The sequence below is a fragment of the Lontra canadensis genome, unplaced genomic scaffold (genome assembly GCF_010015895.1).
Source record: "Lontra canadensis isolate GAN:19392208 unplaced genomic scaffold, GSC_riverotter_1.0 scaffold96, whole genome shotgun sequence".
Taxonomy (NCBI): Eukaryota; Metazoa; Chordata; class Mammalia; order Carnivora; family Mustelidae; genus Lontra; species Lontra canadensis.
Genome location: NW_022631090.1, coordinates 902,479 through 974,567, shown reverse-complemented (window position 1 = coordinate 974,567; position 72,089 = coordinate 902,479). Strand labels below are relative to the sequence as shown.

At 37.0% G+C, this 72,089-nt stretch overlaps 1 protein-coding gene across 2 annotated transcripts; it reads right to left on the bottom strand.

Annotated features, from left to right (window-relative positions):
- Positions 1-33,782: 33,782 nt before the first annotated feature.
- Positions 33,783-70,237, bottom strand: DNAAF6 (dynein axonemal assembly factor 6). Of its 2 annotated transcripts, XM_032837064.1 has the most exons (8): positions 70,072-70,237; positions 64,099-64,114; positions 63,941-64,068; positions 60,270-60,342; positions 57,444-57,549; positions 54,409-54,505; positions 39,225-39,310; positions 33,783-34,802 (listed from the first exon to the last, which is right to left on the bottom strand). In XM_032837064.1, the coding sequence occupies exons 2-8, from the start codon at positions 64,109-64,111 to the stop codon at positions 34,673-34,675; spliced, it is 633 nt and encodes a 210-aa protein (XP_032692955.1). In that variant the 5' UTR covers positions 64,112-64,114; positions 70,072-70,237; the 3' UTR covers positions 33,783-34,672. The 2 variants fall into 2 exon arrangements, with proteins under 2 accessions (XP_032692955.1, XP_032692954.1); XM_032837063.1 differs by having other exon boundaries at positions 63,944-64,114.
- Between the last annotated feature and the right edge of the window lie 1,852 nt (positions 70,238-72,089).

Sequence of the window (72,089 nt, the reverse complement as noted above, 5' to 3'; positions counted from 1 at the left end):
ATTCTGATTCAGTAGATCTGGGGTGAGGGTAACCACCCATCCTCTTTTGTCTGAGACTTTCCCAGTTTTAGTACTGAAAATCCAGTGTCTGAGGAAAATCCTCAGTCTGGGGAAAACCTAGAAGATTGGTCACCCTAGTTCTGAGTAAGTTATTTTAAAACACCTCCAGGTGTAAGGAAAAATAAAATAAGATAAAAACAGAGAGAGAGGCAAACCATAAGATGCTCTTAACTCTAGGGAATAAACAGGGTTGCTGGAAGGGAGGTTGCAGGGGAATGAGGTAATTAGGTGAAGGGCATTAAGGAGGGCACTTGATGTAATAAGTACTGAGTGTTATATGCAACTGATGAATCACTAAACTCTATCCTAAAACTAATAATACACTATACGTGAATTTAAATAAATAAATAAATAAATACAAATACCCCCCAGGTGTTTCTAAGGTAAGTGATCCCCAGGCCATGCTTGGAGACACTGCAACATAGGTAAAAGTCTTGGTGGCAGCCCAATTTGTCTTACCAACTCTGATCTCCACTCTGATACCAAATAATAGGGTTGGCTCAGCCCTGCTGTTTTCTTTCCAACCTTAGCTGAAAAGAACACTTTGTGAGGCTTCAATTGATTCAAGAAGATTGAAAATGCAGGGCTAAGTGATTAAAACTCTTACAGATTGAAGAACATTTAAATGCCAAAATTGCTTGAGTACTTTAAAAATAGGGAGAAATGGCCAAATTGTCTCACCCAAAAAGTTCTGAAATAATCAACTAAAAGGAAACACTCAGAATGTGAGTGGCATAGTGTCATTTCTTCCCAGTCTGCTGACCTCTTCACTTCAATGGCTATGGGCAGAGTTGTTAAGTGAGCTATGAAATGTCAACCTTTCTCTCATGGCTGCATATGCTGTCACCAGAATAAATTTGAGTTCAGTCGATGAAAAGGTGTCAAAGGACACCAATCTCTCTTTCCTCAATCATCTCCAAGTCTTTCAAAGATTTTCTGCTCAGTTGTCACTGTGACTTGAAATCTATTTCAGTTTCTTCACCTTAGATTTCATAGTTAAAGTATATACAATTAAGGACACAACCTTTGGTTTCAGAAAAAAAAAAATCCAGGGTGAAGAGAGCCAGCTACCTAAGTAAAGGAATATTTTCAATATAGATACTATTTATGGTTTATGGTATGTGTTGGCAGGGATGTGAAGAAATGGGAACCCTCACATCACTGGTAAGAATGTGAAGTGGTACAGCTGTTGCAGAAAACATTCTGGCAGCTCCTTCAACAGTTCAGCATAGAGTTACCATATGACCCATCAATCCTACTCCTAGGTATATGCCCCAAAGAATTGAAAAAAGAGATTCAAATACTTGTATGCAAATGTTCACAGCAGCATTATGACAGAGGCAAAAAGGTGGTAACAACCCAAATGTTTATCGATGGATGGATGAACAAACTGTGGAATATATACATATATATACACACACACACACATATATACACATTTATATATATATACATATACATACATACATACACACACATATATACATATGTATACATACACACATACATATGTATATGTACATATATGTGTACATACATACATATATGTATATGTATGTGTGTGTATGTATGTATGTGTGTGTGTATATTTATATATATATATATATATATATATATATATATATATTCTCCATTAAAGGAGTGAAATCCTTCACTCAGAGTACAGATCAGATGCATGCTATAAAGTGGATGAAACTTGAAGACATCAATGCTCAATGAAAGAAGCCAGACACAGAAGGACAAGAGAAAAATTATTGTTTAATGGGACTTACAAATTATTGTTTAATTGGGCTGATGAAAATATTTTTAAAGTAGATTGTAGTGGCATACCTGGCTGACTCAGTCAGTAGAGCATGCAACTCTTGATCTTGGGGTTATGAATTTGAGCTCTATGTTGGGTGTAGAGATTACTCAAAATTAAAATCTTAAAAAAAAACTTTTTAAAAAAGTAGATTATAGGGGTGTTTGGCTGGCTCAGTATGCAAAGTGTGCGACTCTTGATCTTAGAGTTGAGAGTTTGAGCCCCATGTTGGGTGTAGAGATTACTTAACATTAAAAAAATGATTATAGTAATTATTGTTCAACAATGTGAATGTAATTGATGTCACTGGGTTGTACACTTAAAAAGACTAGTGTTTGAAATTATATATGTAATAATAAATGACCTGATGACAAATAGGAACTTGGAAGTTGAGGATGGCAGTGGGTTGCAAGAGAGAATGAGGAGCCTGATTCCTTGAAGGTAGTTGCCTGCTAAGTCTGCAGGTTTGAAGATAAGGATTACCTAGGGTCTGGAACTCTGCAAGAAGGATACAGAAGGTGGTATATGAGATGCTACTCAGGTGAGTCATGAAGGTAGTCCTTGGAGGACACTTCCATATGCTACAGAGTACATGGATAGGTAGGTAATGAGCACAAGTCTTGTTAAGTGGAAATTTGAGTGACTGAACAAGTATGTAGAAGCCCAGCACAGCATATGGTAGGTGCTCTAAGAATTGTGTTGCCATTATTGATTGATGGGAAAAGATGAAGACCTCAATAAATATTTTTGAATTAATAAATTCATATTGTGGCTTCTTTTTGACATGACTTTTCCCTCCATTCCTGAGGAAATCCTGCCTTCATCCCTTAAAACTTTGGATAGACACAGCCTTCTCTGTGAAGCATTTCCAGATTTCATGTCCTTTACCCTAAACAGAAGTGTCCTCTCCTGGGACTATGAGGAGTTATGGAGAGGCATTAGTGCTAGGATTCAAGGGAATATTGGTGCCAGGAAGGGACAGCTAGGCTGGAAATGTCAGGAAGGATTACAGGTTTGCATTCAGAGTTTGTACACAGGACTTGTGTACAAGTCTGCAACAAAGGCAGGAAAATGAGGGTTAGTTAACAATAAAGTTAAGTGAGGGCAAGTCCCCTGATTGGTCAGAAAAATGAACAAAACTACAAATTGGAGGGAAACCAGTTAACCAATGACCAAGTAACCCAAGCCTAGCTCCCTGATTGGTTTCAGTGACAAACCATGTAGCAGCCTTCCTCTTTACCTTTACATTAATGGCCTTTCCTCCTTCTGGAGTATTCTTTTTCCATTTCTGCATGTGGAAATTCTGCCTTCAAGGCTCAGTACAGACTAAAGCCCCTTTGATGGAGCTTTTTCTGTTTTCATGTCTCCTATCTTCAACAGTAAGATGAAACCACTCATATTGCAGTGAAAGAGAGATATGGGGGCACCAGACCTGGGGTGCAGGGCATTGTTGGAGGCACTGGGATAAAAGAGATGGGACAGTGCTGGAAGGAAGGACTTAGGTTTTATATTAAGATTTTGCACCTGGGTTTGTTCATTTATAGTACAGTTACTATAAAACACAAAGTAACCAACCCAGGATTCTCATGGTAAGAGCTAAGCCAGAGAGACAGAAACACATGGGTGAAGGCAGGAAGCTGGCTGTAGCACTTAAGAACAGAGGTAAAACTGCTAATTGTCTGAGCTGGGATTTGAACCCAGGTTCTTCTGACTCGAAAACTCATGATGCCACCTTCTATATTAGTTGTTCTTATACTTCAGTATCCACATTAACTAGAGAGCTAGTTAAAATGTAAATTCCAGGGGGGAGGAGTCAAGATGGCAGAGAAGTAGCAGGCTGAGACTACATCAGGTAGCAGGAGTAGCTTATCATACCATTGCAAACACCTACAAATCCAACAGGAGATCAAAAGAAGAAGAACAGCAATTCTAGAAACAGAAAATCGACCACTTTCTGAAACATAGGACCGGCGGAGAAGTGAATCCAAAGCAACGGAAAGATAGACCATGGGGGGAGGGGCCGGCTCCCAGCAAACAGCAGAGCAACAGAGCACAAAATCAGGACTTTTAAAAGTCTGCTCCACTGAGGGACATCACTCCAGAGGCTAAACCGGGGTGAAGCCCAGACGGGGTCAGCGTGGCCCTAGGTCCTGCAGGGTCACAGAAGGATCGGGGTTGTCTGAGTGTCGCAGAGCTCGCAGATATTAGACCGGGGAAGCCAGCTACAGAGACAGAGCCGGGAAGTGAGCTCACAGCTCAGGGTTACCTTGAACCAGGCACAGGCTGGGTGAGCTCGGAGTGCGGCCGGAGGCCAGGGAGACGGAAGTGATTGGGCGCTATTCTCTGAGGGTGCACTGAGGAGTGGGGCCCCAAGCTCTTGGCTCCTCTGGGCTGGAGACTGGGAAGCCACCATTTTCATTCCCATCCTCCAGAACTCTAGGGAAAGCATTCAGGGGACAAAAGCTCCCGAAAGCAAACCCAAGTAGATTACTTAGCCTGGACCCTGGTAAGGGCGGTGCAATTCCTCCTGGGGCAAAGACACTTGAGAATCACTACAACAGGACCCTCCGCCAGAAGATCAACAAGAAATCCAGCCAAGACAAAGTTCATCTACCAAGGAGAGCAGCAGAATTCCAGTGGAGGAGAAAGCAAAGCACGGAACTCATGGCTTTCTCCCCATGATTCTTAAGTCTTGCGGTTAATTTAATTTTTTTTTCTTCTGTTAAATTTTTTTAAACTTTTACCCTTTTCTTTTTTTAACGTTTTTCTTTTAAAGATTTTTATTTATTCATGGACAGAGAGAGATCACAAGTAGGCAGAGCAGCAGGCAGAGAGAGAGGAGGAAGCAGGCTCCCCGCTGAGCAGAGAGCCCGACGTGGGACTTGATCCCAGGACCCCGAGATCATGACCCGAGCCGAAGGCAGAGGCCCAACCCTCTGAGCCACCTAGGCGTCACTTTTTTAACGTTTTTTAACTAGTTTATCTAATATATATATATATATATATATATATATATATATATTCTTTTTTATATTTTTTCTTTATTTCTCTTCTTTTTTAAATTTTTTTTTCTCTGAACTTCTTTTTATCTCCTTTCTCCCTCCCATGATTTGGGGTCTCTTCTGATTTGGTTAAAGCACATTTTCCTGGGGTCTTTGCCACCCTTTCAGTATTTTATTTGCTCCTTCATATACTCTTATCTGGACAAAATGACAAGGTGGAAAAACTCACCACAAAAAAAAGAACAAGAGGCAGTAACGAAGGCTAGGGACCTAATCAATACAGACATTGGTAACATGTCAGATATGGAGTTCAGAATGACGATTCTGAAGATTCTAGCCGGGCTCAAAAAAGGCATGGAAGATATTAGAGAAAACTTCTCGGGAGATATAAAAGCCCTTTCTGGAGAAATAAAAGAACTAAAATCTAACCAAGTTGAAATAAAAAAAGCTATTAATGAGGTGCAATAAAAAATGGAGGCTCTCAACTGCTAGGATAAATGAGGCAGAAGAAAGAATTAGTGATATAGAAGACCAAATGACAGAGAATAAAGAGCTGAGCAAAAGAGGGACAAACAGCTACTGGACCACGAGGGGAGAATTCAAGAGACAGGTGACACCATAAGATGGAACAACATTAGAATAATTGGGATTCCAGAAGAAGAAGAAAGAGAGAGGGGAGCAGAGGGTATATTGGAGAGAATTATTGTAGAGAATTTCCCTAATATGGCAAAGTGAACAAGCATCAAAATCCAGGAGGTGCAGAGAACCCTCCTCAAAATCAACAAGAATAGGTCCACACCCCGTCACCTAATAGTAAAATTTACAAGTCTTAGCGACAAAGAGAAAATCCTGAAAGCAGCCCAGGAAAAGAAGTCTGTAACATACAATGGTAAAAATATTAGATTGGCAGAGGACTTATCCACAGAGACCTGGCAGGCCAGAAAGAACTGGCACGATATATTCAGAGCACTAAATGAGAAAAACATGCAGCCAAGAATACTATATCCAGCTAGGCTATCATTGAAAATAGAAGGAGAGATAAAAAGCTTCCAGGACAAACAAAAACTGAAAGAATTGCAAACACCAAACCAGCTCTACAGGAAATATTGAAAGGGGTCCTCTAAGCAAAGAGAGACCCTAAAAGTAGAAGATCAGAAAGGAACAGAGACAATATACAGTAACTGTCACATTACAGGCAATACAGTGGCACTAAATTCATATCTCTCAATAGTTACCCTGAATGTTAATGGGCTAAATGCCCCAATCAAAAGACACAGAGTATCAGAATGGACAAAAAAAAACACAAAACCCATCAATATGTTGCCTACAAGAAACTCATTTTAAACCCAAAGACACCTCCAGATTTAAAATGAGGGGGTGGAAAACAATTTACCATGCTAATGGACATCAGAAGAAAGCAGGAGTGGCAATACTTATATCAGATCAACTAGATTTTAAGCCAAAGACTATAATAAGAGATGAGGAAGGACACTATATCATACTCAAAGGATCTGTCCAACAAGAAGCTCTAACAATTTTAAATATCTATGTCCCTAGCAGAGGAGCAGCCAACTATATAAACCAATTAATAACAAACTCAAAGAATCACATTGACAATAATACAATAATAATAGGGGACTTTAACACTCCCCTCACTGAAATGGACAGATCATCCAAGCAAAAGATCAACAAGGAAATAAAGGCCTTAAATGACACACTGGACCAGATGGACCTCACAGATATATTCAGAACACTTCATCCCAAGGTAACAGAATACACATTCTTCTCTAGTGCACATGGAACATTCTCCAGAATAGATCACATCCTGGGTCATAAATCAGGTCTCAACCAGTATCAAAAGATTGGGATCATTCCCTGCATATTTTCAGATCACAATGCTCTGAAGCTAGAACTCAATCACAAGAGGAAATTTGGAAAGAACACAAATACATGGAGACTAAACAGCATCTTTCTAAAGAATGAAAGGGTCAACCAGGAAATTAAAGAAGAATTGAAAAAATTCATGGAAACAAATGATAATGAAAACACAACGGTTCAAAATCTGTGGGACACAGCAAAGGCAGTCCTGAGAGGAAAATATATAATGGCACAAGCCTTTCTCAAGAATCAAGAAAGGTCTCAAATACACAACCTAACCCAAACCTAAAGGAGCTGGAGAAAGAACAAGAAAGAAAGCCTAAACCCAGCAGGAGAAGAGAAATCATAAGATCAGAGCAGAAATCAACGAAATAGAAACCAAAAAAACAATAGAACAAATCAACGAAACTAGGAGCTGGTTCTTTGAAAGAATTAATAAGATTGATAAACCCCTGGCCAGACTTATCAAAAAGAAAAGAGAAAGGACCCAAATAAATAAATCATGAATGAAAGAGGAGAGATCACAACCAACACCAAAGAAATACAAACAATTATAAGAACATACTATGAGCAACTCTACCCAAACAAATTTGATAATCTGGAAGAAATGGATGCATTCCTAGAGACATATAAACTACCACAACTGAACCAGGAAGAAATAGAAAACCTGAACAGATCCATAACCAGTAAGGAGATTGAAACAGTCATCAAAAATCTCCAAACAAACAAAAGCCCAGGGCCAGACAGCTTCCCAGGGGAATTCTACCAAACATTTAAAGAAGAACTAATTCCTATTCTCCTGAAACTGTTCCAAAAAATAGAAATGGAAGGAAAACTTCCAAGCTCATTTTATGAAGCCAGCATCACCTTGATCCCAAAACCAGACAAGGATCCCCTCAAAAAAGAGAATTACAGACCAATATCCCTAATGAACACAGATGCGAAAATTCTCACCAAAATACTAGCCAATAGGATTCAACAGTACATTAAAAGGATTATTCACCATGACCAAGTGGGATTTATTCCAGGGCTGCAAGGTTGGTTCAACATCCGCAAATCAATCATTGTGATACAATACATTAATAAAAGAAAGAACAAGAACCATATGATACTCTCAATAGATGCTGAAAAAGCATTTGACAAAGTACAGCATCCCTTCCTGATCAAAACTCTTCAAAGTGTAGGGATAGAGGGCACATACCTCAATATTATCAAAGCCATCTATGAAAAACCCACCGCAAATATCATTCTCAATGGAGAAAAACTGAAAGCTTTTCCGCTAAGGTCAGGAACACGGCAGGCATGTCCACTCTCACCACTGCTATTAAACACAGTACTAGAAGTCCTAGCCTCAGCAATCAGACAACAAAAAGGAATTAAAAGCATCCAAATTGGCAAAGAAGAAGTCAAAACTATCACTCTTCATAGATGATATGATACTATATGTGGAAAACCCAAAAGACTCCACTCCAAAACTGCTACAACTTGTACAGGAATTTAGTAAAGTGTCAGGATATAAAATCAATGCACAGAAATCAGTTGCATTTCTCGACACCAACAACAAGACAGAAGAAAGAGAAATTAAGGAGTCCATCCCATTTACAATTGCACCCAAAACTATAAGATACCTAGGAATAAACCTAACCAAAGAGGCAAAGACTCTATACTCAGAAAACTATAAAGTGCTCACGAAAGAAATTGAGGAAGACTCAAAGAAATGGAAAAATATTCCATGCTCCTGGATTGGAAGAACAAATATTGTGAAAATGTCTATGCTACCTAAAGCAATCTACACATTTAATGCAATCCCTATCAAAATCCCACCCATTTTTTAAAAGAAATGGAACAAATAATCCTAAAATTTATATGGAACCAGAAAAGACCGCGAATAGCCAAAGGAATATTGAAAAAGAAAGCCAAAGTTGGTGGTATCACAATTCCGGACTTCAAGCTCTATTACAGAGTTGTCATCATCAAGACAGCATGGTACTGGCACAAAAACAGACACATAGATCAATGGAACAGAATAGAGAGCCCAGAAATAGACCTCAACTCTATGGTCAACTAATCTTCTACAAAGCAGGAAAGAATGTCCAATGGAAAAAAGACAACCTCTTCAATAAGTGGTGTTGGGAAAATTGGACAGCCACATGCAGAAAAATGAAATTGGAATATTTCCTTACACCACACACAAAAATAGACTCAAAATGGGTGAAGGACCTCAATGTGAGAAAGGAATCCATCAAAATCCTTGAGGAGAACACAGGCAGCAACCTCTTTGACTTCAGCTGCCGCAAATTCTTCCTAGGAATATTGCCAAAGGCAAGGGAAGCAAGGACAAAAATGAACTATTTGGATTTCATCAAGATCAAAATCTTTTGCACAGCAAAGGAAACAGTTAACAAAACCAAAAGACAACTGACAGAATGGGAGAAGATATTTGCAAACGACATATCAGATAAAGGGCTAGTGTCCAAAATCTATAAAGAACTTAGCAAACTTAACACCCAAAGAACACATAATCCAATCAAGAAATGGGCAGAAGAAATGAACAGACATTTCTTCAAAGAAGACATCAGATGGCCAACAGACACATGAAAAAGTGCTCCACATCACTCGGCATCAGGGAAATACAAATCAAAACCACAATGAGATATCACCTCACACCAGTCAGAATGGCTAAAATTAACAAGTCAGGAAATGCCAGATGCTGGTGAGGATGTGGAGAAAGGGGAACCCTCCTACACTGTTGGTGAGAATGCAAGCTGGTGCAACCACTCTGGAAAACAGCATGGAGGTTCCTCAAAAAGTTGAAAATAGAACTACCCTATGACCCAGCAATTGCACTACTGTGTATTTACCCTAAAGATACAAACGTAGTGACCCGAAGGGGCACGTGCACCCGAATGTTTATAGCAGCAATGTTTACAATAGCCAAACTATGGAAAGAACCTAGATGTTCATCCACAGATGAATGGATAAAGAAGATGTGGTATATATACACAATAGAATACTATGCAGCCATCAAAAGAAATGAAATCTTGCCATTTGCGATGACGTGGATGGAACTAGAGGGTATCATGCTTAGTGAAATAAGTCAATCGGAGAAAGACAACTATCATATGATCTCCCTGATATGAGGAAGTGGAGATGGAACATGGGGGGTTAAGGGGGCAGGAGAAGAATAAATGAAACAAGATGGGATTGGGAGGGAGACAAACAAACCATAAGTGACTCTTAATCTCACAAAACAAACTGAGGGTTGTTGGCGGTAGGGGGCTCAGGAGAAGGGGGTGGGGTTATGGACATTGGGGAGGGTATGTGCTATGGTGAGTGCTGTGAAGTGTGTAAACCTGGTGATTCACAGACCTGTACCCCTGGGGATAAAAATACATTATATGTTTATAAAAAAATAAAGATGAAAAGAAAAAATAAAAAAAAATGTAAATTCCGGGGCCTAACACCTGAAAATTTGATTCAGTAGATGGGGCCCAGAAATTGGCATTTAAGTAAAATTCCCAAATGATTGTAAACTCTGTTGTCCAAGGACCACATTCTGAGAAACTTTTTTCTATTTCTTGGTGCCAGTTCCTCAATCCTAAACCCACCTTCATCATTCATGTATACCAATGTGATAGACATCTAATTTTTTTTTAATTTTAAAAAATATTTTATTTATTTGACAGAGAGAGAGAGAGATAGAAAGAGCACAAGCAGGGGGCGCTGCAGGCAGATGGAGACAGAGAAGCAGGCTCCCCGATGAGCAGTGAGCCTTATGCGGAGCTCAATCCCAGGATCCTGGGATCATGACCTGAGCCAAAGGCAGACATTTAACCGACTGAGCCACCCAGGTGCCCCAAGACAACTAATTTTAGAAGAGACTATTTCCCCCCAATTTTGGTCTTGGCACCCTCGTAGAAAATCAACTGACTGTGAATGTATGGGTTTATTACTGGATTTGCAATTATATCTCAATTTATAATATATCTCAATTATCTATATCTCTATCTTTGTAACAGTACCACATATCCTTTTCATATTGAGAGAAAATTCACATCACATCATACACCATTGTAACCATTTTAAGTGCACAACTCAATGGCTTTCCCCCTAGTTCTTGGTAACCACTAATCTTTCTATGTCTATAGATTTGCCTATTCTGGACATTTCATGTAAATACAATCATACAGTATGTAACCCTTTGTGTTTTCAAGATTTATCCATGTTGTAACACATATCAATCTTTATTCCTTTATTCCTTCTTACAACTGAATAATATTCCATTGAATGGATAGACCCCATTTCGTTTATCCATTCATCAGTTGATGGGAAATTAGATTATTTACATTTTTTTCCATTTTGAATAATGCTGCTATAAACATTCATGTACAAATTTTTGTGTGGACATATATTTTCATTTCTCTAGGAATGGCATTGCTGGGTCATATGGTAATTCTATGACTTTTTGAGAAACTGCCAAAATGTTTTCCACAATAGCTGTTTCATTTCACATTTTCATCTGCAATGTATGAGGGTTCCAATTTCTTTATATCCTTGCTAACACCTGTTATTTTCTTTTTTTTTAAATTATAGCTATCTTAGTGGGTGTGAGGTTGTATTTCATTATGGTTTTTGATTAGCATTTCTCTAGTGACTAATGACGTTGAGCATCTTTTCATGTGCTACTTGTAGGCCACTTGTATATTTTGTCTGGATAAAGGTCTATTTAACTCCTTTGCCCATTTTAAAATTGAATTGTCTTTTTTGTTAAGTTATATGGGTTCTTTATATAATATTTATAATAAAATCTTATCAGATATATAATTTGCAAATATTTTCTCTCATTCTATGGTTTGTCTTTTTTTATTACGTTCAATTAGCCAACATATGGTATAGCATTAATTTTTGATATATAGGTTGTCTTTTCACTTTCTTGATAGTATCCTTTGATGTCCAAAAGTTCTGATTTTTTTAAGTTGAATTTATGTATTTTTTCCTTTGTTGTATGTACTTTTGTCATATCTAATAAGAATTTATTGCCAAACTCAAAGTCATGCAGATGTTACCCCTATGTTTTCTTCTCAAAGGCTAATAATTTTAGCTCTTGCATTTAGGTTCTTGATCCATTTCCAGTTAATTTTTGCATATGGTATGAGGTAAGTGTCCAGATTCTTTCTTTTGCATGTGGATATCCAATTGTCCCAGCACCATTTGTTGAAGAGACTGTTCTTTCCACATTTCATGATCTTGGCACCACTTTGAAAATCAATTGAATTCGAGTATACCGGTTTCTATCTGACTATTTTATTGATTATAGGTCTATCCTTATGCCAATACCATACTGTTTTAATTACTATTATATGTAGTAAGTTTTGAAATTGAGAAGTGTAAATCTTCCAACTTTGTTCTTTTTCAAATTATTTTGCTTATTTAGGGTTCCTTACAATTTCATATAAATTTTAAAATAATCTTGTTCATTTCTGGAAAAAAAGGCAGTTTTATTTTGATAAGGATTGCTTTGTGTCTGTAGATAGCTTTAGGTGGTTTTGTCATTTTAACAATATTTTGTATCTCAATCCATGAACACATGATGTTTTCCCTGTTATTTAGGTCTTTTTAGTTTTTTCCAACATGTTTTGTAGTTTTCAGGTACAAGTCTTATACCTTCTTGGTTAGATTTATCCCAAAGTGTTTTATTCTTCTTGATCCTGTATAATTGTTTTTTTGTTTGTTTGTTTGTTTGTTTCCTGACCAGATTGTTCATTTTTGGTGTATAGAAATACAAATTATTTTTGTACATTGATCTTGTATTTTTCTACATTGCTGAATTCATTTTTTAGCTCTAGAAGTTTTTTTGGTGTTGTTATTTAGCCTTTTCTATGTATAGGATCATGCCATCTGTGAGTAGAGTTAGTTTTATTTTTCCCTTTTAATTTGGATGCATTTTATTTATTTTTCTTGACTAATTGCTCTGGTAAGAACTTTTAGCACAGTGTTCAATAGAAGTAGTGAGAGTGAACATAGTTGTGTTGTTTTGTTCCTGATCCCCAGGGAAAACCTGCCAATCTTTCACCATTGAGTATGATGTAAGTTTTGAATCTTTCAAACATGATCTTTATCAAGTTGAGGGATTTCCCTTCTGTTTCTAGTTTGTTGAGTGTTTAAAACAACATTATAGGGGCACCTGGGTGACTTAGTGGGTTAAGCCTCTGCCTTCCGCTCAGGTCATGATCTCAGGGTCCTGGGATTGAGCCCCATACCAGGTTCTCCACTCAGTGGGGAGCCTGCTTCCCCCTCTCTTTCTGCCTGCCTCTCTCTGCCTGCTTGTGATCTCTCTCTCCCTCTGTCAAATAAATAAATAAATATAATCTTTAACAAAAATACAAAAATAAAAATAAAACAACCTTATATTCATGGGATAAATCCCATTTGGTCATAGTATATAATTCTTTTTGTATGTTGATGGATTCATATTTTTATAGTATTTTTCTAAGTGTTTTGCTTTTATATTCATAGGTCCACAGAGATCATATATTCATGGTCTTTAGTTTTGTTTTATTGTTGTTTTTGTTGTTGTTATGTCTTTGGGTTTAGTATCAGGGTTATAAATCATAACATGCATTAGGAAGTTTTCCTTCCTTTCCATTTTTTTCAGAGGAGTTTGTGAAGGATAGGTGTTCATTTTTCTTTAAACATTTGGTAGAATTTGCCTTTGGAGCCATCTCGTTTGGAGTTTTCCTTTGTGCAAAATGTTTTATGTTCAATCCCTTGTGGGAAATGTTCTATTTTTTCTATTTTTTTAAAATCAGTTTCAGTAGTTTGTGTGTTTCTAGGAATTTGTCCATTTCACCTGGGTTATCTAATTTGCCAGCATACAATTGTTCATAGAATTCCCTTGTAATACTTCTTACCTCTATATGGGTTGCCAGCGATGGCCTTTCTGTCATTCCAATTGCAGTAATTTCAGCCTTTTCTTTTGTAACTAGCCAGTCTAGCTAAAGGTTTAACTTTATCTATTCAAAGACCAAATCTTGGTTTCATTGATTTTTCCCTACTATTTTCTATTTTTTATGTTATTTATTTCCTCTTTGATCTTCAATAATGCTTTCCTTTTATTTGTCTTGGGTTTAGTTTGCTCTTTTGTTGTTGTTGTTTCTTAAGGTAGAAGGTAAATACAACTATAAATTTCCCTCTGAGCACTGGGTTCATTCCATCTCCTATGTTTTTGAATGTTGTGTTTTAATTTTCATTCATCTCAATGTATATTCTTATTTGCTTTGTGATTCTGTTTTGATGTAGTTAAGAATATGTTGCTTAATTTCCACATTTTTGTGAACTTTCCAGATTTCCTTTTGTTATTGATTTCTAATTTCATTCCCTTATGATCTGAAAATATATTTTATATGATGTAAAAGCTCTTAAATTTACCAAGATTTGTTTTATGGCATAACATATCCTCTTTCCTAAAGTATATTTCATGCGCAGCTTAGAATGTGTATTTTCCTGTTATTGGGTGGAATATTGTTTAGATGTTTGTCATTTCTAGTTGGTTAATACTGTTGTACAAGCCTATTTCCTTGCTGCTTTTTCATCTAATTGTTCTATCCCTTACTGATATATTAAAATATCCAACTATTATTGTTGAATTGTCTGTTTTCCTCTTCAATTCTGCCTGTATTTGTTTCAAGTATTTTGGATCTCTGTTGTTAGGCACATATATGTTTTAATATTTGTATCTTCCTTCTGGATTAGTCATTTTAATCTTTTTTTAAAACATTTTATTTTTTATAATGATAAGTGTACTTTTTAATCCTTATTCCTCACTTCCTCCATCCCTGATGATCATTTTAGTCTTATAAAATATTCTACTCTATCTTTCTAAACAATTTTTGTCTTCATGTCTATTGGTATATTTTTAGTCTAGACACTTCTACCAATCTTTTGATTACTGTCGTATGATATATCTTTTTCCATACTTTAAACAGATTTATATCTTCAAATTCTCAAATGAGTCTCTTTAAGACACCATAGAGTTGGATTTTGATTTTTATGTATTCTGTCAATCTCTATCTTTTGATTGGTGAGTTTAATCCATTTATATTTTTTAAAAAGATTTTATTTATTTACTTGACAGAGAGAGAGAGAGAGAGAGAGAGAGAGTACAAGCAAAGGGAGCTTGTAGACAGAGGGAGAGGGAGAATCAGGCTCCCCATTGAGCAGGGAGCCCAATGCAGGGCTTGATCCCAGAACCCTGAGATCAAGACCCAAGCTGAAGGCAGATTTTTAGAGCCACCCAGGAGCCCAAATCCAATTACATTTAATGTAATAACTGATAAGACAGGGTTTATGCCTTCCATTTAGCTATTTTTTCCATGTGCCATGTTTTGTTTTACTAATCCTCAATTATTGCATTGTTTCATATTAAATAGATATTTTCTAGTGTACCATTTTAATTCCTTGTCTTTTGTTTTTACTAATATTTTTTAGTATTTTTTCTTTGTGATTGCTCTAGGAGTATAATTAATGTCTTAATTTATAACAATCTAGTTTAGATTAAAACCAAAGGAATATCAATAGTATTAAAAATATTGCTCTTATATTGCTTTATCTACTCCTTCTTTATCTATATAATTTTCACAATGTACATCTTTATATTTTGTATCCATCAACATAGAGTTATAATTATTGCTTTATGAAATTATCTTTCAAGTCAGATATTAGAAAATGGAGCTACATACAAAAATACATTTGTACTATTATATTTTTCTATGTAGTTACCTTTGCTAGTGCTCTATATTTCTTCATGTTGATTCAAGTTAACATCTTACATCCTTTTATTTCAGCCTAAAAAACTCCCTTTAGTATTCTTGGAGAATACTTCTGCTAGAGATTAATTCCATCAGTTCTTGTTTATCTGTGAGTGTCTTGGTTTCTTCCTCATTTTGAAGGCAGTTTTTCCAGATATAGAATACTTGGTTGATCTTTAAAAGCTTTTTTTTTTTTAACACTTTAAGTATGTTGCCCCTCTGCTTCTTAGCTCCCATGGTTTCTGAGAAGAAATCAGCTGCTAATCTTATTGATGATGACTTCTGTATACTTAGCCACTTCTCTCTTATTGCCTTTAAAATTTTTTGTCTTTTGGCTGTTTGATTATGACATGTCCCAGTGTGGACTTCTTAGTTGGTCCTCCTTTGACTTCACTGAGCCTTTTATATGTAATGTTTTTCATCAATTTTGGGATGTTTATCAGTCATAGTTCTTCAAATAATTTTTTCTGCTTCCTTTTATTTCTCCTTTCCTTCTGAGGCTGACTATATATATGTTGGTATAATTCATGATACCCCACAGGTTTCTGAGGTTCTGTTCATTTTTCTTTATTCTTTTTTCTTGCTGTTTCTCAGACTTGATAATTTCAGCAGATCTATTGTTATGTTCACAACTCTTCTGTTCAAATATGTTGTTGAGCCTCTCTAGTGAAATTTTCATTTCATTTATTGTACTCTTCAACTCCAGTATTTCCATCTGGTTCATTTATTTTAGAGAAACACAGAGAGAGAGAGCACGAGTGGGGTGGGGAGGGGCAAAGGCAGAGGGAGAGAGAATCTCAAGCAGACTCCCCATGAACATGGAGCCCAGTACAGGGCTTAATCTCAACAACCCTGAGATCATGCCTTGAGCAGAAATCAGAAGTCAGAGACTTAACTGATTAAGCCACACAGGCAGCCCTCCTTTAGTTTTTTAGACATAGTTTCCTTTAGGTCTTTGAACCTAATAATTTTGATGTCTGAGTTTCCTTCTGGATAGATCTATTGCTTGGTGTTTTTCCTGTGTTATGGGCATGTTTTTCCCCCCTCTTGTTCATTTCTCATAACTTTTCATCAAATAAAGGATATTTTGTAAAATATAATTGGGCAACCCTGAAAATTATGTCATTCCTTCCCCCAGGGTTTGTTGTTATTGCTGGTTTTTGTTGTTGTTTGCTTGTTCAATAAATTTTCTGAACTAATTCAGTAAATTCTGCCTTCTTTGTCATATGTGACCATAAAGTCTCTGCTCAGTTAGTTTAGAGGAAAGCTAATTATTAACAATTTCCTTAAATACCTAGAACTAATTATCTTCCAGTCTTTGCCAAGGGGCTCCGTAAGCATGTTGGGCATACCTTCAACTCCAAGCCAATTTACAACTCTGCATTAGCCTGCATTCCCTAATTGTATAGAACCTCAAAGTCAGCCAAAGGTGAAAGCTTAGGTCTTTTCTGACTGTGTGCACAGCCCTACCTGGTACCTGGTATTCTAGATTACAAGGAATATATAGTAGCTTTTCAAAGTCTCTATGGACAACTCATTTTCATGTATTCCTTTTAAGCTTTTTAGGTAATCTATTGTTTACCCCAACTATTATCCATTACATCAGGCATCTGTGCCATTAAAACACTAGCTGAAGTCTTTACAATATTAATTTCTTATTTGAAGCAACAAACCATTTTGTTTACATTATTTCCTATAAATTCAATGAAAGATAAATTTTAGCTCAGTTCTAGTCAAGCTATTTCAACACAATACAATTTTCTAAGCAATTCAAATGTAACGGAAGATCAGGTTAGCAAGCCTTTCCAGAGTCTTAGTGCTCAATCATTCTAGGCTTAAAAAAAGAAAGAATATTTAGAACAAGCAGTAAGTGGGAGAATGCTAGCACAGTTAATGAGAGAAAGTGACAATGATGCCTTGCCTTAACAAGATTCAGAGTTACTAACTAACTTTGAAGCTGTGAAATAGTAAAGATACCATGGTCATGATGGAAATAGAGTCACAATTCAGTCTTATGTTTGTCTGACTATAGATCCCATGCTCTTTAATTACTAGGTTATATATTTCCTTTCATCTCTGTATTGTGTCAATTATCTGAAAAAAATCTGGATTTACTGGATCAAGACTAAGTTCCTCTGCTGATTTTCAAGGTCTTCTCTAATTTTTACTTCACCTACCTCGCCAGATTTATTCTCTACTAATCTCTAAAGCAATCATCCAATTTAGTCAGATTAATTTCCATATTGAATTTCAAACCTGTCATATTCATTTCTTATTCTGGACCTTCACTTTACCCTGTGTGCCCAAATCTAAGCCATTCTACAAAAGCCAGATCAAGACCCATTTCTTGTATGGGGCTTTTCCCAATCTCCTATTCCTCTAAAAATCTACAGAACTTATCATCTGTAGCAAATGATTTTTTCATGATTTTTAAATTCACTTTTAATTTACAAAACATAAAATTCACCCTTTTAAAGAGTACAATTCAGTGATTTTTAATGTATTCACAAAGATGTGCAGTCATATTTTTATTGCCTGCTCTTCACCCCATTGGTGAGAGATGGAGTCCCACTTTTAGGTTATAGGGATGGCCAAACACATGACACCTGACACTGAAAAGATGAGATTGACAGTGATTTGTTAATCACATATACTCAAATCCTGGGGGAATATATGTACAGCTTGCCACACAGGGTCATATAGGAATTATACTCAGGAGCAGAGTGAATAAGCAAGAGCTCTAGGAGGCAGGATTTGTAATATCAGGAGAGTGGAGTAATCATTGGTTCCCCCAAGAGGATGTGATTGATTTGTTTGAACAATTTCACAAACTGGCAGTGGACTAAAATCTTTTACTTAAGGATAAACAGGAATTTTGTCTGGCCCCCATGATAAAGAATGTTGTTTGGCTTGGGCACCTTATCCACAGAAGTGGATTTGGGATGATGGCTTACAGTTAAACCATTAGAACCACACCTTTACCCTCATTTCAAATGTTAAAATAGTACATAATATTGAACCATCATAATATTGAACCACAAACCATCACTACTTTCTATTTTTAAAAGAGTTTTGTCACCCCAAAAAGTGGGGACATGCCCACTAGCTCATTCCTCCATATTCTGCTTTTCCCATAAATCTACTTTCATCTCTGTGCATTTGCCTATTCTAAAACATTGATTGTGATACCTTTATAGTAAGTTTTAAAATTGAGAATTGTGAGTTCTCCAACTGTTCTTCAAGATTCTTTGGGCTATTCTGGGTTCCTTGCATTTCTACATAAATTTCAGAATTAGTTTGCCAATTTCTACAAATGAGCCACCTGGGATTTTAATAAGGCTTGTGTTGCATCTAATAGATTAATTTGGGTGAATATTACCATCTTAACAATATTAAGTCTTCCAATACACAACCATGGGATGTCTTTCTACTTACTTAGGTCATCTTTAATTCCTTCCAATAATATTTTATAGTTTTCCTTGTACAAGTCTTACAATTCTTTTTATTATTGTTCTGATTTTATTATTTTTGATGCTAATGGAATTGTTTTCTTAATATTTTCAGAAATACAACTGATTTTTGTATGTTGATTTTGTTTCCTATAGCTTTGATAAACTCAATTATTAGCTCTCAGACGCATTTTTTAGGGTTCTTTGGGTTTTCCTATATGCAGAAATCTGTAGATTTTTTTAAATATACAAAATCTTCTTGTTATCTGAGAATACTGTTAGTCTTACTTCTTTCTAATCTGGGGGATTTTTATTTATTTTTCTTACCTAATTTCTCTGGCTAGAACCTCCAGTAAAATGTTGAACAGAAGTTCTAAGAGTGGACCTCCTTGTCTTGTTCCTGATCTTAGGGGTAAAACTTTCTGCCTTTCACCATTAAGTATGTTAGTTTTAGATTTTTTCATAGATGCTTTTATTAGGGTGAAGAAATTTCCTTCTATTCCTAATTCGTTAAATACTTTTGTCATGAAGCATATTTAATTTTGTTAAATGCTTTTTTCTGTATCTATTGAGATGATCATGTGTTTTTTGTCCTTTATTCTATTAATATGCAGTATTACATTGATTGCTTTTCATATGTTGAAACTACTTTCCATTCCTGGGATCAACAGTATTTAATGATGGTCTATAATTCTTTCTATATAGTGCTAGATTTAGTTTACTATTTTGTGGAGGATTTTTACATCTATATTTGTAAAGAATATTGGCCTTAGTTTTGTTTTCTTGTGATATTTTTGTCTTATTTAGGCATTAGAGTAATGCTGGGCATGGAAGTTTGAAGGAACTCTGTATTAGAGTTCTCTGGTGAAACGGAACCAATAGGAGATATATCTCTTTATAGATAATATTATATTTATATATATTATAATTCATATTTTATATACACATAATATATTACATATACTATATAAATATATTTTATTGTATACTATAGATATAATATTAGTATATGTTATATATTATTTTATATATAAATATAAACTATTGTATATATTTTTATATGCATGTATAACAAAAAATATATATATATTATAAGGAATTGGCTCACACAATTATGGAGCTGAGAAGTCCCATGATCTGCCATCTGCAAGCTAGAGACCAGGAAAACCAGTGGTGAAATTTAGTATGAGTCTGATTGCTTGAAAACTGAGAGAACCAAGATATAGATTCTAGTCTGGCTCTGAAGGCCTGTGAACCAAGAGCATCAGGGGCAAAAGCAGATCAATGTTCTAGCTCAAGCAATCAGGCAGGAAAGACCAAATCTTTTTTCATCTTCTTGTTCTATTTATGCTCTCAAGAGATTAGATGATGACCAACCACAATGCAGAGGGCCAACTGCTTGACTGAGTTCATAGATTCAAATGCTTATTTATTTATTTACTTATTTGAGAGCGACACAGAGAGAGTGAGAGAAAACATGAGCAGGGTGAGGGACAGAGGGAGAAGAATACTTCCCGCTGAGCAGGGAGCCCCGTGAGGGACTCAGTCCCAGGACTCTGGGATCATGACCTGAGCCAAAGGCAGACACTTAACTGACTGAACCACCTAGGAGCCCCTCAGATGCTAACTTCATCCAGAAACACTTTCACAGACATACTAAAAATATATATATATTATAAGGAAATATATATATTATAAGGAAACAAACACGTTTAGCCAAATATCTATTTGGACACTTTGTGACTGAGTCAAACTGACACATAAAATTAACCATCACAAGCTTCAGTCTCATTTTGCTCCCTCCAGTGGTTTCCAGGCTGCTTGGTTTTATCATGATTGTGGCCCAATAGTTTTCAAAGTTACTATGGAGCTAGGGAGAGGTTGGAGGTGGGAATAAGGTAAGTTAAAATGCCACAAATCTTGCTGTTTTTACTCAGATTCATCCCTTTTACTTGAATAATCACTCCCTGAATTCTTGCAAGCTTCTGGTTAATTTTCAGAGGTCTTAGAAAGTTAATTCTTGAGAGTTTTTGCTAGTTTTCTCACTGCTTTTATGGAGAAGAGGATTTCTTCTGGCGGTTCTTACTCCACCATTTTTGTTAATGTCCTGTGGAACACAATTTAACATTTATATACCATCTTATTTGTTTGCTTTTGTATTGTTACTCATGTTTTCCAAACTATAGATTTTTTTTACTGTGTATTTCCGTATACCACCTCCACAGTGTCTAGGAAAGAAGTTCATTAATCAGCCTTATTAGAATTAAGACTAAGCTCAAGATTATGTCTTTATATTTAACAGGTTGTATTTAGGAAATAAAACCAGCTGTCACCCACAAACAGATTCCCTGCTTGGTGGAGTATATGCAGCAAAATACGAAACACATCACAGGTGTGCATGGCAAAAACTAAAGAGAGTTCCAACCTGCAAATACAGAGTAGTGATGTTATGACCATAATCCTATAGCTTTCTCCTCTTTAAAAAAAAATATTTATTTGAGAGAGAGAGAGAGAGCATGGAGGAAGAGGGGTAGAAGGAGAAGGAGAGAGAATCTTAAGTAGATTCTAAACTGAGCGCAGAGCCTGGTATGGGACATGATCCCACCACCCTGAGATGATGGCCTGAGCTGAACCCCAGAGTGAGGTGCCTTACTGACTGGACCACCCAGGTGCCCCACTCCTCCAACTTTTTAAAAAGATTTTATTTACTTATTTGACAGACTCCAACTTTTTTTTTTTAAGATTTTATTTATTTATTTGACAGAGAGACACAGCGAGAGAGGGAACACAAGCAGGGGCAGCGGGAAAGGGAGAAGCAGGCTTCCCGCTGAGCAGAGAGCTTGATGTGGGGCTCAATCCAAGGACCCTGGGATCATGACCTAAGACAAAGGCAGAAGGTTAATGACTGAGCCCCCCAGGTGCCCTCCTCCAACTTTTCAAAGCCAAGTTTTATTCTAAAGAATTGTAGACTTACCAGAAGTGACAAAATTTATATAGCATTCTTACAGCTCATCCAGCTTTCCCTAATGTTATTATCTTGCATAACTATATCAATCAAAACTGAGAAATCTACTAACCAAGCTAGAGACTTTATCTGGATTCCCCAACTGGCTTTTCAAGTCTGTAGTGCAGCAAAGACTGTAGAAGGGAAAAATGGAGGATGCAGACAAAGACTGCCTGAAGTTGCGTAGGGCCTAAGGTATCTGAGCAAAAGGGAACAAGTTGAGGCCAAAGTACAACATAGGCACTGTTTAGTGCCTCTTCCTGGTTGGCCTCTGAGGGGTATGCCTTTTTCTGTTGGTTTCTTTGTGGAAGGTGCCGTTGGGAGGCCTTTTTTGTCAATGTGTGGTAGAGGAAATCTTTTTCTTTCTTGCATAAAAATTCCACGTTAACCTTGGGCTTGCCTTTCCCTGTACTCTTAGTTATCCATAAGGTAAAGTTTGGAAACAAAAAAAAATAACCTTTGCCCTTACTATCCACATGTTTAATATTCCTGTCCTGAATGTGGTAATATTCAGACAGGATATTTAGATTAAAAACACTGCTTAAGTTGAAAGATCATACTGTCTTTTTCTGCATGGAGTAAGAAACAAACAAGCAAAAATAAAACAGATTGGCAGGATGAGGAAAACAGGTGCTTTCCAAATCATCTCTAGTTGGATGTTCATAAGAGAATTCTTAAATCTGCACTGGTATAAATTCAGTGTAAGACCTATTCATATATATGAAACGTATTTTAAAGTCAAATAGAAACATTTAAAAATTATCTTGTCAGAAGAGTTGACTAAAAAGTGCATGGCACTCAAATTCTGTTACTTTATAATATATTACAAATCATCAACTGCTCTTCTAACAGTATAATTTATGGATGATTTCATGGTTAAAATTAAATGGAAGAAGTCAGAGTGTGACAGTGAATGTTTTAAATGTATTTTATAAAGCTCAAGTCTAGTATTAGGAGGCTAAAAATTAATTGTTCTAAAATAATCTCCAGATGCATGCAGTTTAAAGTAGAAGATGAGGCCTTAAAACTACCAAAAATAAAAATAAGTGGATAATCTGTCTACAAATATGCTACATAAAAATAAAAACTTCCTCTTAAAAATACTTTAAACAAAAGTAAAAGGTAAAGAACATCCTGGGGAAAATATTTGTAAAATATATTACAGATAACCAGATTTGATATACTTAATATATAAGTAGCTTTTACAAATCAATAAGAAAACGTTAAATATTCTGATACAAAAATGATCAAAAGGAAACAACAGTCCTCAAAATGAGAACGTAAATGACTAATTAATATATAAGAAATGTTCAACCTCACTAGTACATCTGTAATGTAAGTATCTGACAATTAGCTTTTTTGATTGTCTAACATTAAACTTTTGATTGCTGAGGCATCCATTTCAGAAATATCCATCTCAAATAAACACATTACCAGCTACACAAGTAGATAAAGAGACAAGCCACCCTCACCTACAAAGTTTCCATTTTATTTTATTATTTTTTTAGAGAGGGAGTGGGGAGGGGAAGAGGGAAAGAGAGAATCCCAAGCAGGCTCCACACCCAGCACAGAGCCCAGCCGGGAGCTCCATTTCACAACCCTGAGATCAAGACCTGAACTGAAATCAAGAGTTAGATGCTTAGCCAACTGGAGCCACTCAGGTGTCCCAACGAAGTTCCCCTTTTAGAAAGCCCTGGGTGACCTAGGTAACTGACTGATTTTCCCTTCCTGTGCTTTAATTCTCACTTTTATGTTTTAAATTCACCAATGAAGTATGAACCCAGGAGACTCTAGGCACCTCACCCTTGACCCAATAAAAGGAGAACACAAACTCTCTACCTGTGACCTCTCTGTGGCCCTGGTATGTTGTCTACCATCCTGAATATGTAAGTAATAATCCTTGTTTTTCCAGAGTTCCCCGCTGCTTGTTGTGGAGAAATGTCTTACAATCACAATAGGAAGCATAAGGGCCAGTCCAGCCACACATTGTCTGTGGTTGGGAAAATGTGTGTGTGGCCCCAGGCATTCCTAGCTATTAGTATCAGTATGGACAGGCTGAGACCAACACAAAACAATGTCAAAGAAGGTAGTCTGTAAATGTGATATGATGCTATTTTTCCCTTATGAAATTGGAAATGAAAAAGGATGATGATATTTGGGGTTTCTTAGAGTGCAGAAAAATAAGTACTCATATATTTTTGGGGAAGTATATACAAGTATAAACTTTTTGATAGGCAAATTGGCTAAATCTATCAAAATATTTAAAAATGCATTTATCTAGTGATTTCACTTCCAGCAAGAGCACTCTCCCATATACTCTTGCCTTACTTGGAGACAGATTTCTGGGAAATTCAGTCTATAATTGTGCTAAGAATATTTATTAACATGTAGAAATATTCAAAATATTATGCTCAGTTATGAAAGCAGACTAACCATTTCTAATAATATGGCCCACTAAATTAACTAAAAAGCCTTTTGATACAAACTTCAATAAGTACAAGATAAAATATACAAACACTCTTTTAATTGCACAAATGAAATAAATTGTATAACTGAGCTCACAAGAAATAAAGGAAAACCCCTGGATTCCAGAAATGAAGAGGAAACTGAAAATCAAAGTTGTAATCTTGTGAGTGGAAGCTGTGATTGCCCTGAGAAGGAAGTTTCAGCTTTTAAGAACCACATGGGGAGTAGGGAAAAGATGGTGGGGGAGTAGGGAAAGATGGTGGTGGAGTAAGAGGAACCTAGGTTCACTTCATCCCATGAATACAACTAGATAACAATCAAATCATCCTATATACTCCAGAAATTGACCTGAAGACTAGCAGAAAACTCCACAACTTAAAGTAGAGGACAGGTCACATTTAAGAAGGTAGAAAGTGCAGAGACATGGTTTGGGAGAGAAGTGGATTGTGGCCAGTGTGGTGGTGAGGGAGTGATAGTTGCAGAGAAGGGTGAGAAACAGACTAGCACACAGGGGAATGCATGGGGAAAACAAATCTCCATAGCAATTGCCTTGAAAAGCAAGAGGAGCTGAATTTTGTGGGTTCTTGCAACCAGTGGGGCTAAAAGCTGGAGCTTTCAAGACCAGCGGGCTTGGCTCAGATAAGAGCCCAGAGGGCATTGGGACTACTCTTGGAGACAAGACAGGGCAAATAGCCTGTGGAACATACCATGTGGAAACAGTGATCTGAAGAGTGCCTGGGGCACACAGTGGGGAGGTTAGTTGCTCCTCTCATAGTGAGTCCCAGAGTGGCAGCATTCACAGAGAGACCCCTCTGGGAACAAAGGAACTGACAGGCACCATTTCCCTCCCTTGCACCTCAGCATAAGCATAGGACCACCTGCAGGAACCAGCCCGGTGCTGACACTTTTTACCTAACAAGCTCTGCCCCCCTTTACTTCAGTGGAACCACCCTTCCCAGTCACGTTTGCCCCAGTCCCAGCATGGCAGGCCCCGTCCTCCAGAAGACTGCCTAAACCTCTGCCAATACCATGTCTCTTGACCCAGGAGTTTTCCAGAGCCTTAGTTCTGGCAGAGTTGGCAATAAGTCACATTTCACAAGCAGAACACACCTAATTAAAATGAGTCACATTCAGACAAGGGCCAAACACTGCCCACAATAGGCAAAGACAGCCTCTGCAGATGACTGGCCTGAAGAATAAAGCAGCCAGGATAAAATAGCACAGCACATGCAGCACACATTAGAGATAATCCCAGAAGTGCCAGGCCCTGGGGAAGAGGGCATGCTACATAGCAGGGAACTATGGGACCTCTTCTTCATAAGGCCATTACCTTCAAGAACAGGAAATATGGGATGACTGGGTGGATCAGTCGGTTAAGCATCCGACTCTTGATTTCAGCTCAGGTCATGATCTCAGGGTCATGGGATCAAGCCCTGCATTGGGCTGTGTGCTTAGTGGGGAGTTGGCTGGGGGATTCTCTACTTCTTCCTCTACCCCTCCCCCCACAGTGAACTTTCTCTCTCAAATAAATAAATCTTAAGAAAAAAAAAGAATAGGGAATGTAGCTGATTTTCGTAATACACAGAAACAAGCACAGAGACTTAGATGAAATGAGAAGACAGAGGAATATGTCCCAAATGAAAGAACAGGACAAGACCATGACCAGAAATCTAAGTGAAACAAATATAAGTACCATGCCTTATAGAAAGTTTAAAGTAATGATCATAAAGATACTCTTGGAACTTCAGAAAAGTGTGGAGGACATCAGTGAGATCCTTAATATAGAGATATAAAAAAGGACAGATCATAGATGAAGAGTGCCATAAATGAGATTAGAATCACCCTCGATACAATGAATAGCCGGCTAGAAGTAGTACAGGAACAAATGAATGACCTAGAAGACAGAGAAAAGGAAAGTAATCAAGCTGAACAAATGAGAAAAGAAAAAGCATTATGCAAAACTAGAACAGACTAAGGGAACTTAGTAGCTCCCTCAAATATAGTAGCATTTGTATTATATATAAGAGTCCCAGAAGAAGAAGAGAGGAAAAAAGGGTAGAAAAGTTATTTGAGGGACGTCTGGGTGGCTCAGTGTGTTAAGCCTCTGCCTTCGGCTCAGGTCATGATCTCGGGGTCCTGGGATCAAGTCCCACATCAGGCTCTCTGCTCAGCGGGGAGCCTGCTTCCCCCCACCTCTGCCTGCCTCTCTGCCTATTTGTAATATCTCTCTCTATCCAATAAATAAACAAAAATCTTAAAAAAAGTTATTTGAATAAATGATACCTCAATACTTCCTTAACCTGGGGAAAGAAACAGATATCCAAATTCAGGAGGCACAGAGTACCCCCAATAAAACCAACAAAAGCAGATCCACATCAAGACAGATTGTGATTAAATTGGCAAAATATAGTGAAGAAGAAAAAATTGTAAAAGCAGCAAGACAAAAGAGGACAGTAAGATACAAGGGAAATCCCATAAGGTTATCAGGGGATTTTTTTTTTTTTTTTTTAGCAGAAACTATACAAGCCTGGAGGGAGGAGCATGATCTATTCAAAGTGTTAAATGAGAAAAATCTACAGCAAAGAATACTCCATCCAGCAAGGGTATCATTCAGAATAGAAGGAGCAATAAAGAGTTTCACAGACAAACAAAAACCTTTAAAGGAGTTCCTAACCACAAAACCATCCCACCAAGAAATATTAAACGGTACCCTCTGAGTAGAAAGAAAAGACCCAAAGTGACAGTATGAAGGTAGGAAACACAAAAGCAGTAACAATGAATATTTCCATAAAAAAAAGAGTCTAAGAACTCACAAAATAAAAGGATGTAAAATATGACAACATATACCTAAAACAAAAGGAGGAGAGGAGAAACAGTGGATTCAAACTTCAATGATCACTAACTTAACATAGACTTCTATATGCAGAAGATGTTATATATAAATCGAATGGTAACCAGGAACTAAAAATCACCAATCAATATGCAAAGAATGAAGACAAAGAAATCCAAACATATCATTAAAGAAAACCAGCAAACCATGCAAGAACGACAAGAAAGGATCAGAGGAAACCTTCAGAAACAACAATGAAACAAGTAATAAAATAGCAATAAACAGATATCTATCAATAATTATTTGAATGTAAATGGGCTAAATGATCTAACCAAAACACATAGGGTGATAGGATGGATAAAAAACAAGACCTTTCTAAATGCTGCCTATAAGAGACTAATTTTAGACCTGGAGATACCTGCAGATTGAAAGTGAGAGGATGGAGAAACATCTATCATGCAAATGGATGTCAAAAGAAAGCTGAAATAGCAACACTTAAATATCGGACAAAATAGACTCTAAAACAGACTGTAACAAGAGACAAAGAAGGACACTATATCATAATAAAGGGGACAATCCAACAAGAATATATAATAATTGTAAATATTTATCCACCCAACATGGGAGTACCCAAATACATAAAACAGTTAATACAAACATAAAGAACTAATTGATAATAACATAATGATAGTGGGGACTTTAACACCCCACTTACATCAAAGTACAGATCGTGTAAATAGAAATTCAACAAGGAAACAATGACTTTGAATGACACACTGGAACAGATGGTTTTAGCAGACATATATGCAGAACATTCCACGGTAAAACAGCAGAATATACATTCTTTTCAAGTGCATATGGAACATTCTCCAGAATAGATCACATATTAGGTCACAAAACAAATTTTTAAAAAACTAGAACTACTCTATGACCCAGCAATTGCACTACTAGGTATTTACCCAAAGGTTACAAAAGTACAGACTCAAAGGAGCACATGCACCCTGATGTTTATAGCAGCATTATCAACAATAGTCAAACTCTGGAAAGAGCTCAAATGTCCATCAACTGATGAGTTGATAAAGATGTGGTATATAGGGGTGCCTGGGTGGCTCAGTGGGTTAAACCTCTGCCTTCAGCTCAGGTCATGATCTCAGGGTCCTAGGATTAAGCCCCACATCAGGATCTCTGCTCCGCAGGGAAGCTGCTTCTCCCTCTCTCTCTCTCTCTCTCTGCCTGCCTCTCTGCCTACTTGTGATCTCTGTCAAATAAGTAAAATCTTTAAAAAAAAAAAGATGTGGTATATATACACAATGGAATATGCTTCAGCCATTAAAAAGAATGAAATCTTGCCATTTGTAACCCTGTGGATGGAGCTAGAGAGTAGTAGTATGCTAAGCAAAATAAGTCAGTAAGAGAAAGACAAATATCATATGATTTAACTCAAATGTGGAATTTCAAAAACAAAACAAACGAGCAATGGAAAAAAGAGAGAGAAACCAAGAAGCAGGCTCTTAACTATAGAGAACAAACTGATGGTCACCAGATGGGAGGTGTGTGGGGGGAGATGGGTTAAACAGGTGATGGGGATTAAGGAATACACTTGTCGTAATAAGCACCAAGTGTTGTGTGGAAACATTGAATCACTCTATTGTATACCTGAAACTCATATAACATTGTATGTTAACTAACTGGAAATAAAATAAAAAGTTAACCAAGAAGAACCACAGGAACAGAAGATAAGGTCTTGAGCCCAATGGCCACATCATTAAGTTCCCCTGGAAGGGCTGTACTCTCCATAAAAGGTGGACTAGAAAAAAAATCTACATCTTTAACAGAGGGAAATTACAAGGACGTTTATCTGTCTGTGTCTAAGTCCTAGATGGAAGAAAAAATATCTGTGAATTAAAGCACAGGCCTGAAACTCATGTGGGTTTTTGATTCTAATTTATACTATCTGCATTACCAGGAACTTTTACCCTGATACTTTTGGCAGAAACAAAAGTAGAACTGCTTTGAATGGATGTTCCCACAACATGGACCACAAAAGTCTTCACAGAACTTTTTCTAACAAACCCCATTAAAGAAGATATCACGATAAAAAACTTCAAGAATAAATTATCTAACATGAGTGAGAACAAGTAGACACAAACACCAGCAAGCTCAGAATCCTGAGAACCACTGAGCGGGGGTGGGGGTTAGATTTGAGAAAATTACCCAGCATGAAGAACAAATAGACATGGAAAGTATGACAGAGAGGCAAAACAACAAGGAAGAGAGAATGAAGGGTGAAACATTAATCTAAAATGCATTCCGGAAGGAAAATAGAATCAGAGAAAGGCAACATTCAAAGGGAAAATGCCTGAGGATTTTCCAGGATTGATAAAAAAGACTTAAGAGGTGCAAGTGTCAAAAAAAAAATAAATACAATTAAATCTATATTCAGATATGTTAGGGTCAAACTGCGGAACACCAAAAACGAGCAGAAAATTCTTAAAAACTATGAGAGACAGCAGACTTTGAAATTATAAAGTATAGGCCAGGACACAGGTAAATAATCTCTTCAAAGTTCTGAGGGAAAATATCTGTCAACCTAGATTTCAAAATCCAGCTAAATTATTTTTTGAAAGATTTTATTCTTAAATTGTGTGGTTTGAACTCAAAACCCCAAGATCAAGAGTTCCACACTTTACCAACTGAGTCAGCCAGGCAACCTCCCAGCTAAATTATTATTCAAGAATGAGGGCAGCAAAAACATTTCCAGAAATGAACTGAGAAGATCAAGAATTCATAAATCCTTGCTGAAAGTAATACTGAAGTATTTACTTCTGAAAGGAAGCACTGATGTGGGAAAGGGAATTGTAAGCAAAAATACTGGCAAACGTGGGTAGATCTAATAAGCATTGATTGTAACAAAAAAATGATGATGATGAATAATTTGGGACTATGAAAACAAAGTTGGAGAGTCATGGTTTGGTAAAAATTGTCTAAGTCCTTAAATTGTTTTAAGGGAAGGCAGAACTACTGAGAAAATTTAGACATTTTAAATAAAAGGGAAAGAAAGAACCAAAATGTGTAACTTCCAAACCACTAGGAGAAAAAAAGAACTTAAAAAAATTGACTAATGCAGGCGCACCTGGGTGGCTCAGCCGTTAAGCGTCTGCTTTCTGTTCAGATTGTGATCTCAGGGTCCTGGGATGGAGGCCCACATTGGGCTCCCTGATCTGCAGGAAGCCTGCTTCTCCCTCTCCCACTCCCCCTGCTTGTGTTCCCTCTTTGGCTGTCTCTCTCTCTGTCAAATAAATGAAGAATCTTTTTAAAAACATGGACTAATGGAAAAAAGGCATAAAAGAAAAAAAAAGTGTAGGAAAAAACAGAATAAGAAAGAAAATCTTATAAGGTGATATAAATAAATCCAAATGTATCATTAATCACAATTAATGTGGTTGGACTCAAACTTAGGAGTTTAAAGACAGAATCTTGTTTGCATTTAAAAATCCAAAATTTAGGGGTGCCTGGGTGGCTTAGTTGTTTAAACATCTGCCTTTGGCTCAGGTCATCATCCAAGAGTCCTGGGATCAGCCCCCAGGATCCTGCTTTTTGCTCAGCCGGGTGTCTGCTTCTCCCTCTCCCTCTGCTCCTCCCCCCTACTTGTGCTCTCTCTCAAATAAATAAATAAAATCTTTAATTTTTTAAAAAAATCCAAAATTTAGCTAAATTTTCATAAAAGTCACTAAAACATAAGGGCATAAGAAATGATGGGAAAAGGCCAAATACTAGCCAAAATTGATGTAGCTATGCTAAAGTTAAACATACTAAACATATAAAGCATATACAATATACAAAGTGACAAATACTACTAAAGATAAATAGTATCATAGTATATTTATAAAAGAAAGAATTCACCAGGAAGATATAACAGTTCTAAATTTGTCTGCACCCAAATACATTGCCTCAAAACATGTAAGAGAAAACCTGACCGAATTACTATACCAAATTTATCATTGGAGTTAAATATTTTTTAAAGATTTTACTTACTTATTGGACAGACAGAGATCACAATTAGGCAGAGAGGCAGGCAGAGAGAGAGGAAAGGAAGCAGGCTCCCTGCTGAGCAGAGAGCCCGATTCGGGGCTCAATCCCAGGACTCTGGGATCATGATCCCAGCCGAAGGCAGAGGCTTTAACCCACTGAGCCACCTAGGAGCCCCAGAGGTAAATTTTAATACACCTCTCCATGTTGATAGAGAAAGCAGACCAAAAATTAACAAGAATGTAGAAGAATTGAACAGCCCAATTAAAAAAAAACCCCACTTAAATCGACATATATAGAATTCTATACCAAATAATTACAAAATATTCATTCTTTTCAAATACACATAGATCTTTTATCACATTGCAATAAAATTAGAATTCCAAGAAACAAAAATGAAAAGAATTTACTTTAAAATTAAAAGAAAGTAGGTTATAAAACCAATTTGTGCAATATTATCCCTTCTGGGGAAAAAGAGTAGCTATGTTATGCATTGAAAAAAAGGTCAAAAAGAGGCACTAAAAATGGTAAGAGTGGTTATTTATGGTTTGTTGGGTTACAAGTAATTTTTAGCTTTGCTTTATTTATTTATTTTTTTAGCTTCACTTTATTTTTAAAGAGCTTTTCTGTGTTGTTAAATTTTCCTGCATGAAGCATGTAAGCAAATACACACACACACACACACACACACACACACACACACACACATTTTTCCTAATTAGAAAAAAAATAACAATGAATTGTACTTCAAGTAATGTGTAGAATAATAACTTGCCTGATTTTGGCAATAGCCTCATAAATGGTCCCCCTATCTCCATGCTGGCCTAGTTGAATCTCTTTCCGGAAGCATTGAGAATAAAATTCAATTTCCTTAATTCGGCTTGCAAGGTTTTGCATGACATTGCTCTAGCCTACATTTCTGACCTTACTTGTAGGCGCATTCCCCAGATTCACTCTAATCCAGCAACACGGGCTTTCATTTCCTTGAATTCTCCAGGTTCTTTTCATCTGGTCTTCCCATTTGCTACTCCTTGAACCTGAAAGCCCTGCTGTTCTCCTTCCCCCAACACTCTCTTCACCAGTCCAGGTCCTAAGTATCCTTCGTGTTTCAGTTGAAGTGTTAAATCCTTAGGGAAGCCTTTTCTTCTCTCATTTCCCACACTAAGTTTGGTTTCTCTGATCAATATTCTCAAAGCACCCATTTTTTTCCATCATAACAGTAAAAGGAAACTTGAAAATAAACGTTTATGTGTTTACTTGGTTATTGTTTGTCTCCCTTGAGAAATCGTTTGCTCTATAAGGACAGGGACCACAGATGGTTTGCTCATTGCTCTATCCCCAGCACCTCATACAGTGCCAGGCATGTGGTAAGTTTTCAGTAGGTATTTGTTGAAAGAAAGCATAAATGAGTGAATGAATGTACGTCTGAATCCTCCTGAGTGCTCCTGGAGATTAATGGAACCAAAAAAGGAAGCCAAGAAGTTCATAAAGGAGAAAGCTAATGATATGCCACAATGGCAGTTTTAACATTCAGGTCTCCTGGTCATGGCTGATTCATTGAAAGGTGCTGACAAGATAAATTTCCTTTTGTATTCTCTTTTCTCCATCTGCTTTATTGGCCTATTCCCCTTTAAAGGAGGGAAGTCCTATGAATTAGCTTCAAAACAAAACAACGACGACAACAAAGTTGTTATTTCTGAGGCCAAGGACAGTGAAGTAGGATCCTGTACAGATGGGTCTAAATTACTGAATCACATTTCATTGTCTTGAAGTTCTGTTTCATTATATAATTGATACAGTACCACATAACCAAAGCCCAATTCAAGCTGGCCTGGATATGCTCTATCTTCTCTTCCCCGGACAACTTGTACACATTCAGTCAGCTTGAATAATAATGGTCTTTATAATTAGGGCCAGTGCATAGGAAAAAGAGATATATTTTCCACTGACTCACCGTTGCTTTCTAGAAGAAAAAAAATTGGTTACTTCTTAGGCTTGCTCCTGAGTTTACACTTTAGGGTGTAATCTTAAATTCTTAAAATACAGCCTTTAAAAAAGATGCTGAGGAAGCAAAGTAGGACACTCTTCTGTTCCTGCAACATCATGGACTTAAATTCACAGACACTAATTCCTTTTAGTTAATCCTACCTTCAACTCTTGCACCCACAGAGGAAATCATGGTGCTAATTTCAATGGCAAATTCTCTACAAGAGTTCAAGACATTTACACAATTAGTTTGGCCCAAGTCTCGGTCTTTTCCTTCTATTAGGTCTAGTCACAAACTAGATGCTTGGTAGTCACCTATGAAAGTAAGTCTAGAAAACATCTGCTTGAGTATTTAGTCCCCTACTAGTTCATATAGAAGTAATAAACATCTTTCAATTTTTCATCTCTTCTCAACATTTCACTCCCAATTACCTTCACAGTTCTACAGTGAGGTGTGAGACCTAGTTACATGAGGTTTAAAATGTGATTTATTCATAAATAATTCTGAAATAAACAGGCAATACAGTCTAGAAGAGGCAGGTGACATTGACATAATTCATAAAAATAGGTATGGCCAATTACAAATAAAGATAGGAAATGAGAAAGAACAGCTTTTGTAAATGCACTATGCTTTCCTTTATATTCCTTTTAAATGTCAAGGATTTTGATACTAAATATACACACAGTACCCCAAAAGGCATTGCTACTAATTATTAGAGCACAAAAGGAAGACTATTTTTAACCCAACTAGATCCAAACATGGAGAGCAAGACTGAGGAAGCAAAATAATGCTGTGTGCTCTGGAGTATTTCTTATTCAAGTAAAACGTGTTAGTATGGTACACCAAACTATTTATAATCTTTTGTTATTTGTATCTTCCAGAATTGTGAAAGCCTAACCAGAGAACACTATAAATCATTTGATAAAATCAATGAAAAGGCAACCAAATAAACTTTTCTGGTAATAATAACGACCAACTGCAATGCAACTGATTGTATCATAGTATATACTTAATCGGCTTAAGTTCTTCAGACTCCTGAAATAAGTGGACCAACCATTTCATGGTCATATTTCAGTTTTAATTGACCATGCAGTAATCTAACTGGATAACCTGTCAGCTATATCCAGCTATTGCTATAAAAATGGAATAGCTTATGAATATGAGAAAACAATATTTTCCATCAGAGTAATAGAAATGACTGTCAAAAGATCAGGATCTCACTTGAATTGAATTGAGACCCTTTCTGAAATATGTCAGAGTAATAAAGAAGAGAGAAAACATTAACTAATGTTTTCCAAAGTTTTCTTTTATTTTTTTAAGCACTCCAATGTACCCCTTTTCCTCCTTACTCATGAAGTTTTAGAAGAAATTAATGAAATCCAACTCCCTTTTCAAAGTTGTGGTGACTTCAAGAGTCTCAGTCTCCAGAACATAGACGGCCTTGGCACTGTTGCATTCCACAGGATGGGGAAGGGTTATCAACAGCTTCCTAAAAATCAAAACAAAACAAGACAAGATAAAAACCTAGAATCATCTTCCTAAAGAGATATCAAGAAGATATCACTTAATGAATCATTGAAACTAAGATGTTAACTAATTGACTTTAAAATTTTTAAAAAAGATATCACTTTTAATAAGGTAATGGTAAGCAATACATACCATCAGAAGATTGGGAACCAAAAAATATTTAAACAGTATAAGTACTGGGTCAAAAATATGCCTAGATAACACAAATAATATACCAGGTTTTTTTTGGCCTTAAAAATCCAAGCAGGGGCTTTGATCCCCTACTCTTTTCTTTCAAAATTGACCCCATTTTGTGTTATAGACACATAGTCTCGGCTTGGTTTATAGACAGAGGAATAGAGCCATTGCAACTTTAAGTTGGCTGGATAGGTCTGTTGCCAGCCATGCTTACGTGTAGATGGAATGTGACTGACATACAAATCTGAAAATTGGAATGGTTTTATAATAATTCTGCTAGCGCAATCCCAGGCTGAGTCTCCACTACAGGTATAGTTATTGAAATTCAGGCCTGGAATGATTTTAATACAAGATCAATGAAAGTGCTTCTCTGTGCTTGCTTTTGGTTCTTTCTACTATACATTGACAAAAAGCCCTGTGAGAGATTGCTGGGTTTATTTTGCCGTTGTGGCTCAGCTACAGGATAGCTGTATGCTTTAGATGCATTGCTGGGATGAGACATCCATAATTCTGTCATAGGGATATGAATCTGAATTATGCATGGGGTCGGCACATGCTGGTATCTGCAGAAAATTAAATGCATGAAACTCTTGTTACCTCACATTCTCCATAGAGAAGGCTTGAGTATCTCTATAAAAAGTGGGCCGAAAAGCTCTTTTAGAAGATATAAGGTCCAAATCAGTAAAGTAATCTGGTACTTTTTAGGGCTACTTATTGAATATTTGTAAAAGTAGTGTTTGAAAATGAACTCTTGAAAACCAATTGCCTCTTTACTCATTTGCAAAGACCTAAGTTAAAGAAATGGGGCTCATTAAAAATATTTATCACGAATATCTGGAACCAAAGGAGAAATTTTCTGTGACTCTTGTTCCATTCCAGATATTTGGGGTAGGAAAAACAGCTTTCTCTACCAGAAGTAATGCTATCATGATGTATTTTAATATAGCCTGTAATATTTAGTATCTCCAGAAAGTGGGTGCAAAAAATGTTTAGAGTCTATCTTTTTAAAATTGTTTACAATATAGGTTGAGCTGGAGTTAAATTTGCTTTATCCCTTATTCTACAAATGATAATGTATTCACTTCAAAAATAAAGCAAAGCTCAGTGGTGGTAGCTTCATTGCACTAAAAGACAACTATAAATCAACTAAAGAAGGAGTTCCAATGATAATGTGCACCTCTCTGTCCAGAAAGAAATAAATTCAGAAGAGACAGTTAGTGGCATTGGGATGATCCATCTATCTCTGTATTTCTGTCTAGTCCTTAATAGTATGGCTTCACATACTAAAATTTTGAAGAACAGAAATTGTGCAACTTATTTAGGCTCTTAGGAGAAGGGAAGTATTTTTGTCCAGTCTGTTTTACTGCCTGTTATCTGAATTGAGATTTACATTTAAACAAAATAAAATTCTACAAATACTTATCCATGTACAATTTATTGAAGTACAGGACTCTATCTTATTTTTGTGTCCCCCCAGTGTTTAGCAGAAGACTTTATAAATGTTTGTTGAAAGAATAAATAAATGAATGAAAAGCAAATAGGTCACCACAAAATAATATTTGAATACCTACTATAGATTAGTACTATCACATATGAATAAATATTTAAGCCCAATCCCTCAGCCTTTACATTAATAGTATACTTGCTTTTAAGAAGGTGCAGTTTAGGCACTGATCAAATGTCTATCCAGTGTTAATTTTCATTAGCAATTATTTAAAAGTGAACTATAATATATGAAAGTAAAGAAAAAAAAACCATAAAGTGAATTTTAATTTAGAGACTTACATACTTACATTTATATTAGCAAAGTCAAGGTGATGTTGCAGGAGATTTAAATATAAGACAACCTTGTTCTGTGCATATTCACATAATGTAGTTTAATTTTATGTAGTTAATAAATTATTTTATCTAAATATCTGGGTTAAAAATATACATGACTTTTTAAAGGTTTTCTATTGGAGCCATAACTATTTTCAAAGCAAGTACAGAAATAGCTACTGAGCTGAACTTCACTACTTCATTTTGAAAGCATTTTTTTTAGTTCAAACATCAGTCAATTCTCAATCAATCTGAGTTAAAGGAGCACAGCAAAGGTGAGAATAATCTAAATAGCATTCAACCAAAATTTAACTCACACTTGTATTTACAATATGTTCTTATTACCCCATTCAAGGAATTCATTTATGACATTCTTAGGATTCACTTCAAAAAATAGTGGAACCTCAGATGAAGACAAAAATCCTTGGGAAATTATCCAATTTCCCCCATCTTTCCTCCTTTCTATCTACTCCATTTTGGGAATCAACATGCCAAAACAACCAGTTTTTTAAAAATGAAGAATTCAGGAAATTGCTTTATTTCTTTAGCTTGTATAATTCCAAAAAATCTGGGTTTTATTGATAATTCTAATGCAACTGACTATTATTTGACTGATATTTCTAGTCCATTCAGTTAAAATAGATTCACTTGTTCTGCCTTATACATACATGAACAGGATATTTTCTCTTACCTTTCTTGGGGTAAGTAAATAGTGTTAGAGGATGTCAAAATTAGAAACTAAAGAAAGTTAATGTAAATATCAATACATTCAAAAACAAGACACACTTCCAATAACACAATTTCCTATAATAGCATGGCTCCAAAAATGCTCAAGTGTTTGGGAAAATGGTAAAAATGATATAAGCCTCTCTTCAGTCTTCTACCATAATTCATGATTTTTTTTCCTAGGAGACAGCACCTCTCTGCACAGAACACTTAATATATTAGAACAGTATGATCCAAAAATTCTAGTGTAGTCCACATTCTATGTGGACAGGTATCTCTGTATGAGTCTTTCATTTAGTGGGCCCTGATAGATATCTGGAATGACAGCATAGCCAGAGCAGTTGCCTAAAGATTGATGGAGAACTGCTAGGGGAACGGAAATTAACTCCATGGTGTGTAGATATGTATGTGCTTTTAACAAGCACACCAATAGCATGGAAGATTAACTGTTCATGTAAGCAATCTTCCTTTCAGAGTTTGTGTGGAAGAGTAAAAGCATATATAATATGAATTTTAAAAGAACAATACTCCTTGAGGTGAGTGGTAGGAATAGTGGATGTAATTTTAATATGAGACAATTTCTTGTGAGAATATAGTTTTGAAATGATATACATGATGAGAAAATATTTTCTATATATTCATCTCTAGTACATTAGGGGTTAAACACATCTACTGTGGAAATCAAGATTAAGCTACATATGTACACTGGGTTGTTTATACATAGAGGTCTTTTGTATGAAGGATCTACTTTTTATTTTTTTTTTTTGAAGTCCTAAGATCAACAGAGAAGTACTGATACTGATAATGCAAGAAAGAACAGGTGCCCGCAACTGACTGCTCACCACACCCAGCCTGAAATGTTCATGAGTTACAGAAAAAGAACCATTGCAATCAGCCCAGGCGTGCTCACTGCTATACATTCAGATGAAAAGTGAACAAAGCAGTGAGATATTTATTTTTTCTGACACACACCGGTTTCCACGGATTCTCTCTTCATGGAGTTGGTTTTGAGAGACAGGACTGATTTGTCCAGGTTTCAGGATAAACATTGACATCAGAATCTTACTGTATGTCTTGTGTTTGGGGAAGATAATTTGAACTTGTGTAATAAGAATATTTTGAAAATATCAAAATGTTTAATTGAATTATTCCACTATTACCTGTATTTTTTTCAATGTAGTCACACTACTTGAGGAACTAGTGATAAATTATTAGAATTTTTATTTTAAGTAATTGATGACAAGACTTTTCTGTAAATCTTTAGATAAACATAATCAAATTTAGCCTTAGAGCTGCACAATAACCAAAAAGTTTAAAGATATTGCTTCTCTTATACCATCACTGCATAAAAAACCACATGAGAGACTTACAACTTACGAGATTTTCACCTTTAGTTCTTTTTCCTCACAGATAATGTAAATGACTGTGTTTTGGACACAGTTTTGGTGGTGTCAACCTACTCACAATGTATGGGGGCAAAGCAGAAAAAAATCAGGTGTTTCCAAATATATTTATATTTATATTGCGCAGATCAAACATCTGAGTGACTTTTTCACTTTTCTTCAGACTTTAGGGGTAATGCAGAATAACTATGTATACTTTAAGAATATTGGCTAAAGTTTTGTTAATATAATACATTATTCTAGCTCTGAGTTTTACTCACTTATCAGGAGTACGGAGGTCAAGAACCATTTCTTGGATGTCAATTTTAATTTCAGAAGGGTTTGTATTTGGCAGTTTAATTTTAACCTGAAAGAGAAAATGAGAAGAAAAATACTGCTGTCTTGAGGAACAGTTAATATGAAGAGTGTAGGGAAATATGGGGAAATGAGAACTAATATTTATTAAGTTCCAGCTATGTGTCAGCCTAGACCCTTTCCTCATAACAGTCTTGAGGGGCAGGATTACCCCCGTTTTAAAGATGATGAAACTGAGATACAGAGAAATTTAATTAAGGCCTGAGGGCAACTGTGTGTAATTGAACTAAGGTCTGTCTGACTCCAAATCTATATAGAAACACGTTGGTTGCTTGTAACTTTCATTGTCTGAAGGTGTGTACTAGTGCACCTGCTAGGGCTGGGGACTTTCAGCTGGCTTTATATCAGTAGACACTTTGAATAAAAAGTGGTTAGTTCTCGTGTTGGGTTGTGGGTTGGTGATGCCACCTATAGTATCTCAGTGTAAACTCCCATACTACAATTCCTAGAGAAGTGTAGGAGCCCATAAAAGTTGTTAACATAACAGAAGATAAATAACAACATGATCCCTACACACACACACACAAATGGGACTCTTCATTGGTTTGGTAAGATTTTACTTAAAAATGTCTCATCTCAATTAGCACATGACTCAGCAATTCCACTCCTGGGTACATACATACATAAATAATATTACATGGATGAACCTTGAAACATTGAGCTAAGTGAAAGAATCCAGGCACATACTGTAGGAAATATATTCATATGAAATATCCAGAGTAGGTAACCCATAGAGACTGAAAACAGATTGGTGAATGCCAGAGGCTGGAGAGGGAGAAAAGAGGAGTGACTGTTTAGCAAGTATAGACTTCCTCCTGGGTTGATGAAAATGTTCTGGAATTATATAGTGACGGTTGCACAACATTGTCAATGTACTAGGTGTCACTCTTAGTGAATTTTGTATTGTGTATTTTACCATAGTACAAAGTCTCATCCCTCACTCTAATTTAATTAATTCCTTTTTTGATGGAAGTTGATTTATCATCTATCATTTATCTATCTATCTATGTATCTATCATCTATCATCTATCTATCCACCCATCTATCTGAGATGCCATGGCATATGGTTTCTATAAACAAACAAAAACAAAAACAAAAAAACAAAAAAACCCACAAAAATTTACCTTAAGGTTAAGGTAAATTATGAAGCTTTCTCTAAAATGAGCTATGAGACTTGAAATATCGGACATTGGGTGATTTAAGAACTGGACTGGTATGGATAAAAGTACCAGGTTAAGAGGGAAAAACATATCAAATAAATAATGGGGAAAATGGAATTCCTTGTATGAAGTTTAAAGTAGGCAATAGTGTTTTTATAATATAAAATATGTGGACTAATACATGTCTGTGAGTTATATTTTACTTTATTAAATTTGTATATAAAAATATTTGTAAATTGAGCTCTAGAAGTCCTATTATCTAAATATATCCTATCGCTAGTATTTTCATTAAAGAAAGAATTATCTCCTAATTTATATTTTGAAAATTCAGATGTTCATAATTACAGATGTTTTAAGTGAGAGAAAGAGAGCATTTCTTAAAGAGTTAGTTACAGGTACTCTACCTCAAAGTAAAGGAGCATTCTATTGGATAAAAAAAAGACCCATTTTTTATAATAACTTCAGATCTGAGAGTTGAGATGTTCTTTAGTTGCAGGATGACTCATATCACCTGGACCAAGGGATGTAAATATTTATTTCTTTAGTCTGACATATTTAGTTCTTTCAAGGTAAAAGATTATTTCCCCAAGGTTGAAATGACATTTGAGGAAGGAAAAAAATTACAACTTATGTGAAATTTAGATACAACTTCTGGGTAGAACGTCAAAGTGGTTCTTAAAATCATTGGCAACTCTAGTGAAGGGTAATTCAGAAACAACTCACTGATTTTTTTTCTCTTGAGAAAATTAAAATTGTGTACGAAAATGTTTTCAGAGGAGGGACAGGAAGGAACAAATTAAGTGGAATTGTATGCATTAATCTCATAAGATAGAAGGTTCAATAGGAATCTTAACAGAAAAACTCCTAAAACATGAATCAGACTTCCTTAGAAATACTTTTAATGAATTCCCAGAAAAGAGACATGGTTATTTATTGACTTCTGATTATTCCCAAGATCTAACTAGTCCAACATTAATAAGTACAGTATGTCACTGACCAAGCAATTAAAGGAATTGATGTTCCTCTCTTTACATAGGATGCAAATTGATTTATTTCAAAGAATTACTTATCTTAATAGGTAAACCAAGGAAAACTAAAAATTTCACTGGGGACCTTTCAACCTTTTGGGAGCTCAACCTTTGGAGTCAAAATTGGGTATGAATTCTGTCCCTATCACCTATTAGGTATTAATTGCTTAGAGTTATCTATTGTTTTACAACCAAAACCAATTACACCTCCCCCTCCTAATTTGTGGCTCAAAACAATACACATTTATTATCTCACACATTTTCTGTGAGTTAAGAATTTGGGAGTAGTTTAGCCAGGTAGTTCTGGCTTAGGGTCTAAAATGAAGTTCTAACCAAGATATTGACTGGGACTGCATACATCTGATGACTTTATTGGGGCTAGAGGATCTGCATCCAAGGTGGCCCACTCACATGCCTATTGGCAGGAAGCCTCAGTTCTTCACCACATGGACTTCTCCATAGGGTTTAAGGCTGCTTGATTGTCCTTATGACACAATAGCTGTCTTCTCCCCAGAGTCCAAAAGAGCAAGGCAAAAGCAATGCCTTTTTTACCCCTAACATAGCCTCAGAAATTGTACTTTTTCATTTCTAGGATATCCTATTGGTTATACAGGGCAGCCCTATTCAGAGTGCGAGGGGACCACACAAAGGGAAGAATATCAGGAAGTGAAAATCATTAGGGACCATCTCGTAGGCTGGCTACCACAGTACCTATTACCAACTTCAGTTCAAACCTCTGTCTTCTGGCCTTGTGAATAAAATGTAGCAGGAAAAGGTCCACAACTTTAAGGTTTGTGTGAGCCCTTCTTTCCACTTTCAGCTTGTCTCTTAGTCTGTCTCTGGGAATGCACTTTGGGGCTTTCCTGGAGATAGGTAAAGGTAAGTCAAATTGCTTTCATGGTCCTCTATTTATTCTCCTCTATGTGTTGTAACAGAGCTGGCTTAATACACCAAAGCACTTGGGAGGGGGAGGTCATTAAGGTAGGATTATCATTTTGAGTTTTAAATTTCCTCTTTATTGTTTTGTTCTTAGGACAGATTTGTATGACAAGATGGTTCTTGAAATGATAACATTCCTGTAATCTGTAAATGATTAATACAGGTTCCTTAGCTCCTCAGACAAGTGTCTGTGATCAGAATACAAGACGTTGGAAAATTGAAATGAGAAGGCCAAATGGCGAATGTTCCACAGAGGTCATCCATTCTACATTTCCTCTTGAGCTGTCACTTCCTGACAACCAGAATGGAAGAATAAATGAAATATATCTTATATTTAACTTGGCCAGTCTATGTATGCTATTTACTGAAATTCTATTAAAGCTCAAGATATACAGAAGGGTTTGGGCTGAAAATTTTAAAGATATTTAATTTATGGATTCAGGATATTATAAAACTACTTTTGAATTGACAGAAATACAGGAACCACCTCCAATATATTTGATTCTTAGCAAGGAATTTAAGTCTATTTGAGTTTCAATTTGAAACTTAATGTTAGGAAATTTTGATTAACAGAAAAAGTTTGGGTAGGTCTCATTCTGAATTGTTTCAGTAATTTAACTTCCCATTGTTTTACTATGGAGACCTGTGTTTAACTATGGAGATACTTTTCCCATTGCAGTCATCTAAGTATTTTATAAAAATCTTCATGAGTATTAATGATCTATAGGAAAATGAAAAAAAAAAGTGATGGATCCCTACTTTGAAATAATATATTTACTTCTGAAGAATAAAACTATAGAGGTATGTGTTCTCTGAAACCAAGACACAAAACCAATAGATATCTTTTTAAATTAAAGGATAAATTTTCTAAATTGTTATCACTTCGGCTTTTTAAAATTTTATTTATTTATTTGAGAGAGAGAGAGAGAGCACAAGCGGGGGGGGGCAGAGAAAGAAGCAGACTCCCCACTGAGCAGGGTGCTAGATGTGAGGCTGGACCCCAGGACCCTGAGATCATGACTTGAGCCGAAGGCAGACAATCAGTTGAGCCACTCAGGCACCCCTGATGTTACCACTTCGAAACATTCCAGTATTATAGTGTCATGCCTGTCTTATGAGATCATAGAAGCATAGCACCTCTTCTCTCACAGGAGTGCTCAGCTCACTCTGAAATAAGAAGAATCTATAGGACTTTCATGTCTCTATTGGTGCCCACAATCACCCCCAAACACTCACGGTCTCACTACCACTAGCTGTCTTGAGACTACCAGAACACAATCCATTATACTTTTATCTCTATTTGTCAAGAACACAAGAAGCCTCAGACTCCCAAGTCCTTGCTTATCACCTAATAATTACCATCTGGACCTTCATATCCTCTATTTTGTTTCCATTTCCTACCCCTCACCAACTATGAAACACTTCCATAGTTCATCTGGAACACACAGTCCATCACCCTTTATCTCATCAGCCTCTGAGTATTCCTTTAAGTTTCTTGAAATCTGGATCTCCCTTGATGACATTGCTTCCCCAGTCTTCACCATTGGTGCCTGATTTTCTTTTTTTCCTCCCATTGCATTTGTATCCCTGGACCTGCCCCTTTCCTCCAGCTTTTAAAAATGAGTCTCATTTTTACACTATACCACCAACGACCCTTCTTGTTGGAAACCATCGACCAATTCCTTAAAACATGTTTTAAGAAGGAGAAAGTAATCAAAACAGTAAAATACTGCTGGGTGGTCATCTTCATATCTTTAATAATAATAATAATAATAATAATAATAATAATTCTTTGTTCTCTAATTTCTTATAATAATAATAATAATTCTTTGTTCTAATTTCTTTCTTCAGTGTTGATGATTTATATATCCACTTAGATAACCTTTCCAATCTCTTACCCTCACTTTCTTATGTCCTTTAAGTCTCTGCACAAATATTTCCTTCTCAGTGAGTCCTTCCCTGACTATACTATTTAAAATTGCAGCTATGGGACACCTGTCTGGCTCAGTCAGTAGAGCATGTGACTCTTGAACTCAGGGTCATGAGTTCAAGCCCTACACTGGGCATAGAGCCTACTTTAAAAAATGCAGCTACTAAGGCCAGGGTGGCTAGAATATAATGAACAAGGAAGAAAATGTGGTGTCAAATGAAACTGAAAAAGTAGGTAGGTGTCATCATATAAGGCTTCATAGGTCAAGATCAGGAGTTTGGATTTTGTTCTAAGTGCTGTAGGAAGCCAACAAAGAAGTGATGTGATCTGATTTACTTTTTAAAAGGATCTCTCTGGACACTGTGGAAAGGCTGGGAAGGAATTATTGAAGGAGGGAGAAGAGAGAAGAAGGACTCATAATGGTCCAAGTAAAAGATGGTGGTAGTTTGGAACATGATGGTAGTCGTGGTAGTAATGAAAATTAGATGGGTTTAGAATATATTTTCAAAGTAGAGCCAATAAGACTTGCTTATGGTATAATAGAAAGAGGAATGAGGGATGATTTAGGCGTTTAGTTTGTGCAGTTGGGTGAATGTTCTTGCCATTTCCTGAAATGATGAAGATCAATGAAAAAGAGGTTTGGGGAAGACAATTAAGAGTTCTGTTTGGGGGGGCAACCGAGTGGCTCAGTAGGTTAAGCCTGTGCCTTCGGCTCAGGTCATGATCTCAGGGTCCTGGGACTGAGCCCCGCATGGGGCTCTCTGCTCAGCGGTGAGCCTGCTTCTCTCTCTCTCTCTGCCTGCCTCTCTGCCTCCTTGTGATCTGTTAAATAGATAAATAAAATCTTTAAAAAAATAAAACTTTCTAAAAAAGAGTTCTGTTTGCAGGCATGTTAGGCTTGGATTGCCTATTAAAGTGAGAGATGTCAAGTAAGCAGTTAGTTATATGTATCTGAAGATTCTGGGAGAGGCCAAGAGTAAAGAAATAGTATTTAAAGCCATTGGACTGGATGGAAAGAGAATACAGAAAAAAAGAGACATGGGTTTTTTTTTTTTTTTTCAGAGGCCTAGAGAATTTTGGCCAGGGGAGGAAAAACCAGTGATTTGGGGTCAAAAGAGATGAGGAATGCCCAGTGATTCCGGAGGAAAACCAGGAGAGAGAGGAGTCATTAAAGAGAAAAACATGTTTTAAGAAGAAGGAAGTAATAAAAAAACGTAGAATACTAGGTGGTCCATCCTCATATCTTCAACTCTTCTTTTTCTAATTTTGTGCAGGACAACTGTCTATTTTTAGGATTGTCCCTCTTATTGCAGGATTTAGAGCATCTCTGGTCCCTATGTACTACATGCCAATAAAATCCTATAACCAAAAATTCCTCTACCCATTTCTAAAAGTCCTTTGGGGGCACATACCAGGACTACTTTTTTACTATTTGTTCATTCACTCGAGTGACACACAGTAGGCACTCAATAAATATTACATAAGCAATTGAAGGGATATTTGTTATCAACTGAAAAGCATTCTTAATTCTCTTTTATCCTTAAAAAATTACCCTTAAATCCTGCCTCCTGCTCAACAACCACCTCTTCTCTCTCCTCCCCTTCACTGCTATTCCTCCTCAGAGAATGATCTACATTTGCTGCCTTCTCTTCCTAGCTTCCTGTTCACTTCTCAGCTTTCTACAATCTGGTGCTGGCTCCCAGCACATCAGTGAAACTGCTGTCTTCCAAAGGTCACCAAAGACTTCTTAAATGATGAATCTAAAAATTCCTTCTGCACCCTAATCCTGGTTTACCCCTCTATAGCACTGGACACTGTTATGGCTTTCCCCCATCTCTGAATATCCTTCTCAGTTCCTCTTCACTTATCTACCCCTCAAATACTGGCATTTTCTTAGGGTCAATCTGTTCTTGCTTGCATGGATTCAGAAGTTTCTGCCTGTTCTCATTCAAGGATTCTGGACCATGTGATTTAGATATTTTGAGGAAAGCTCATCAAAATGTAAAATTTCTGATTTTTTTTAACCAAGTAATATGGGTAAGACACATTTCACTTGGGCGCATGGGTGGCTCAATCGTTAAACGTCTGCCTTCAGCTCAGGTCATGATCCTGGGTTCCTGGGATCGAGCCCCACATCAGGGTCCCCGCTCAGCAGGAAGCCTGCTTCTCTCTCTCCCTCTCCCCCTGCTTGTGTTCCCTCTCTTGCTGTGTCTCTCTCTGTCAAATAAATAAACAAAATCTTAAAAAAAAAAAAGACACCTTTCACTCTTACTTCATACCTGACCCTAGCCATCGCAAATTCTCCCCATCTCTCTCTCTCCCTGCCCACATGCACTCTGCATCTCTCTCTCATTATGGGGGACTTATATTTTCAACTCTACTAATTTTGTTACTATTTAAAATTTTAAATACATCTAACTTTTGTAATCACAAATGTATTAAATCTATACAATTGGAGTAGCTTTTAAGGAGGTATTCATCCTTCTACCACCATTATGAAAGAATGTTATGATATTAACTATAAGTGTACATATATTACTGAGAGAACCATTAGAAATTGAATTGAAGGTTTACTGTGCTGCCTGGAGCTGATAATAAGGAATTGTATTACAGCTCAAATATCCTTCTCTCTGACACACAGTCTGACATATAACCAATCAAATAAGGTTAGCATAATCAGAAAGCCTGCAAAAACGTGTCCATCCTCTAGAATTTATATGGAAAGGAGAATCTATTCTACTATCAAGCAGCCAAATCCATTTATTCATTAAAGGTAAATGAATACGACTGATTTAACCTAAGAGAGAAAACAGGACTTGAGAAGTAGACCATTCAAGAAACAAGTGAATTCTCAGAAGCTAGGGAGACACTTTGCTCAGAATGATTGATAGCCCTTTTTGAGATGAGAATGTGTGATAAACATGTGACTCCTGGTTGTATCTGCCAGATAGTGACTGACTCCTATCCCATCCTTGACTCTCACCCCATTCTCAGTGAGATTTAGAGATAGAGTAAGGCTCATATCCCAGTGACGCGGTGATGATGAAAGAGAAACAGGCTTAATGCCTTGCTTTATAGGTAACATCAGAATGTCCCCTTACCAATACAGATACATTAAATCAGAAGAACCAAAATATTATTAATCCATTGCAGGTCAAAAGAGTATCAAGCTATGTACAGGCTGCTTTTCCCCTCCTCTAGAACAAATGATGGGTCACTTGGCAGAATATCAATAACCCTAGCCCTATTGACTTTTGGATTTTAGAGATAATCTGCTGTTCAACATCCATGGGTGAAAATAGGAATCCACTGACCTACTTACCCACAGCACCCATTCCCCTTCCTGCCACAAATAGTCCTATGGAGAAGACAGGCTATCTTCCTACATATCCTTGATACCTTAATTTCCTTTTTCTATGCTCCCCAGCTGGCACCCAAGAGGTCAGGTACTTTGGTCAGCCCTGTTTCTCAGAGGTAGGCAAGTTCTTTTTTTTCCCACCTTGTTTCTATTACAGCTTTTTGGCTTCCTCCTTCATCATTGTTTTTATCTCTAAAGCCATGACACAGTCTCAACCTTACTTCATTGATCTGATTCCTCTTGGTTTTTGATACCTGGCTTAGAACTGGAGCGATAATTTCCGATGCCTCTGTTTGAACTCTTCCTCTGAATATTGACCCCATCCCAAGGGCTATGTATTCTGTTCTCCGTCCCATTCTGCAAGTTTCTAGTGTCCCTCTCAACACCTCCCCCTCTCCAAACATAGAGGTACTACCTAAAATCAGTTCTACTTCATTCTAAGCCTGATACAAAGCCAGCACTCAGTGGTCGTATATTCTAATCCTTCAGAGAGCAAACTCTAATTCTGAAAATCAACATCTCCAGTTCCTGTCTTTGAGTTCTAAATGGATTTTATATTTCTAACAGCCTACTGGATGCTTCCAACAAGATTTCTTGCAGGCAGTTTGAATTCAATATAACCAAAACTTAGTATTTTTCTCTTAGAACATTGTCTTCTTTTGCATTTCTTACCTGATATTCGCATACCACCAAAAACAACAACAACAAAAAAAACCCACCTTGGTTTACTCTTATTCCAGAAGTAATAGATGGTAATTGTAAAAAAAAAAAAAAAAAGTCAGATGAGCAAAAAGAAATAGAAACCATTTCTAAGACTACCATCCAGAGATAAACCACTTTACATTCCCATATCTTAATTAATGTTATCACCATTTCCCCAGTCACCCAAGCTAGAACTCTTGACTCCTGCTTCTCCCTTGCATATCCCATTTGACAAATTTCTAAATCCCATCAGTATTACCTCTGAAACGTCTACTTTGCTCTCTATCCCCACTGCCACACTCTAGGCTCCTGCCTCTCTTACCTGAATTAATGCAATTGTCTCTCAACTGGTTTTCCTACAACCAATCTCCCCAGCTCACACTCATCTCCCACATCACCTCTTCCAATTTTTCCACCATAATCTGCCACTAGAGCTGTTTTGAAATACACACCTAATTGTTTAATTCACCTGCTTGAAGACATTTTATAATTCACCTCCTTGAAGACATTTTATAATTCTAGTGCCCACAAAAGTCCATAGCTCATGGTGTCTTAGCTTGTGCTGTCATAACAAAATACTACAGACTGGAATTCTGAGCATGCCAAACATGCCAATATGGTTGGTTTCTGGTGAGAGCTCTCTTTTCGGCTTGCAGAAAGCTGCCTTCTCACTGTGTACCGAGCAAGCTCTCTGGCATCTTTGTATCAAGACACTAATATCATCATGTGGCCCCTATCCTCGTGACCTTATCTAAACCTAATTACCTTCCAAAGGTTCCATCTCCAAATACCATTACAACAGGGGTTAGAGCTTCAACATATGAACTTGGCGGGAGGGACACAATTCAATCCATAGCACATGGTGTGACATCCAAGGGGTTTTACAACTCTAAACTGCTTATTCTCTTTTCTTTTATTGCTCCATGTCCATTCTGGGACTCCAACAACATCACAAATAGTTCTCAAAACACATCATATACTCTCATAGCACTAGGCCTTTGCCGATGCCACTGTTTATTCTGCTCAGACAGCTTTTCCACCCTGACAAATTACCATGTACTTCACATGTCCAGGCCAGATGTCACCTGTATTGTGAAGTCTGCTTGGACCATATCACTTTATACACACTTCTATCAAAGTCAAATTTTTTGGGTCCGATTATAGTTCTACCAGATTCTAAGTGTGTGAACTTAATGCAAGTCACTTAACTTCTTTGTGTCTCAGCAACCTCCTCTGTAAAGTGAAAATGATGGCACCAATTTCATAAGGTTGATGTGGAGATTGATGATTTACTATGTGCAAAGTTCTCAGAGAAATGCCTGGCACATAGTAAGTGTTCTATAAATGATTTGCTATTATTATTATTATCATTTTAAGTAAAAACAAGCAGGATAAAAACCTTTATTCATAGGCTGTGAATGTAGGAAAATGGCTCCTCTATGGCACTCTGGTGAACCTGTACTATCCAGTTGGCCACACAGGCAAAGCTCAATTGCAGTCGGCCCCAAGTCTTGGCAGAACATCCTGTGATCCTCCCGGAACACGGGAAGACAGAGTCTTGTGAGGATTTGCCTCAAGGCTGTTCTTATCTGCCTTTCTACCCTGTGGGAGGCTCCTTATCTTGCAGGAGGCTACCAGTGAAGCAGTTTCTCACCCTCCTCCCTAGTTCCAATAAGGCATAAGAGCTTTCTACCTCCCTCCCCTTGGGTGTAGATGCAGGCTATAAAACAGTCCCGCTACAGCCTATAGAGTTGGCTCTTCAGCAACAGAGTGCCCCACCGCTCATGTCACCTGTTATCTGGTCCCTTTAGTTCAGCGGTTTTCCTGTGGGGCAAAAGGACATGTGGAACTGACACCCGGCTGATCTTGCTTATCCTGTCTGTAAGTAATAACCTTTATCCATTTGGGTTCACTGTTTTCTTATTGAATGGATTTATGGAAGTCTGTGCTGCTGCTTATAGACTGCTTGATCTCTTGATAGTTAGATCCTTGTGAGAAAGGGAAACTTTTCTATTGTGTTCAACACTGTATATCAAGTATCTGTCCTATAGTAAGTGCTCAATAAGTATTTGTTGAATTAAAAAATACAGCAAACAGTGGTAAATATGTATTCAATTTACATAGTCAAGGATATATATCAAACCCATTATAGCAGGATCTTTGTGGAGAGCGATGGAAAGTATAGAGAACAAAAAAGAAAATAAAAAAATAGTAAAATCGAAAAAAGTAAAATATAACATTATACTCATGAGGTTTAAAGTAAAACATACATGTTACCTAGGAGGAAAACACCTTCTAGCTCTCTTATTATTCTTCCATTAATTTATATGAATATTTGATACTTTCACAAGCTTGACCTTATTTTCTCAACTGTAATACAAGGAGAAAGGCTAGATAAGCATCTTTTTTTAAAAATTTTTTTTAATTTTTTTTTAATTTTCAGCGTAACAGTATTCATTGTTTTTGTACCATACCCAGTGCTCCATGCAGTCCGTGCCTTCTCTAATACCCACCACCTGGTTCCCCCAACCTCCCACCCCCCCACCTCTTCAAACCCTTCAGATTGTTTTTCAGAGTCCATAGTCTCTCATTGTTCACCTCCCGTTCCAATTTCCCCCAAATGCCTTCTCCTAACTCCCCATGTCCTCCATGCTATTAGATAAGCATCTTTCAAACTGTGTCCCAAAGAACCCCAGTTTTTCTCCTAGGAGCTGCCTCATGGGTGATAGTACCCTTTTATTCAAGGCAGTGGTACTTTTATGTGTTCTCTATATTGGGCTTTCTCATAGAATTTGGTTTGAAGAAAATGGCTGGCAGCTAAAAACAAAACAAACCTGCAAAAAGCTGACATATAAAGCTGTAGCTCTGAAATGTATATCATGATGATTATAGTTACTAATACCATATTAAATACTGGGAATCTGCTAAGAGAGTAGATTCCAAGTGCTCTCAACACACACACACACAAAACGGTAAGTATGTGAGGAGAGGATATGTTAATAATACAGTAATCATTTCACTATGCATATGTGTATTAAATCATCATGTTGTACACTTTACATACAATTTTTACTTAAAATATGAAATGCCTAATTATAGATTAAGGCCAGGGAAGCTTGGTAGCTACAAACCCGGTAGAGGAGCAGTAGGCAGAATTTAGATAACGAAGCTCTTTGGCTTGAGGTTAGAAGGAAAGAAAGGAAGATTTGCTGAAGACATACATAATCATAACTGAGAATTTTATTTAGGACAAATGCTTTAAGACTCATGAATCCTGCGTTCTTATTTGGAGTCTGGGGAGGGTAAAGGAAAGGGTGGTCCTTATGGATTTTTAAACCCCAAATCACTCTTTGTACTTAAACAGATTGTTCATGCTACTATCTTCTTCAGCTTAAACAGAGGTCTTCTTAAAGTCTCTGTATTGGATTGTTACATATAGACCAGGTCTAGCCCCCAAATAACAAATTTAGCCAGTTCTAAGATGTAATTCCCCCCACATTTTAGTGTTTCTGTTACTGGGGTGTGTCATGCAATCAATGTGTACAATTAATGGGGTAGCACACTTATTGTTCCTTTGTATTAAATAAATGACAATCTGATGATGTCTTGGATCTGGGAAAATGCCATATTATCAACAGGAATAGTAAGCTGATAAATTTGAGCAAGAAATACTTGAGATGTGGTCAATAACCTCTTTAGTCTGAGTCTTACCAGTGGGGTTAAGCAATGATGGTGGATATCATCATTAATAAGCCTACACGATAAGATAAAATTCAAGCTATAAATCAGGGGTTATTTTTCTTTTTTTGAGAGTTGGCTTACAAGTACACCACTCACAACTATTCTTTATTCTTCTTATGCTCAGAGCTTACTCAAATAAGCCAGGCTATTTCATGCCTGGATACTGCCCCATGTGCTTTACTCTGTTTCTTGGAATGTTGTCCACTGGAAAAATCTTATCTACCCAATGTTGATCTCTTTCTGCTTTATGACACCATATATGTCACACATATATGCCTCTATATACTTACCATACTGAATTGTGATGATTTGTTACATGTCTGCCTCCTTTATTGTAAATTCCTTGAGGGTGATGACTGTATCTTATTTACCTTTGTATCCCTAGTACCTAGAACAGAGCCTGGTGTGTAATAGTACTCACTAAGTATTTAAAAATTGAATATATGCACTATTCCTTATGTTCCACATATGAGTGAAACTATATGATAACTCTCTTTCTCTGATTGACTTATTTCACTTAGCATAATCCATCCATGTCAATGTAAATGGTAGATATAGTCCAGAGGACAATAGGGGAAGGGAGGGAAAACTGAAGGGGAAGAAATCAGAGAGGGAGACAAACCATAAGAGACTCTTGACTCCAAACCTCTATTTCCTGGAGTCCGGAAGGTGGGTGAGGGGAGATGCGTTGGGGGGATGGGGTAACTCAGTGATGGACAATAAGGAGGGCATGTGATGTGATGAGCACTGGGTGTTATATGCAACTAATGAATCATTGAACATTATATCGAAAACTAATGATGTACTATATGTTGGCTAATTGAATTAAGAAAATTGAATATATGAAGAAAATGCAAGAGAAAAAAAAACAGTATACATGTTGTGAAGTGCCATAGCACCAAAAAAATATTTCATACAGCTTCCATTCCGTGCTGTCCATACCTTATCCAAACCCTCTAAACTCCCGGTAGACTGTCAACACTGAGTTTAACTGTTAATAAGAAGCTGATTTCATTTACATGAGTTCTGTCTCCCCAGTCGACTAGAAGTTCATTAAAAGGGGGGATCAAGTCTTCTTCAGCATATATTTGTTGAGTTTTACATAAACTGTGTACCCCTACTCTTAGGTACAGTTTGGTTTCCGAGAGTCTTCATTCAGGACACCTTTATTATTAATACTAGTAGCACTTTAAAAGGGAGAGAGATGGAAAGCCTCACAACAGTTATTTACTTAGGGCCCAGAATTTCTCCAGAGTTTATAGCAATCCTCAACACTAGACATCAAAAATGTCATTTTACAGTTATTTAAAAGAGAGGAATTGGGATGTTACTGGTAAAACCCTGGGAACTAATTACTTCAAGATCACTTGAAAACTTAACTCATTAGAGTTTGAAAAATCTCCTAAGCTGCTTAAACTCACTACTCCCATTATGTTACTAGATTCAATTGGATGTCTTAGATTTTGCTAATAAGAGAAAACCTGAAGTTCATGCAAAAGAGAGATTCCATTTATCATTTGCTTAAGGAAAAAAGATTAAGCATTTCCAATGCGCATCTCAGTACTCCATACTGTAGAGTGTTGTGAGACAGAGAGGGGAAAAGATAGAAAGAAGCACAGCCACTGATCTTAGGAAAAGAATTCTCCACACCAGAATTACCAGTGTTTGCTGCCAAAACCGGTTATATCCCCCCTTTTTGGTTAGGCCCAGACTTTTCAACAGGATCATTCTGAGTCTTAAATAAGCAGAAGTAAGGGGATCTCATTGATCTTATTGGTATTGCTATTGTTATTACATAGAATTAGTGTCATTCTGATAAGGGAACAAAGATAACATTTTAGATGTCTTTTTAGAATTTTAAATCAGAAGTTCAGGTCCAAAACTTAAGAAAAAGTCCCTTTTTAAACTGCACGATGTAAGCTGAGTCATTAGAAGAAATATAGATATAAGAGATAAGAGAGATTCAGGGAAGGACAGTTTTCACAGGACTAGAAATAGTGTATTATATCTTATGATTCTATTATGTTTATTTGTAAATCTTATCCACATGTGTAAATTTAGTTTATTTTGTATGTATTAGCCAATTTTAAATTGTCAATCCCATTATTCCCTTAGTACCTAAAACATAGCAACCACTATTTTTAAAGAGTTTACTGCCTTGCCTATGGTATTATGCATATAACAGCCAGTCCATGTAGCCATAATGATCATAGGGAAGATAGAGAGGCTCACCACTAGATCTTCACAACATGCGGTTGAAGAGTCTTTTCTCGAAAATCCTAGGAAAATATCCTCAGTTCCCACTTGCTGTTTGAATATTATCTCATACCTAAAAAAAAAAGTCAATGATACAGAGACTCAAAAGAAAGCAATTTTCTGTCCCAGAGCAAAAAAAAAAAGAAAAAAAAAAGAAAAGAAAAAGAAAGAAAAAAGAAAAAAAACAAACAAAAAACAACCCCAAAAACCTACAAACTTATGATGACATGCTATTACAAAAAATAAAAGGACTAAATAAAGTGCTGACAATTTCTTCGAGCATGTAGCAGAATCATAAAGGAATAGAAGTCTAGAAAATTCAGTCAAAAAATACCTAACATGAAAATATATATATATATATATATATATATACCTAATACTGTAAAGCAGGATTTATATTGTATCTACTTCTTTTTGAAAAATTAAGCTTAATTGTTTCAGAGCTATACAAATAAAATGGATTGAGGGAACTTCTAATAAGATTAAAAGCACAAGAAAAAAAAAAAGGTTTTTTTTCCTGGAAAATGATGGCTCAGAAAAATAGTAGGCCCATAACCCAGAGTTTGATGGATAGATAGAAATCCTTGTCTGCTAAATTTGAGACACAGAGTAGAGTTAGTTAGAAAATCCAGGTGTAGTTCTTTTTCTGTCATTAACTGTGTGCCCTTGGTCAAATCACAAACTCATGGGGTTCTCTGCTTCCAGATTTGTACAATTTATGGGAGAGAGGGAGGTTTGAATTCAGTGATCTCTACAATATTTTCTCCAGGTCTAAAAGTCTACAATAGAAACACTGGTAATGTGGTCAGCACAACAAAATTGCAGTATTTAGAATCTAGGCCTACAGAATTCTTACTCTGATGAAAGATTTTCCTGGTATTTCACCTCATACAAGAAGATAATTCACAAATCTTTCTTTGCCCCCACATTTGGGTCCCTAATGTGGGGGCAAATGTACCCTATATCTTTTTAGACGGAATGAAGTGAGCAAACATTTACAGATGATCTTTACCCTTTAATTCTCCCCTAATGAAGAAACGGTAACTCTCTGGATAGGAAGACTAAAGGACTACCTTGAACTTCTGACCTCTTGCAAATAGGAAAGCCCAAGGATGGAAAAGGGATTTCTCTGAGTTTGAACAGGACTAACGATAAGTAGCTATTTGATATGGGGCACTTTATTCTTAATAGACTATAACATTTACCTGATATTTACAAAGGTGAAGACAGGTTAAAGCAAAACAGAAAGGTATTGATCCATATGCCCATGACTCCCAAATGGATTTGCTCTAGCTGCTGCTCTTCTCTCCACCTCCAGATGTAATTTTCCAACTGTCTACTATATACATTTGCCTGCATGTCCCAAAGGTACCTCAGAGTCCACACATCCAAAACCAAACTCATTGTTTTCCCTCTACCTTCATTCCCAGTCACAGTTAATGGCCTCATTATTCACCCACTCACCCTAGTCAGTACCCTCAGCATCATTTCTGACGCTTTCTTGTCATTCATTATATCTAATCAAATAACATATATTCCTTTAAGAATCTCTCAAAGGCCCTCATACTTCTCCCCAAGGCCAGTGACTTAGCTCAGGTCCTTATTACTTTTTATTTGGCCACTTGTGATTTTTTTTTTTTTTTTTTGTGAGCAGCCTATCCCCCTTTTTTCCCAATTTTCTCTTTATCCACTGGGACATTTTGAAATGTACTTGTGTAAGATAGAAAATAAAGATTGAAAAAATCTTATAATTTTCTTCATATCCTGACTGGAGTTCTTATTCATTTAAAACTTTCATGGATGTTCTGTCTACAGAACATCAAACATCAGGATGAGAAGTGAAAATTTACTCAAATTTGGAACTTGCCACATACGGATGTTTGACATTCATTAGACAATATGATGAATGAGTGGCTTACTTCATACCTTTCATCGGATGTGTGGGCATTGTATAAACATAACCTGAGATTTACTCTTCATTTTTAAGGTACACACAGAAATGTTTTAAAATCCCCTTTGATCTTTTTTTATGAGGTTTATGGGGTTTTTTGACATTGTTTATTTGAAAGCTGGATACATTTTTCCAGTTAATTATCTGCAGTCTCCCACTGCTTCTATTTTCAGAATTGATGTAGAGGACAGAAAGAGAGGGTTGAGTTTAAAAAAAAAAAACTTGGACGCAATTTTATAGTCAGAATTAGATAAGTTGTCAGATCACTTACCATAGAAGTCTTCAAGAATTCATAAAATACATTATAATTTAGTAAGTACTGCCTTGGTTTTTCAAGTTATTCTAAATACTCAATCAATATTTTATTTTAGAATACATATATTTAAAGCTTAGTGTATTTAACCATTAATTTCAATTACAAATGTGAACACACTTTCAATTCCTTGAAACTGTGGGTGATTTATTTCATCAGAGTGAAGGGCTATTCATGATAATAATCCTAAATTTTATATTTACAATTCATATTCATAATTCCTATTGAAAAAGCTACAAAGTGAGGCTTCAAGGCCGCTTGCAAAATATGTTAAACATAATCCTAAAATCACTAGTAAATAGATCCAGGTAATAATAGATAATTGGAGAGAGAACACAGCCTTTTACCACAATTGTGGAGCATTGAATAATTAAAAGCAGGTCTTTGACACATAAACATGGTAAAATAATTTAGCTTATATGAATGCTTGTAACTTAATGGGTTTTTTTTCCCAGTGTTAGTTCCACATTAAACAACTAGCCGATAGTAAATATAAATTTGTAATGGAAATGACTGTATTTTTCAGTTTTTGTTTGATAATAACTGAAAGGAAGGTATTATATTTCATTATTTGTTTCTGCTTCAGAAGGAAAAAAAATCATCAATTACACATGCCTTCTGTGTGTCACCATAGTTTTATCTTTTATGTGGTAGAAGTTACTTTATGAATCTTGTCAAAAATAGAATGGTATTAGCTGACACATCTACCTTAAGCCCCAAACACATTCCTGGCCTCATCTGACTTACTCTGGTATTTCTCTAACATCCCACATGTCCTCATGCTCTGCTCCCTCTGGAACCTCTTCTGGATTCCAGATAGCCTCGCCGTTTTCATCACTGCTTTGAGGGATGACTGTGGAGAAAGGGAAGATAAAGCTGAGGCTGTTTCTATTCTTCATGCTCAGTTTGGGATCATTGAAGTAAAACATGTTTTATTTGTAATCACTAGTTTGTGTTTTGGTCCAAACAAGCTAAATTAGTAAAAAAAAAATGTAGAATTTTTGAATCAATCCACAACCAGTACATTGTAAAATTGTAATAACAGTTGTAAAAAATTTGGAAACAACATGTAAGCAAAAAGAAGAAAAAATCATCTGTAATCCAACTACCCAGAGATAATCAATGACAGCATTCTGGTCTGTATCTTTCTAGCCTCTGTGTGTGTACATATAACATATAATATGTAATATAACATATATATATTATAACATATATATTAACACATATATGTTATAATATATATTATAACATATATACTAACACATATATGTGTTATAATATATATTATAACATATATATTACATAATATAACATGTAATATAACATATAATACATACTCTGTATGTGAAAGAACATTTTATATGAAACATATTATATATAACCTACATATGTAAAGAAGTATTACACATTTTTTCAGAAACATCAATGGGATCTTAAGTCCAACATTTACATAAAAGAACCAATCAAACATACAATCATCTGAACTGGGGAGCCCAATGCCTTATCTTTCTTTGTGTATTACTATCTAAAAACTTTGATACCTGTGTCATGAAAGCATGACATAATTCTTAGAAAACATCAGTTATAGAAACTGAAAACAGGGGCGCCTGGGTGGCTCAGTGGGTTAAGCCTCTCCTTTGGCTCAGGTCATGATCTCAGGGTCCTGGGATCGAGCCCCGCATCGGGCTCTCTGCTCAGTGGAGAGCCTGTTTCTCCCTCTCTCTCTGTCTGCCTCTCTGTCTACTTGTGATCTCTGTCAAATAAATAAATGAAATCTAAAAAAAAAAAGAAACTGAAAACAGTGGATACAATGATCATTTTTTTATTTAAAAAAAAAAAGATTTTATTTGGGGCACCTGGGTGGCTCAACTGGTTAAGCAACTAACAGCCTTCGGCTCAGGTCATGATCCTGGAGTCCCGGGATCGAGTCCCAAGTTGGGCTCCCTGCTCAGCAGGGAGTCTGCTTCTTCCGCTGACCCTCTCCCCTCTCATACTCTCTCTCTCTCTCTCTCTCTCACTCTCTCTCTCTCTCTTTTTCAAATAAATAAACAAAACCTTTTAAAAAAGAGATTTTATTTATTTGACAGAGAGAGAGATTGAGAGAAAAAGAGCACAAGCAGAGGTAGCAGCAGGAAGAGGCAGAGGGAGAAGCAGACTCCCTACTGAGCAGCAAGCCCAAAGCAGGGCTCTTTCTCAGGACCCTGAGATCATGACCTAAGCTGAAGGCAGACGCTTAACCCACTGATTCACCCAGGTGCCCCAGTGATAATTTTTTAATCTAGTATTTTCCTCATGTAGATGTGAGCCTCAAAGAAAATCTCTATCACTTGTCCTTTATGTAGGACTAAGCATATACCTGGGTTCTGACGTGTCATCTTTAAATATTTAAAAGCAAATGAGGCATGGAAAAGCCCAGCTTACATTTGTTCCAACATTAGGTGCAGAACATTATTTCAAGCTCTCCTTTTAAGCATCCCCAGAAATGCACCTGATTACCAGGTTTTCAATACTGCCAACTCTTTTGTAATTGTCTGCTTCTGTCTAGCATGAGCTTTGTAAAACCTAATTACAGATTTCATATAAAATAGTTTGCATATGACTCATTTTTCTCAGAATTTAGAGGATATTAGACATACACTATCAGAAATTCAGGCAGCATAGAAACACATCAAAATTTGAACTAGCCTTCCAGTATCTCTTGAATGAGGCAAAGAGACTCTTGAGTATGTAGAGGATAATAACTGAAATTTTAAAATCATCCCCTCAGACCTCATTTTAGCCATTATTTTAAACATTTTCCAGATAAAATCTTTAATAATCAGCTAAATTGATGAAGGAACTTCACTTCCTTTCCCTGTTCACCCTCTGGTAACTGTCATCATGACAGAATTAGAGCTTTCTATATTTTTGAAGATGTATAAAATGCTCAACTCTGTGGAAACGTATGCGCCAAAATGGTGGGAAAAGTCTCCCCCAAGTATTTATTCTAGTTTATAGAAGCTGTGACTATATACATCGCCTCATGGGCCTTAATTTATAAGCATTTTGATATAAGATAAAATTGTGTAGTTATTTATTGTGTTCTCCAAAAGACTATTAACTCGATGGGAGCAGATACCTTTCTATTTTGATCTTCCTCATAGCTCCAGAGATGTTACTACTACCTGGTACACAACAGGCTCTTAATAAATATTTGTTGAATGAATTAATGAATTCTGTGAAATTGCCAGAATATAGCAGGGTAGAAGATGAAGAAACTAAGCATCTTGGTAACTAGACCTTAAGTAATAAAAAAGTTGTTTAACCAAACATGACTTTCTTGGTTTTACTTCTCAGGAAATAACCCAAAAAGTGAATGTGAATAATTCAAGGCAAATTAATTTCCATTAATATAAAAATGACTTACCTATAACAGTAGAGTAAAAACAGCGTCTTTATGGCTGTTCATTTCCACAATTATTTGAGGTCATCTTTGACAAGTTCTAGTGTTAGTATTACTCTCCTTATACTTTTGCTCCCAGAGAAAAGATTTTACTGATCATACTGATCTATATGCTTTGTTAAATAACTTACCTTGGACCTCTTCTGTTGTTGGTGGTCCAATATTCCCAGGACCCATGGCTCCAAGGACAGATGAACAATTTGGCTGGGAGAGAAGAAAAAAGGTCCAACAAGTAATTATTACTTGTGTAACCTTTATGACCGGTAATGCTTTGAATTTGATAAGCTTTCCATATAAAATTTCATAGAGCTTCTCATTTAATCATCATTGTTATACAACAGAGCGACAGATGCCAAGTATTATTTAGAACGTGTTTTCCTTTTCCTTTCAAAAAGTATTTAGTTTAATAGGCCCAAAGGCAGAACTGATCTTTGATCAGACAAAATCCCCAGTTCCAGCCCAGTGAATTGTGTATCCCTGCGGATAGCAGAATGAACCACATTCATCTCTTTGAAGGTCAGAACCAAGTATTAGTATAAAAGCATCGACACTTTTGGGTTTCGGCAGTGTCTTGCCAGAGTTAGATGGGGGATGGAAAAGGACGGGAAAGTTTCATAGAAACAAAAACAAACCATTAAATAGGGTCTTAAGTATTTAGATATCAAAGGATGCATTCGAAACTCCTGGTAACTGATTTTACTTTTTTTCCTCTGGTGACCTATAACACTTTCTTGTCGCTCCACCTCATGACACTGAACTAATGGATTTAAACAGCAACCCCAAATTAAGAGTGTCAAATACATGCTGAACCACTTCAGTCATCATGCAAGTTCATTTTGCCATCCCCTGTGCAAGCAAACACACTGTCATAGGACTGCCCCTCTATTCACCAGTACAAGAATAATTTTCCTTTTTTCAACTAAGTATGATACATATTACACTATCAGAATAGTGGCAACCACCTCATTGGTCCCTCTCGGGGGTCTTTTGATAATTCAAGAAATCCCAATATTTTCCTAAATGTTCTTGCTGATGCCAGACTCTGAAGCTCCAGTTTACTCCATTGCTGACAGTCAAAACGTTGTTCTCTCCCTGGATCCTGGCAAACTAGCACATGAGGCTCTCTTTTCTCAGGCCCCTGCCTGGATCTCCCAAGACTTCAGGTATGTACAAGAGTTACAATGTCCTGTTTGGGCAAGAGGAATAGTGTCTGTCCTTGAAAGCTGGTGGAAAAACTCACCTGTGTCTTTATTATGCTAAACTATTCCAACAGCTATAAATCAGAAATTAATCTGTAACATCTCAATGGCTTCTAAGACAGTAACCATTCCTTTCCAAAAGGTGCTTCAAAAGTGCAATGTCTCTGGTTAAGGTGTTACAGTTTTATGTGGAAATCCCAAGATGGTACTCTACATTGTTTTTTCATTTTAATCACTAAGGTCATATAAACTAGTAGTGCTTTCCTTAAGTTATTAATCATCAGAATACTAATAGTCAATCAGGGCAAAGCATTTCTTGGAACATGAGGGCTTCTTGTTTTGTTGAGTAACACCTTCCAAGGAAAATTAAAATCCATGGAAAGGAAAACTTGAACATTCCTAACAAAAATTGGTATGCTCTCCCTGCATAGTGATGATCGGGTCAGTGAAGGAGGGTCTCAGTTTATTAACTTAATGAAAATAAACAATTAAAAACAAATTTCAAGTGGAATGAAAAACGAGGATAATAAAAATATTAAAAACCATCTTACAAATATTTTCCATGAAAATATCATTTCAGCCTTTACCATGGAGCCATATCCCATTATCTGAGAAATTTATCATTGCAGTTCATGCCACTTTGCAATAGGTAAGAGAGTTAGAACAACTTGGTTATGGTGTCTGTGGAGTGGTGAACCTTATTTCCCACAAGTCTTAAGATTCCTGTGTGAGTTTAAAAAACATTCTCTTCCTAATCTCCCAGATTCTTAGCAATTCATGGTAGAGATGGTGTAAATAAGCCAACGTCTATACAACAGTTCTAATCTTGTTTTCAGAGAGTATTTTCAAAAACAGATCACTCTTGTGATCATTCCACAGTTCCCAAGATTAATACATGTTAAAAAATGAAAAACAATTTCTCTCCTGGAAAATTTAAGAGTTCATTGGAAACATTAATTATTCCCCACTGTTCTGATACTCCAATTCTATATCCTCTAATGATATCTGTACTCCAGTGTCTGAGTGACCAATTACCTCAAAATTGCTGGTAACCCAGATATACAGAATCATACATTATTACAGTAATTTTCCTCTATGAATTGTACAATTTGATAAAATTATCCTCATCTATTCTCATAATCACTCATCTTTCTCCTAGAATCACCTCTAGATGCAAATAAACAACTCCATACATAAGGCCAAAGAGAACAGATTTTGTTACCAGGGAAAATCTTTTATCTTTGAATCTGTCCCAGTTACGAGGTCCACTCACCTTTCTTCAAAATTGCTGTTTCTCAAATATTTAATATGCTTTTTGCATAAGACATAATCCTACCCTTCCCAGGATGTATCCTTCTACTTCAGCTTAACGTAACCAAAATGTACTTGCCTTCCCAACTTGATTGATACCTTGCTCCTAAATTTTTCTCCAGTGTCCTGTGTGTTGTATATATTCAATGCTATCATTAATGTCCTGATTTTTGTTTGGCCTCTACTAACTTTTCCCTGAATAACACTTCTTGGATTCTGGCTCCAAGCTGATTCAGTTTCCATCCAAAAATTTTATTCCCATTGCACATCTTCCTTGATTCTGTGCCTTCCACCTAAACTCTTCCTGGAGGGTGGAAGTTCCATCCAGTGTTGATCTGAGCCACTGAATTTGCTGCCTATTCAGATTACATTTGTTTTTCCACACAATAGCAGAAAAGCATTTTGGGGGAGGAGCAGACTGATAGCATGCTCACTGGAGATGGTTTATTCATGGAAAATTGGTCATAATAACAATTTCACTAAGATCATGTAAAGCAAATTGATATATTCTGTTATTGTGTGAGATTTCTGGCCCAAATTTTGTTTGCCTTCATGTAGGCAGTCTGAAAGCTGAGGTTTGCTGATACCTAAGGAGCAGGAGAATGGAGAGCAGGGGCTACATAGAAGTATTTTGATTATTCTGGGAATATGGGCAGTGACTGAAGGTCAGTTTATGGAACTATCCTACCCAAAATGAAGCCCACCTTGCTGCAGCAAGCCTCCCTGGGGCTGCCTGCCATGATCCCAAACACTATCCAACAAATTAGATTTCACAGCTATGTGTGAGCATATACCCGGAAGTCAATTTACTAAGCTAAAATTATAGTAGTTTATCCCATTATCTGGGTCAAATTGTTCTCTGTTCTGTTGTCATGTGTGGACAAATTTTTAAAAATTAAGGGAGCTGGTTGGTGGGGTCCTAATTAACACTGTCTCATGGAAATTATTTGTTTTATAGAAATACTGTCTAGGCTTAAAAATCCAAGTTACCACTCTCTGCAATGGTTGTGAAGCATTCTTTGGCCATAAATATAAATGACAAACATTTTGAAATGTGGCTATTGCTACCATAATTACAGAACTATTTTCCTATTGAGTGTTCAGGTAATTTAGAAAAAAGATAATTATGTTCGCTAGGAATGAACCAGAGGTGATACTCTCATGTACAATGACTCCTGCAATCTCCTGTTGGATGACACAACATTGCTCCCACAGCAAGGTTTGAACGAGTTGTTCAAATACAGTTTAACAACTTAGCGTGAATAGAACTAATTCATCTGTAAGTATACAACCACCTGTCCAGACTCAAAATCATCCTCTTCTTCGGGATAAAGTAGCTTAGAGAGGGCTTGCAGAGCTGAAACTGAAGAAATGGTTTCAATTTCCATATTTTCATATTCTAGATTTTCAGTTTCCATATTTTCGGTTTCCGCATTTTCAGATTCCATATTTTCAGAATTCATGTTCTGAGGAAGAAGATAATCAGAAAGAGATATTTCGGTTTTCTGTTTCATTGAAGACCGAAGATTAAATTTTTAATCAGCCCTTGATGATGCCTAGCATTATACCGCCACCTGAGAATTCTAGTGGGTTGGTTCATTGGCTTTAGTGAAGAGTTCACGCAAAATAAATGAACTGTTTCATGGTTATCATAGTGATACTATATATGTATGTAATGAAAATTTTAGGAAATAACACATTAAAAACGTAAATAAGATTACCACGACTTATAATCCTACCAGCCTTTAAAATAATCCTTATAGGGGTGCCTGGGTGGCTCAGTGGGTTAAGCCTCTGCCTTCGGCTCAGGTCATGATCTCAGGGTCCTGGGATCAAGCCCCGCATCGGGCTCTCTGCTCGGAAAGGGAGCCTGCTTCTCCCTCTCTCTCTGCCTGCCTCTCTGCCTACTTGTGATCTCTGTCTGTCAAATAAATAAATAAAATCTTAAAAATAATAATCCTTATAGTCACATTTAGGGTAGGAATTCAAGGTCCTTAAACATCTTGGAAATGTCACAGACTTTAATGAATAACCTGCATAAAGCTTATTGTGAATGATTTGGGCATAAATATAATAGGAACATTTTCTACATCTCTGCTCATATTTTTCAAACATAATTTTATAAAACCAACTCACAGAAAACACTTCCTTAGTGCTGTTATTAAATGATCTGCTAAAATTTCTGCATTGTGCCTAGAACAGTAATACAAAGGGATTCTCAAATGTGTGCTCGTACAAAATCACCTGTCAAAATCAATCTGCATGCAGATGGTGTTTTGCAAACCTTCTGTTTTATTATGTTTTACTATTATTTTGACTTTATTTTTTATTTTTTAAAAGATTTTATTTATTTATTTGACAGAGATCACAAGTAAGCAAAGAGGCAGGCAGAGAGTGAGGAGGAAGCAGGCTCCCCGCTGAGCGGAGAGCCCGATGTGGGGCTTGATCCCAGGACCCTGGGATCATGACCTGAGCCGAAGGCAGAGGCTTTAACCCACTGAGCCACCCAGGTGCCCCTCACTTTCTTTTTTAAATGGAAAACTGATCTTAATGCTTATTTAAGATGTCAAGGGTATGAAACACATGTGAAATAGCCTTGTATGTTTAGCGTAGAGGCAGTATATCAGAGTGGTTTAGAGTAGGTCTCCAGAGTAATGCTGACTAGATATGCATCTATCATTTACTTCCCAGCCCTGTGACGTTGGGCACATCATTTAAACTCTATACACCCCATCCTCCTTACCTGTAAAATAGGAATAATCATAGTGCTACCTCATAGGGTTGTTACAAGGATTGAGTAGCTTCACACACGTCAAAAAGCTTAGAACTCTGCCTCGCACACATTCTAACCGTTGTAAGCATTCAACATATGTTAGCTATTATTGGTCCTTTAAAAATTTAATTTTGCTGGGCATGAATATCACTTCTAATAATGTCAAATAAGTTAATGATAAAACTCATTACATTGGAAACTCATTAAATTGGAAAAGGTGAAATAAATGGTGATAAAACAATCTTCTCTCACAGTACGGTCTGGTAGTCTGCTATGGAAATGAATAACTGACACAAATTAAACAAAGAGGCTCTTGTTTATATTTCAAAAGTTCTAGTTGATTATGTGTTCATTAAATATTTACTGAACATTAAGAGCAAAAAGTTTATTGACACATTTTCTACCTTTGACAACAAAAGGGGAAATGGATCCAGGTCTCAGATGCAGTGATATGAACAGTATTTCGAGTTGAGATTGCACAAACAATGAGGTTTTCTAAAACAAATATAGCAGAAACTGTTTTGTTATTCCAGCATTTCCCCCCCTTACAAAATTGTTGTGATGGCCTTATTATTATTATTATTATTTTTAAATACTTTATTTATTTATTTGACAGATAGATCACAAGCAGGCAGAGAGGCAGGCAGAGAGAGGAAGGGAAGCAGGCTCCCCCCTGAGCAGAGAGCCCCATGCGGGGCTCCAGGATCCTGGGATCATGACCTGAGCCAAAGGCAGAGGCTTTAACCCACTGAGCCACCCAGGCGCCCCTGTGATGGCCTTATTATTAATAGCAATGTAGGTGAGAGAGTTTGCTAAAACATGAAAAGCTGCATAAAATTATCATTATCATTTGGCACATACATTGTGCCTGCATACCCAGATACTTGATGATGAGCCTTGTGAGAGCTTAATGGTGGGCTGGTGAGAGGGGAATAAACTGGAACCGGTAAAGCAAACCCAGAAGAAGGGTATTCAGAAGTCCCAAATACCGGGTCTGAGGTAGCAATCAGAACTCCTATTCATACATTTTCATCTGCTCGGCAGGGACATGGCAACAGTTTGGGGATATGAGCAGTGTTTCAGGGCAGAAAGTTGGAATAAGCATGGTTGTAGGGAGGTCTGTTTAGGTGGAACAGAACCCTGGTCCATAGGTGGGGGGATAGAGGAGGCAGGGTCTGACTCTTGAGGATCTTTGAGGAGCTGGCAGCTAGATGAAGGTTCAGAATATGGCAGGGCTCAACATCACTGCAGGAAAAGAAATCTAGGTACCAAATCATAGACTTTCTCATGTTACTCTGGGCAGCTCCGTTATGAAGTGAGTCTGTCGTTCAGTGGGTACAGTGGATACTGGATTTAGGGAAAGCAGATTTATTCTAAATCCCTACCAGCTGGGAAGTAGCTCTGACCTGGCTCTCTGGTGAGAGGCAGGGCAGTGTGGACAGTGGGAAGACATCCCTTTAAGCCGAGAGTCTCAAAAACCGGAGCTGGCATAGAGTCAGCAGTTTATGAATACTGAATGAAGCATGATTAAATTCACACGGCTATTGTATTTCAAAGTAGTCACCTTAGAAGGTTATACACTGATGTAAATTATGCTATCAGTGTTCAAAATATTTTGGAATTGCCTTCATATGTATCACCAAGAAAACAGGTATCATTATGGTATCACTCAGTTTGATTATACAACAGATTTGTCTCCAAGTGATTTCTAGACGTATCAAGATATCACATCTACTTTCAAAATATGAAGATTTGCTACTTTGAGGAGATTCAAAAAAATGTGCTACAGGCCTCAAGGCGATTCTAAGAGTATTTTCAAAGGTAATTTAAGCCATAGCAACAGCAAGTGGATAGACTCCCAAAGTGACTGCTTTCAAAGGATGCCCCTTCTTGGGATGTATGTTTGAGTATATAACAAATTCACAATAATTTAAAGTAACACTCTATATATCTCAAGCACATTAGGACTTAGACTTCTTAAATTCCAAATTAGGCTGGCATAAAATGGAACAGATTCATATGTAGCTAAATAGGCGTAGAGATGTCATAATGAAATTGGCACTCTAGCAAAAATATTTTTACTATATCAACTGTAATAACCTGCAAACACAAAATAAGAAATCAAGATATGCTTGTTGATATATTTTGAGAAATAAATGAATCACCAATACTTTGTGAATAACCAAATAGTTCAAAGGATCAAGAGAAAAACAGTGATGTGAATTTTTGGAAAAAAATAGTCTAAATTTAATAGAAATACAGATTCTGCCACCTTTTTTAGAAGTCTAAAAATTAATAATTTATTAAGCTTTGTTGAAAACATTTATTTGGCAGAAACAGATCAACTGGACAAACTAAAGCAAGATGGCTTTTTACAGTGTTATTTATTTGAGGGATATCTTTCACCTGGAAATTTGACATGCATTAGGTTCCTCTTAAGCCTGGCAATCAAGGTCCTTTAAGATATCACCCCAACCTAATTTTGCCATTTCTTACTTATTCTGCTACATGCAATCTGTGTTCTGTTAAAAACTGAACTGCTTATTAAACATACCCTGTGGGGCGCCTGGGTGACTCAGTTGATTAAGTGTCCAGGTCTTGATTTCGGCTCAGGTCATGATCTCAAGGTTGTGGGATTTGCTTTGGAATTCTTTCTCCTTCTTCCTCTGCTCTTCCCCACTCCCCAAGTAAAATCTTAAAAAAAGAACTTATAATCTCCTGCCTTTATACCTAATGTATTCTTCCTTTTGCCTACTCAGTGTAGTGTAGTGATTAAAAAAAAAAAAAAAGGAAGAAGAAGGAGAAGATCCTAGAGTGCCACTGCTTGAATCTGGCATTACCACTTAAATAGGCCAAGAATAAATTGAAATTAAGAAAATTTAAGTAGTAATTTCTTTAAAAACAAAATATATTGCTAAATCGATTTGAGATTTGGTTCTTAGAAAATAAATTTTCCACAAGTGAAACCATATGATAATTGACTCTCTCTGCTTGACTTATTTCTCTCAGCATAATCTCCTCTAGTCCCATCCATGTTGATACAAAAGTTGGGTATTCATCCTTTCTGATGGAGGCATAATACTCCATTGTATATATGGACCATAAGGAGAGGAGAAGTGAGTTGGGGGTAAACGGAGCGGGAGATGAACCATGAGAGACTGTGGACTCTGAGAAACAAGCTGAGGGTTTTGGAGGGGAGGGGTGGGGGGTTGGTAGGGCCTGATGGTGGGCACATATTAAGGAGGGCACATATTGCATGGAGCACTGTGTGTGGTGCATAAACACTGAATCTTGGAACACTGAAAAAATAAAATTAAAAAAATTTTTAAAAAGAAAAGATAAAGAAAATAAATTTTCTATGCCCTTTGTTTTTATTTCTTTCACTCTCCTTTGCTAGGCAAATTCCAAAGGCAACATTTTCCAGATAGAGCTTATGATTTGCCCACATCAACTTCAGCCCTTAGGGCCTTCATACATAAAGGTGTGATTGGGGGAATCGCTCTTCATACCAGCCACGAAGAGCTAAAAAGACAGACACTTCAGAAACAGCTCATTACAGAAACAGAGAAACCAGTTAGGGACTAAACAAGCTCAACCAGGATGGCACTGAAGCAGCATCAGTAACCAGAGATTAAGTCAGACTCTGGTTATGAGGGCTGGGGTTGTGCCTTCTTTTTCATTTGCTTCCACCCACAGTGTCTGTAGGGATGGCTCTTTGACCTGAACTAATTGGAGAAAAATCTAGGTGAAATTAGTGAAAACCCTGAGTTACAGACTATTCAAAAGGAAATATTTTATTAATTCAAGTATATATAGTAAATAGAACCAGGGTCATAAAGAATTACCACATAATATCCTTTGGGAACTTGTTTGATAGGTAAACACATACCCCTATGTAAAACACTGTTTACAGCTGGATGATTTCAAATTATTCAAAATCGATTTACTCTCTTAAGTATATTTGGCATTTCTCCTGCAACTTTATTTACATAGTTCTTATTTGGCAATTCCTGTATTAAAATTCTTCTGAAAACACAAAAGTTTTCTTCTGAAAACAGAGATGCTGTTTAGCATCTCTGCCTATGTGTGAATTAAATTACAGTATACTGGCTATTTTTTTTTTACATTTTTGACATCTATGCACATCAATGATTAGTAAAAATAATTCATTTTTTACTTTTTCTTTATAATATGAAGAATGATTGCCTTTTTTAGGAATGTCATAAAATGTACCAAAACTTAAGTAACTATGAGGACTTAAAAGGGTTTTCTTACAAATTTAAAATGTATTCAATAGAAGATGATTTTTGGAAATGCCTGGAATATTTCATATATGACCTTCTTTTGATTTAATACTTCCTCTATTATTCTTTATTTTAGACAGACTTAATATACTTGGCAGTAATCTTTCTCTCATTCTCATACTCCGCCACTATCTAAAAAGGAGCCGAGACAGCAAATTTTCCTTCAGTACTTTGAAATTTTCTCCCTAAGTCAAAAGGCTTGTTTGTTTAATTTCTTTGGGAAACAGTCTCTGTTCTGAATTCTTGTCACAATAGGAAGCTCTGAGGAGAAATGATCCCTAACTCCCTAATCAAATTCTGTTCTCTCCTCATACACAGATTTTATTTTTTTGACATTGTTTCTTACCTTTTAACAGGTATAGTCCCACGACATAGGATACTCAGTCTCTGATCAACTGTTGGTGAGTAGCAGCCTCGCTGAGGTTAAGTACAAGTAGTCTTTGCACACGACACTTTAGCCCCCTCAAGCATAGTCTGACTGCTTCTCCATCCTCAACGGATCTGACCAACGGCCGTTGGAACCCTCAGGCCACAGTGTTCACATTCTCGCACACAGGATATTATTATCCACGCAGAAAGTGGCACCGGCCATTTTTTTTTTCAGTTTGAACAACGTTATACCCCTTAAAAAATAAATATCTATGTCTATCTACATAGATAGTTATCTACATATATAGATATGTATCTACATATCTACTTAGATATCTATCTATCTACATATCTATCTATATATATCTATATCTATATCTACATCCCAACCAAGGCACTCTGGGTAGATCATGCCTGTACGTGTAAAACAAAAGGAACAGTGGGGACTTGAGCGCCCAGATCTACCTATAAGGAGACAGTTTTCACTGTCAAATTAATGTTAAAACCATAAGTGTGTGTGAGTTGACACAAGCATTGGGAAGCCTTCGTGTGTTCATTTTGGCCTTCAGACCGTCAAACGGCATTTATTCCCCGGTATGGTAAAATTGACCCATCTCTCACTCACATCCTGAATAGACTGAGTTTTGTTACAGCTGCCTCCTGCTTCTAGTGTCCAGGGAAGGGAAACTTAGGGAAAAGGTCTGTACTCTTTGCGACTTGTGGCTTTTTTTTGCGTAGCTTTCAGAGTCATAACTACTCTAGAGTTCACCCTAGTTTTCCCGATAGCCAGGGCATTTGGGGACCCTTTCTTTCCCCTTTCTAAGGTTCAGGTTTCCTCACCTGGGTCAGTTTTCGGGTCGCTGGCTGGGCTCCGAAAATAGAGAGCTGAGAGCGCTGCGTCTGTTGCCTAGGTAACAGTTTTGTTGCCCCCTCCACCCACCACCTCCGGGTTCCCGCTTGACTTTCCTGGCCAATCACAGAAGAGTTTCCTTTGAAACAGCCCCAGAATCAACCAATCCGATCGCGTGCCAGTCAGGGTCAATGGCCGCCCTCTCTAGTTTACTAGGTGGACCCCAGTTAAGCGTCTGTCTCAGTTAGCGTCACTCCAGCGGTACCCTGCGGGCTGTGGAGGCCGTTTTTTTTTCCCCCTGCTCGGATTAGGCCGAGGCCCGCCTCTCTGGCTGCAAGACAGTCTTGGAGGTCCTATCCATTTACTTTGGGTCCGTGACGGCGAGCGGCGGCGGCGGCAGGCACCGAGGTAAGTTTGCGGGGATTTCGTTTGTCCCAGTCCTCTGCAGGCTCGCTCATTACGCTTTTCCCTCACGTGAATTCCAAACCGGACAGTTCCTCCCGTGGATCTGGGACAACCGGGGTGGAAGGATAGGCTCGGTGGCCAGGGGGTTGAGGTTTTGCTGTAGCTCTGCACGCGCTCCCACGCCCCCTCCCCACCCCGCGACAGAGACACGTTTTGTGGTTCCTTCCCGGCTCAGCGTGTGTGTGTGGGGGTGTGTGTATGTGTTTATACCCACGCGCGCAGGTAAGGCGGTATGGTGCTTCTTTTCCTCAGCCCAGCTTGTGTGTGCGGGGAGGGGGCGTGTAGTACCGGTTAGGTTAGGATCGCGCGTTTCCTTCGCTCATCGTGTGTGTGTGTGTGTGTGTGTGTCTGTGCACGCGCGCACGCGCGCGAGTGGTGGGATCGTGCTGCTTTTCTCGCCTCAGCGTGTGTGTGTGTGCGCGCGCGTGCTCGCGTGAGGGGCGTGTTTGTGTGTAAGGTGGGATCGCGCTTCTTTTCCACGGCTCAGCGTTTGTGTGTGTGTAGGGTGGGATCTCACTTCTTTTTCTCTGCGGTGGGCAAGACTTCTGGGCCCGAACCCTTGGGGGGAGCATCTCTGCGGCCGCCAGACCTACAGCCCATTCCCAGTAACATAGAGGACCCAGTGCCCTTCTTTTCCCGCCTTGGAGTGGAGAAACGCTGATGCGCTGCCGGCTTGCCAC

Coding starts and splice junctions, on each gene's coding strand:
- DNAAF6 (XM_032837063.1), bottom strand. CDS start 64,111: ATGAATTCTGAAAATATGGAATCTGAAAATGCGGAAACCGAAAATATG. Junction 60,343..63,943: donor ATGATTTTGAGTCTGGACAG/GTGGTTGTATAC, acceptor CTTCTCTCCCAG/CCAAATTGTTCATCTGTCCT. Junction 39,311..54,408: donor CATGTTGTGAAGATCTAGTG/GTGAGCCTCTCT, acceptor TTTCTCTTTCAG/GTTAAAATTAAACTGCCAAA.